This window comes from Eleutherodactylus coqui, chromosome 6 (assembly GCF_035609145.1).
Source record: "Eleutherodactylus coqui strain aEleCoq1 chromosome 6, aEleCoq1.hap1, whole genome shotgun sequence".
Lineage (NCBI taxonomy): Eukaryota > Metazoa > Chordata > Amphibia > Anura > Eleutherodactylidae > Eleutherodactylus > Eleutherodactylus coqui.
Window position 1 is genome coordinate 26,502,460 of NC_089842.1, and position 72,089 is coordinate 26,574,548.

Sequence of the window (72,089 nt, forward strand, 5' to 3'; positions counted from 1 at the left end):
GCTTTCAGCCACTGAATGATTTTGAATTTTTTCTGGAGATCGCGTTCCCAGTTTAGCAGATGGATTCTTTTTGTGTCAGTTGTATTGCCCACAATGACATCATAAAAAACTTTTGTCATGAAGCCCTGGGAATTTGTGCATTTGTGGAGTAGAGTCTCTAAGTCATTTGGTAAAGAGCACTTCCCCAAATGTGAACTGTTGAGAAGAGAGGCTATCTTCAGATAAGAGAATGTTTCCTTATCCGGCAGATTGTATTTGGATTTGATAGTTTGGAAAGTAAGGGGTTTTCCCTTTTCTAGGAGGTCAGATATAGATTTGATTCCACATCTGCGCCATTCCCTTAAGTTTAGATCTTGAATGAAGTAGGTTAGAATCTCCAAGGGAAGATTTGCAGGTGGGCCTTTAGTGACATGGTCGAACTTGTACGCTAGCAGATTCCAGCAGTGGATAGTAGATCGCATTAGAGGTGAGAGAGATTGTATTGGGAGGAGGAGAGGAGTCTCTGGATTGAAAATGCCTAGCATTGAGGCCTTGATAAGAGAGCTCAGTGTTTTATTTTGATTTCTATGTCTCTCCAAATGGCACCATGATGGGAGTTGTGAGTCTTTTAACCAATTGGCCGACTGGGCTAGGATGGTTGAATTGTAATATGCTTGGAGATTGGGTACTCCCAGTCCACCTCGTTTTCTGTTGAGATATAGGATGGAGGCGGCTATTCTAGGCCTCTTGTTGTTCCATATGAAATTCAGCAACTGTCTTTGAAAGTTAGTGATTATATTTTGAGGGATTGGATGAGATAGTGTGCGAAAGAGGTATAGGATTTTTGGTAGGATAAGCATTTTATATAAGGCCATTCTACCAAACCAGGATAATTCTTTTTTCCCCAGCTCCTCCAGCTCCCCCCTCAGTGAAAAGAAGAGAGGATTCATATTTTGTGGGACAATCTCTGACGCGGTACTGCATAGGTTGATTCCTAAGTAAGGGATTGTCAATTTCCACTGAAAAGGGAACTCATTTTGGATGTCCTCTTTCAGTTTTTTGTCTATGTTGAAGCTCATAATCTGGGATTTACTCAAGTTTAATTTGTAGAAGGAGACTTGGCTGAACTGGGAAATGCACTCCTGGACCTTCCTTAGGGAGTTCAAAGGATCCGTCAGAGTGATAAGCACATCGTCAGCGAAGAGGCCGATTTTATGTTGCCTCATGCCAACTGGAATGCCTTTAATTGTTGGGGACATCCTTATCATTTCCGCCAGGGGTTCGATTATCATAGTAAATATTAGAGGGGGAAGGGGGCAACCCTGGCGGGTTCCATTAGTGATTGGAAATGGCGTGGACAGGGCACCATCGGCTAGTACTCTGGCGGATGGTTGTGTGTAGAGGGCCTGGACTGCATGGAGAAAATTGTCTCCAGGTCCGAACTTTCGCAGAACAGCGAGAGCGAACCCCCAATGTACTCTGTCGAACGCCTTCTCCACATCCAAAGAAAGGAGGAGAGAAGGCGTCTGACTCAAGTTGGCTAGTTCCACCAGGTTTTGGGTTCTTCGTGTGCCGTCTGTTGCATTTCTGCCTTTTGTGAAGCCTACCTGGTCATTGTGAATGACCAAAGGGAGGAGCTCCAAGAGCCTGGTTGCTAAAATTTTTGAGTAAATCTTTACATCGGAGTTTAGGAGGGAAATGGGTCTGAAATTTGCTGAACAAGAGGTGTCCTTTCCTGACTTAGGAATAGTGATAATCGTAGCTTGTAGCATCTCTGCTGGCATCTCTCCTTGATTCATTGAATCATTAAAGATGGCTGTTAGATGCGGGGCCAGGGAAAGGTAAAAATTTTTATAATATTTGTTCGATAGGCCGTTCGGGCCAGGGGATTTGTACTTTTTAAGGCCATTGATGGCTTTAGTTACTTCTGAGATAGATATAGGTTTATTTAGAGACTCGTTTTTTGATTTTAAGGAGGGAAGTGGCATGTTCTCCAAAAACTCCTCTATAAGGTGAGGGGAGGGTTGAAGAGTTTTTGGGTCTTCTGCTAAGTTGTATAGGTTTGCATAGTAGACTCTAAATTGTTCAGAAATTTGTTGAGGGTGGGTTATTTTTGTGGTAGGATCACTGAGGAAGTTTATGAAGGGGATTTTTGCCCTGATTTGTCTTTTTTTTGCCATTTTTGCCAATAGTTTTGAGGGCTTGTCGATGTGTAAGTAAAAAATTGCTTTGAGAAAAGTGAGGTTGCTGGCATGTTTGTCTAAGAGAGTTTTCCTCAACTCTCTTCTCAGTTCCATTAGTTCTATATGGTGTGTGTTTTGGGGGTGCTCCTGTTGAGCTTTTTCCTGATTTTTAATTTTTTTCTAGTAGGGAGTTAATTTTCATTCATTTGTTTTTTCGGTCCTGAATTTTAAGCTTTATTAGAACTCCCCGGATTACTGCCTTATGGGCGTTCCATAGTGTGTAGTTGCTAATATCGGATGTGGCATTTATATTAAAAGTATTCTTCTATGGCCCCTTCGATTAATTTCGGGTGTGGCAATATATTAAAAGTATTCTTCTATGGCCCCTTCGATTAATTTTTGGTTGGCGGGTGAGTTGAAGAGGTTTATGTCGTTTCGCCAAATTCTAGTTGGGTTAAAGGGGGCTTTAATGTTTAGTTTTAAGTAGATAGGGAAGCGATCAGACCACGTGGTGGTGCCTATTGAGGAGCTGGTAACTGAAGTTAGAGTCCATCTATCCACCAGCATTAGGTCGATTCGTGAGAATGTTTTATGTCTTGGTGAATAGAAGGTGAATTCTCTCGAGGAGTTGTTTAGGCATCTAAAAGAGTCATAAAGACTCTCTTTGTGCAGCCAGGGTTGGAGTGTAAGGGAGGTCCTTGTTTGTGCTGTAGAGTCTAGATCTTTGTCAGGGGTGATGTTAAAATCACCACAGAAAATTAGCTTGCCTAGATGGACTTTCTTGACCTTTTTGATTAACTTGTTTAAAAAGGAAATTTGTGCCTTGTTGGAGGAGTATATGTTTACCAGAGTCACCGGGACTTCGTCAAGTAAACCTGTTAAAATTAGGTATCTACCTTTCTGGTCGACAATTTGTTCTTTAAGAGAGAAGTTTAAGTTCTCTCTGAGGGCGATTAAGATGCCTGCATGTTTTTTCTGGGCGTTTGCGAAAAAGATATTAGGGTAGAGTCTGTTTGAGAACTTGGTGGAAGAGGGGTGGGTAAAATGTGTCTCTTGGAGACATAGTATGTCGATGTTTGCTGACTTGGCGTCTTTCCACACCATTGCCCTCTTGAAAGGGGTGTTTAAGCCTTTAACGTTCAGTGAGCAAACATTTAACGACATAATAAATGGTAAATATATGCATTTTGTATGGAGTTAATTTGGCAGCATAATTAACATTGAATACAGAAAATTTAGAGCTTACAACAACAGAAGTAGGTCTTCTTAGGGACAAAAGTGGAAGCTTATGAGAGTTGTTCTCGGTGGCGGTGGTGGTTTTCCCGCAATAAGGGGTTAGAGAGAGTTGTTTTCCGGAGATGTGGATGAAGACCTGAAAGTAAAAACAAGTAGAACAAAACAGCATAGCAGGTGTTAGAACCTGGTACATTTGGGGGAAAAAAGTTTGGCAGGCAGGTTGCAGCCTTTTATCTTGTGTTGGTAAGATGGTTAGTCCAGCACAGATGATGGATAGGGTCAAATTGAGATTAATTCACTTCCCTCAAGGAGGCATACTAGGGAGCGTGCGTCTGCTGGAAGACTTTTGGGGTCACAGTTTGGGAGGTGTCTGGTATGGAAATGTTCCATTTAGATAGTAGTTTCTTTCCTTCTTCTGGGGAAGAGATAACTTGTGTTACATTGTCTTTATTCGTTATTATTTTGACAGGAAAGCCCCATTTGTATGGTACTTTGGCGGATCTCAGGGCCAGGGTTATCTGTGAAAAGGCCTTTCTGGCTTGTATTGTAGATTGAGAGAGGTCTGTATATAAATGAATGTTGGTATATGGGGGTACCAGAGGACCTGAGGTTCTGGAAGCTGACATGAGGGCTTCTTTAACATGAAAAAAATGTATCCTAGCGATCACATCTCGAGGGACTGTATCAGGAAGAAAGCTTGGTTTCGTTAGTCTGTGGGCTCTGTCAATAGTGCAGTCTTGTTCTGTTGAGTTTGGAAGGAAGTGTTTTATTAGTTTGATGAGGAAATTCTTTAGATCAGGTTGTAACACGCTTTCGGGTATGCCTCTAAACTTTATGTTATTTCTTCTGCTCCTGTCTTCTAAGTCGGTCAGTTTGTGCTTAATGGATTCCACCTCTTCTTCCAGGGAATAATGAGCATCGATAAGGTTGTTGTGGGAGGAAGCAATTTCTCCCATTTTGTTTTCAATATGATCAGTGCGCTGCTCTAGTTCCTGTACGGACATATTTATTGTGTTGGGGAGGGCTTTAATGTCCTTTTGTAGTGAACCACGTAGAGCTAGGATCATGTTTTTAATAAAGTCTTCTGAGGCAGGAAGACTTGAAGAGGGGAGATCATTAATAGGGTCCTCTTCTGTATATAATAGCTGCTGGCAGGAGCTGCTGGAGGGGTACAGACGGGGTCTCTGCTTTTCAGGACTAGCAGAGGGAGTGGGTGCAGCATGTGGGGAGTGTGGATGTTCCAGCGCCATTTTATGTGTAGCTGGTGCGCTAATGTCGGCTCCTTTCTCACTCACCCTGGGCTGTGATGAGGACTTCATTTGTCCGGGATTTGGTCCCCCCGAGCTGGCTGCAGAAGCAGCGTCGCTGTCCATGGTACCGGCTGAGGCTTCAGCTGCTTCGGCACTCATATCGGAGCTTGTAGATCTCGGGGAGACATCTCTCCCTGCAGACTCAGTCTGTCCCGGGCCGCGGGAGGAGAAGAAGTCGGAGACCTTCTGGAGCGGCGCTTTCCCGGTCCTCCTCTTCAGCATGGTAAGCAGAGAGGCTTCGAAGGAGTTTTTAATGTCGGGTCGTGCTGGAGCAGCTTTAAATAGCTTCAAAAGGCCACCGGAGAGCAGAGCTCGGGATTACACGTCTTGCTTTGCCTGCATCTAGGCCATGCCCCCGCAGTTCTTTTTTTTTTGTACTGCACATTTTGACCCCACAGTATTTGAATAAATCTAAGCAAAGCAGAAGGAAAAAATTACGATTTTCATTTTTTTGGCAATTTTGGCAATTTAAAAACTTTTTTTTTTTTTGTACAGTGTACATAGAAATGAAGACTTTCACCCCAAAATGGATACCCCTGCTTGTCCCGTGTTCAGAAACATACCCATTGTGGCCCTCATCTACTTACAGGACATATGGCAAGGCCTATAATGGAGGGAAAACCCGTTGGATTTCAGGGCACAACTGAATAAATTTCAGGCCCCATTGCTTACTTGTATGGAATAAAAATTGACACGTAAAAAAAACTCCCCCCCCCCCCCGCGCCCTTTTTGGCGTTCCCCAACCCTTAGATAGAAGTAGTAATGTGAACTGTGTGGTATTTCCGAAGACAGGGGTAATTACGGAGGCTGGTTGGGATGGATACATGAGGCAATAAAACCGAGTATCCCCCCTCCTCTCATGTTTTTTGGAGGGTATTTCTTGACCTCAGTAGTGAGTATGGGGTGTAAAAAGTGGCGCTCTGTGAGTCTTCGTAATCTTGCTGAGGTGCGGCGGACTCACACAGAAAGCGCTCAACAAGCTGCTCCTGGAACTGCAGGAAGGCAAACGTTCCCGGGGCTTCTTGTAAATTACGTATTACAGGTAGCAGTCTGAATAACGCCGGGCTCACGCAGCCGTATGTGAAATCCGCTTGTGGAGGCCTGCAGCGGATCCCAGCTGTGAGCCTGAGCCCGGCTGTGACCCCCCCCATATGGCCACGTAATGTGCTGCACATAACTGCCTGCACACAGGCGGTCATGCGCAGTACCCTTTTTTTTTGTTTTTTTTCCCCCGCACCGTGGCTTAGCGATGACACGGGTACCCGCAGGCCATACACAATGTAGTTTCGTATGGTCTGTGGATATATCTGTGACCATGGAGCACAATTGGCTCTATGTCACGGTTATCAGCAGTAAAATAAAACATGTTGCATTCTCTTTTCTGAAAGTGGATTACGCAATTCCAACCCACTAATTTGAGCGGAATTGTGTAATCCAATGCGATTGATCTGCGTATTAACGCGGATCAGATGCATGTGGAATCCGTAAATCCTATCCGGTCATGTGAGACCGGCCTAAGGTAGATCGCTACCTTTTTATCACATGACCGGCGACCGCTCAAAGAGGTCACTGCTCCAGGCTCTCGGCGACCATTGGTCACTGGGAGCAAGGAGATTTTAAATCTCCTGGGCTCCCTGCCTCCTGCATATGTGTCCAGTGTTTTGCCGGTGGTCGCATGTGCAGAATCCGGGAAAGTTTACGGAGGAGTATCGCGTCGAGCTGCAAATATGGAGGCCACCGGTAAAAAGTTTCATCTCCTATCACCGATCGCATCGGTGAGGGGAGATGAAGCGTCACCTTTTTTTCACTTTTACGTGATCGCCATTATCCATTGGATAACGGCAAACACGTGACCAGGAACCGCTCACCGCAGCCCCTCGTGAAATCTCCAGGCTCTCGGCTAAGTTTTGCAGCCAGGGAGATTTTAAATTACCCTGGCAATCCATGGCTTCTGCGCATGCGTCCGCCATTTTGGGTAGGGGTAAGGACCGCGGATAAATCCAGAGGCCTTAGGTATGTCATTTCATCCTCCCTCATGGATATGATCCATGGGAGGAGATGAAACGTAAGCTTTTTGAACTTTTTTTTACTTTTTAAAACTTTTTTTTTTACTTTTTACACTTTTTTTTACTTTAAATGATCACTGTTATCCATTGGACAACAGTGATCACATCTTGGGTGACATCCCTCTGCTCCTGGCTACACATGGCAGCCAGGAGCAGAGGGATTTTGAATTTCCCAGGGCTCGAGCCCCTCTGTGCACGCGTCTGATGATTGACATCGGGCGCACATACGCAGAGGGGGACTTCGGGTCCCGGAAGACCAGGACCTCGCAGAGGACCCGAGGTGAGTATTGTCACCGGGAGGTGAAACTGGCACTTTTTAAAAAACTTTTAACTTTTTCGCGATCACCGCTATCCACTGGATAGCGGCAATCGCGGGCCCGGGGACCACTTACTGCAGTCCCCGGTGACATCTCCTGGTTCCCGGAGATTTTGAATTTGCTGGGGCTCCCGACCTTCTGCGCATGCGTGTGACGTCATACGTCTGGCGCGCATGCGTAGAAGAGTGGCGCCGGGTCCCGGAGCACCTTTTCACCGCGGCACACATCGGGGAAGGCGGGTGAGTACTTTCAGCTGCCCTGATGGATCCGATCCATCAGGGCAGCTGAATATTTAACTGTATTTACTTTTTTTTTTAACTTTATTGCATTGCATTGCCGAGGGGGACTACCCGTTGTCCAGGATGACAGCTCCATGCTGTCGTCTACCTGTGGGCAGCGACAGCATGGAGTTGTCATGTCCTCAGCTAAGAGGGCATTAATCCAAAGAGGATGTATGTTTTTACGTCCTCTAGGATTAAAGCCCACTTAGTGAGGACGTAAAAAGGCAATGGGGCCGTCACTAAGGTTCCGCTTCTTCGCTGCCTTCTTGCTTTAGTAGTTTGATAAGGCTTCTTATTGAATGACAGCTGGAAGTTTATTATATTATGGTCACTGTTCCCCAAGTGCCCCTCAACCTGTACCCCCATTATTCGGTTTGATTTGTTAGTTAGTACTAAGTCCAGAGTGGCCCTCCCTCTAGTTGGTTCCCGCACAAGTTGAATAAGGTAGTTATCTTTAACTGTTCTCAAGAACTTTTCACCCTTGTGAGATTTGCAGGTTTCGTTTTCCCATATTATATCTGGATAATTAAAGTCCCCCATGATAATTACTTTGTTGCAGTTTGACACCTCTTCTATCTGCTTCTTCTATCAGTTTCAGTTTCTTCTGTTGCTTTTGGTGGTCTATAGAAAACTCCTATCAGGATTTTGTTATTTTTTTCTCCCTGTATTTCTACCCACAGAGATTCCACATGTTCATCTCCTGTCCCTATATCTTCTCGTAGCCTTAGGGATTGATCCAGGGATTAGTCTGATAGCCATTAGGGAGTCGGGAAGGAATGGGCTAAATGACCACTGCCTCTTGGTGTTTTTTGCCTTCCTCTGGATCAACAACATAGGAGGATAAACAGGCTGAATTAGATGGACATTGTCTTCATTCAGCTTTACATACTATCTTACTATGTTAGTACTGCGGCACTTGCGCCCATTCCAACCACTACATACTGGTCAGTGTTGTGCTTCTTCCGGCATGCCGTGGCTCCTTCTTATCAGCTGACCGGTGTCAGACTCCCGTCAATCTGATGTTGATGACCTATCCTGAGATCATTAAACCAATAGTAGAATGCTTGTGTAAGATAGTGAAACAGCTGATAATAGTGTATCTTGAGCTAGGGGTTTGACAGGAGGAATGCCCCTCTCACACCCCCAGCTCCCAATAGGGTGAAGGCACAAAGGTCCCAGCTGCACATTGCTTAATGGTTGTCCGGCATTCTTAGCCTCACGGTTACGTTGGTTCTTAGTCATACATTATGAGCTGTCAATCCTGGCATGTAACACCAGTTACATGCCAGCATTAACATGTTATAATGCAAGGCTTAGAACCGAAGTAACCGTGAAGCTGAGGGGCAGCCATAAAGAATTGTGCAGTGCGCAGTGATAACATTACGTGTACCACCCTTTCCTGCCTTCCGCTGGGCCCCCGCCTCACTGCTGCATTAGCCGGCAGCTCTTGCTGCATCTGTACTGGCTGACAAACGGTCTCCTGGTCACCCACATGTTGTCACTGGGGCCGCAATTGTCGTCCGGCTCCGTCGGGAGAGACTGTCGCCCTGTGCCTCTATGTTCCCCCATGGCACTCCCCCACTCAGCACTCTCAATTTGGTCCGTCGCAGTGAGAGCCGACCAGCCCGTGCTTGTGTCAGCTGTCTGGTGCCTCTCTGATTTCTTCCGGACGGTGCCTCAGTGGTGATGAGCAGTCACCGCTCCAAGGCACCGGCACACTGCAGCTGGCTTCACATTTGTTTCGACCGGCACCTTGGTTCTCATAAGTGATCACCACTCCTAAGGTACTGGGACTAAGCAGTGGGCCACCATTGGTGCAGCAGGAGCGGGGAGCAGAGGCTCGTGGATGCTACACCAGGACCGCTGAGCACAGCAGTGCCCAAAACAGAACAGCTGCTGCCAGATTAGGGGCAGAAATGGATCATCAGGAGCGCTGAGCACTAGGAACGAACAGGGAGCCATCGAGCCAGTACACAACAGTTACACTGGCCTGCCAGGACCTGTAGCCAAGCCTTATTTTGTAGCCAGTCAGGTACAGGGGGTGTCAACCCCTGTCACTCTTGACTCCACCAGGACTTCCTGGTGGCATCAAGATACACTAATACCGAAACAGCTCTACTGTTGTGAATGCACCTGTTTCTGTAAGTAAGTTTATGTTGTTCTAACTGACATTTTGTTGTTTGACCACAAGAGGGCACTGTGGCCTGGAATGCAACAGGGGAGAGGAAGTGTATCATCACTGCGAAGAGGTGGAGATTTAAAAAGAAAAAAGGAAAGTGTGTGTGTCATCTTGTGAACTGTGCTTTTGAGTACTGGAGAGAGTGAGCTAACATGATCCACGTGGAAAAGGACCCCTAAAGGACTGGAGGTACAGTGAATGGGAGCTGAATTAGGGACTGTTCCAGAGTTTGTAAGATCCCCATCGTAACAGAGAAGATTGCCATTAAGGACCGAGCACTGAAAGAGTAGCATCAGTGAGTTCACATGGTTCTCGGATGAACTCCTATTCCTGCCGTTCCAGACAAAGTATAGAGGTACCCAACAGACCCAGGTCAGCCAGAGAACTATGGCCTCTGGTGTAACCGTGCATGCACCACATTATATGTTTGGCGGCAAACTGTTCGAGGCTAATAACAAGGCCTGTAGTTAGTTAGTTAGTTTAGTTAGGCATACTGATTGTCACAGGCCACACTACTGGTGACTGATCTGTCTGTTTAATAACCGTCAAACACAGAGAACTCTATGGAGCTGTAATCCTCAGAGTGGGAGAGACAGAGAACTTTCTAAAGAGGTCTAAAAGTCACATGTTATGTAACTTTACATTTCCTTGGCTTGTGAGCTATATACTGTGATATCTGTTTGGTGGTACCACGGAGGATAGAGGTATGTTGCTAAGATTGTAGGCTCTTGTGTTGTACTGCCGGAGTTTCTCTAGCATTCTTACTAATTGTTCCTGTTTCTAGGGTGATAGAAGGTAATAGCGGCTGGATAGAGACAGTTCCCAGATAGGCAAAAGCTTGGAGTAGATTAGAAGCACACATTATAAGCACCACACTGCATGGCATAAGGGTCTCGGCTTCCCAGCTGAGTGTATGTAAATATCTGGGGGGGGGGGGGGGGTGTTTTTGGTAAAGGGCTTTACTAAACTTAGTAAAATCTAATTTTTACAAGTGAGTTTGAGTCGCCTCTTTTGTTCAAGACTTTGCTGTACCATGGGAAGCCCACCCGGTACACGGCTTAGACTTCAAAACCTCTTAAGGGTACGTTCACACATAGTGGATTTGGTGCAGATTTTCCATATAGTATAATCTACACAAAATCTGCATCAGATTCCGCACCATTGGTGTGGATTGTGATGTGGATCTGCAGCAGATTTCACCCTTTCAACTAAAAGGCTCCAGGCTGTGTTGTTGTTTATAGGCTGCATTCAGCCAGTAATGTCCTGTAAACCTGCTGCTGCAGCCAGTGACGGCACTCGGCATTGGCTGCAGCAGCTTATCTAGGGATGGTTCCAGCTGACTGCAGCCTGTAAAGATGATGTCAGCAGGGAGACTAGAGCTGGCGGAGGAGGATGAGTAGGGAAAGGTGAGTATCTGCTTCTCTGTTATTTTACACCATGGGTGAGACACTTTAGGATGGCCTTTCATAACTTGGAGAACCGGGGTTGGACCAGAATATATAGAATAGGTGATAAAAGTCTGATCGATGGAGGTCTCACCAATATGGCCATCAGCTCTGACTAGAGCTCCCTTCTGGCAGGTATGACAGCAATGGAGGAGGATTATAAAAGAGTTGCTGCCTAGGAAAGCTGGGTGACAGCCCATCAGGGAGTGGCAGAATCAGTCACAACTATCTTAGAAACGGCTGCGTGAATTCAGGACTTGTTGGTTTTCCTAAAGTCTCATTCATTCGGGCATATTTGCACTCCGTATAATGCGTGTACTTTTTATACACATAATATGGAGAACTGAAACCATTGATGTATCCAGACATGCGCTTTTTACGTGTTTGAAAAAAAAAGCAACATGTGTTAGAAACCAAATTAGCCGATAGAAGTCAATGGGGTCACGTAAATACATGATACATGTGTATTTATTAGAGATGAGAGAGCACCAAAATGCTCAGGTGCTCGTTACTCGGGACGAAATTATCGCGATGCTCGAGGGTTCGTTTCGAGTAACGAACCCCATTGAAGTCAATGGGCGACCCGAGCATTTTTGTATATCGCCGATGCTCGCTAAGGTTTTCATTTGTGAAAATCTGGGCAATTCAAGAAAGTGATGGGAACGACACAGCAACGGATAGGGCAGGCGAGGGGCTACATGTTGGGCTGCATCTCAAGTTCCCAGGTCCCACGATTAAGCCACAATAGCGGCAAGAGTGCCCCCCCCCCCAACAACTTTTACTTCTGAAAAGCCCTCATTAGCAATGCATACCTTAGCTAAGCACCACACTACCTCCAACAAAGCACAATCACTGCCTGCATGACACTCCGCTGCCACTTCTCCTGGGTTACATGCTGCCCAACCACCCCCCCCCCCCCCCCCGCACGACCCAGTGTCCACAGCGCACACCAAAGTGTCCCTGCGCAGCCTTCAGCTGCACTCATGCCACACCACCCTCATGTCTATTTATAAGTGCGTCTGCCACAGGAAAAGCAGGCACACACTGCAGAGGGTTGGCACTGCTAGGCAGCGACCCTCTTTAAAAGGGGCGGGGCGATAGCCCACAATGCTGTACAGAAGCAATGAGAAATATAATCCTGTGCCACCGCCATCAAAAGCTGCACACGTGGGCATAGCAATGGGGAACCTATGTGCCACACACTATTCATTCTGTCAAGGTGTCTGCATGCCCCAGTCAGAACGCGGTTTTTTATAAATAGTCACAGGCAGGTACAACTCCGCAATGGGAATTCCGTGTGCACCCACAGCATGGGTGGCTTCCTGGAACACACCGGCTGTACATAAATGTATCCCATTGAAGTGCCCTGGACAGCAGAGCTAACGTCAGATTAAATGCAGGTGGGCTTCGGTCCACACTGCATGCCCCAACCTGACCGGGGTTTTTAATTCATAGACACAGGCAGGTACAACTCCCTATTCTGAAGTCCCTGTGGACCCACAGCATGGATGGCTCCCTGGAACCCACCGGCGGTACATAAATATATCCCATTGCATTGCCCATCACAGCTGAGGTAATGTCATGTTAAATGCAGGTGGTCTTCGGCCCACACTGCATGCCCCAGTCAGAGTGGGGTTCTTTAGAAGTAGACACATGCAGTTACAACTCCGTGTGGACCGACAGCATGGGTGGGTGCCAGGAACCCACCGGCGGTACATAAATATATCCCATTGCAGTGCACAACACAGCTGATGTAACGTCAGCTTTAATGCAGGTGGGCAAAAAATTAATTGGATTACACTGTAGGCGAGGGCCCCAAAAAATTGGTGTACCAACAGTACTAATGTACCTCAGAAAAATTGCCCATGCCCAACCAAGAGGGTAGGTGAAACCCATTAATCACTTTGGTTAAAGAGGTTGTCCCGCGCCGAAACGGGTTTTTTTTTTTTTTCACCCCCCCCCGTTCGGCGCGAGACAACCCCGATGCAGGGGTTAAAAAAACAAACCGCACAGCGCTTACCTGAATCCCGGCGGTCCGGCGTCTTCATACTTACCTGCTGAAGATGGCCGCCGGGGTCTGCTCCCTCCGTGGACCGCAGCTCTTCTGTGCGGTCCATTGCCGATTCCAGCCTCCTGATTGGCTGGAATCGGCACGTGACGGGGCGGAGCTACACGGAGCCGGCATTCTGCACGAGCGGCTCCATTGAAGAGAGCAGAAGACCCGGACTGCGCAAGCGCGGCTAATTTGGCCATTGGAGGGCGAAAATTAGTCGGCTCCATGGGAACGAGGACGCTAGCAACGGAGCAGGTAAGTATAAAACTTTTTATAACTTCTGTATGGCTCATAATTAATGCACAATGTACATTACAAAGTGCATTAATATGGCCATACAGAAGTGCATAGACCCACTTGCTGCCGCGGGACAACCCCTTTATTGTGGCTTAATTTGTAACTAGGCCTGGAGGCAGCCCAGTTAAAATAAAAATTGGTTCAGGTGAAAGTTTCAACGCTTTAATGAGCATTGAAACATATAAAAATTGTTTACAAAAATTATATGACTGAGCCTTGTGGGCCTAAGAAAAATTGCCCGTTCGGCGTGATTACGTCAGGTTTCAGGAGGAGAAGCAGGAGGAGGAGGATGAATATTATACACAGATTGATGAAGCTAAAAGGTCCACGTTTTTGATGGTGATAGAGAACAATGCTTCCATCCGCGGGTGCAGCCTACGTATTGTTTAGGTATCGCTGCTGTCCGCTGGTGGAGAAGAGAAGTCTGGGGCAATCCAGGCTTTGTTCATCTTGATGAGTGTAAGCCTGTAGGCACTGTCGGTTGACAGGCGGGTACGCTTATCCGTGATGATTCCCCCCAGCTGCACTAAACACCCTCTCTGACAAGACGCTAGCCGCAGGACAAGCAAGCACCTCCAGGGCATACAGCGCGAGTTCAGGCCACGTGTCCAGCTTCGACACCCAGTAGTTGTAGGGGGCAGAGGCGTCACGGAGGACGGTCGTGCGATCGGCTACATACTCCCTCACCATCCTTTTACAGTGCTCCCGCCGACTCAGCCTTGACTGGGGAGCGGTGACACAGTCTTGCTGGGGAGCCAGAAAGCTGTCAAAGGCCTTAGAGAGTGTTCCACTGCCTGTGCTGTACATGCTGCCTGATCTCTGCGCCTCCCCTGCTACCTGGCCCTCAGAACTGCGCTTGCTGCCACTAGCACTGTCGGATGGGAATTTTACCATCAACTAGTCCGCCAGGGTCCAGTTGTATAGCATCACTCTCGAACCCCTTTCCTCTTCGGGTATGAGAGTGGAAAGGTTCTCCTTATACCGTGGGTCAAGCAGTGTGTACACCCAGTAATCCGTAGTGGCCAGAATGCGTGTAACGCGAGTGTCACGAGAAAGGCATCCTAACATGAAGTCAGCCATGTGTGCCAGGGTACCTGTACGCAACACATGGCTGTCCTCACTAGGAAGATCACTTTCAGGATCCTCCTCCTCCTCCTCAGGCCATACACGCTGAAAGGATGACAGGCAAGCAGCATGGGTACCCTCAGCAGTGGGCCAAGCTGTCTCTTCCCCCTCCTCCTCATCCTCCTCATGCTCCTCCTCCTCCTCACCGCACTGAGATATAGACAGGAGGGTGCTCTGACTATCCAGCGACATACTGTCTTCCCCCGCCTCTGTTTCCGAGCGCAAAGCGTCTGCCTTTATGCTTTGCAGGGAACTTCTCAAGAGGCATAGCAGAGGAATGGTGACGCTAATGATTGCATCATCGCCGCTCACCATCTGGGTAGACTCCTCAAAGTTTCCAAGGACCTGGCAGATGTCTGCCAACCAGGCCCACTCTTCTGAAAGGAATTGAGGAGGCTGACTCCCACTGAGCCGCCCATGTTGGAGTTGGTATTCCACTATAGCTCTACGCTGCTCATAGAGCCTGGCCAGCATGTGGAGCGTAGAGTTCCACCGTGTGGGCACGTCGCACAGCAGTCGGTGCACTGGCAGATGAAACCGATGTTGCAGGGTGCGCAGGGTGGCAGCGTCCGTGTGGGACTTGCGGAAATGTGTGCAGAGCCGGCGCACCTTTCCGAGCAGGTCTGACAAGCGTGGGTAGCTTTTCAGAAAGCGCTGAACCACCAAATTAAAGACGTGGGCCAGGCATGGCACGTGCGTGCGGCTGCCGAGCTGCAGAGCCGCCACCAGGTTACAGCCGTTGTCACACACGACCATGCCCGGTTGGAGGCTCAGCGGCGCAAGCCAGCGGTCGGTCTGCTCTGTCAGACCCTGCAGCAGTTCGTGGGCCATGTGCCTCTTCTCTCCTAAGCTGAGTAGTTTCAGCACGGCCTGCTGACGCTTGCCCACCGCTGTGCTGCCGTGCCGCGCGACACCGACTGCTGGCGACGTGCTGCTGCTGACACATCTTGATTGCGAGAGAGAGGTTGCGTAGGAGGAGGAGGAGGAGGAGGGTGGTTTAGTGGAGGAAGCATACACCGCCGCAGATACCACCACCGAGCTGGGGCCCGCAATTCTGGGGGTGGGTAGGACGTGAGCGATCCCAGGCTCTGACTCGGTCCCAGCCTCCACTAAATTCTCCCAATGTGCCGTCAGGGAGATATAGTGGCCCTGCCCACCTGTGCCTGTCCACGTGTCCGTTGTTAAGTGGACCTTGGCAGTAACCGTGTTGGTGAGGGCGCGTACAATGTTGCGGGAGACGTGGTCGTGCAGGGCTGGGACGGCACATCGGGAAAAGTAGTGGCAACTGGGAACTGAGTAGCGCGGGGCCGCCGCCGTCATCATACCTTTGAAAGCCTCCGTTTCCACAACCCTATACGGCAGCATTTCCAGGATGATAAATTTGGCTATGCGCACGTTTAACGCTTGAGCGTGCGGGTGCGTGGCGGCGTACTTGCGCTTGCGCTCCAACAATTGCGCTAGCGACGGCTGGACGGTGCGCTGACAGACATTGGTGGATGGGGCCGAGCACAGCGGAGGTGAGGGTGTGGGTGCAGGCCAGGAGACGGTAGTGCCTGTGTCCTGAGAGGGGGCTTGGATCTCAGTGGCAGGTTGGGGCACAGGGGGAGAGGCAGCGGTGCAAACTGGAGGCGGTGAACGGCCTTCGTCCCACCTTGTGGGGTGCTTGGCCATCATATGTCTGCTCATGCTGGTGATGGTGAGGCTGTTGGTGGTGGCTCCCCGGCTGATCTTGGCGCGACACAGGTTGCACACCACTGTTCGTCGGTGGTCTGTACTCTCAGTGAAAAACTGCCAGACCTTTGAGCACCTCGGCCTCTGCAGGGTGGCATGGCGCGAGGGGGCGCTTTGGGAAACAGTTGTGGGATTATTCGGTCTGGCCCTGCCTCTACCCCTGGCCACCGCACTGCCTCTTCCAACCTGCCCTGCTGCTGCCCTTGCCTCCCCCTCTGAAGACCTGTCCTCAGTAGGCGTAGCAAACCAGGTGGGGTCAGTCACCTCATCGTCCTGCTGCTCTTCCTCCGAATCCTCTGTGCGCTCCCCTCTCGGACTTACTGCCCTTACTACTACCTCACTGATAGACAACTGTGACTCACCTTCATCGTCCTCCTCACCCACTGAAAGCTCTTGAGACAGTTGCCAGAAGTCCCCAGCCTCATCCCTCGGACCTCGGGAACTTTCCAAAGGTTGGGCATAAATCACGACAAACTCCTCCGGTGGGAGAGGAACCATTGCTGGCCATTCTGCGCAGGGGCCCGGGAACAGTTCCTGGGAGTCTGCCTGCTCCTCAGAATGTGTCATTGTAATGGAGTGAGGAGGCTGGGAGGAAGGAGGAGCAGCAGCCAGAGGATTCAGAGTTGCAGCAGTGGACGGCGCAGAACTCTGGGTGGTCGATAGATTGCTGGATGCACTTTCTGCCATCCACGACAGGACCTGCTCACACTGCTCATTTTCTAATAAAGGTCTACCACGTGGACCCATTAATTGTGCGATGAATGTGGGGACGCCAGAAACGTGCCTCTCTCCTAATCCCGCAGCAGTCGGCTGCGATACACCTGGATCAGGTGCTCGGTCTGTGCCCACACCCTGACTTGGGCCTCCGCGTCCTCGCCCGCGTCCACGTCCTCTAGGCCTACCCCTACCCCTCAGCATGGTGTATCACCAGTAGTGCAGAAACAGAACGCTGTAATTAAATGTGCCGCTTATTGGCCTGTGGTTGGAGGCTGACTTCACTTACGGAACGCACAGCAGAGGCAGAAAAGAATTTTGCGCAAGCCTGCTGTAACACTTAGCTGGCTGCGTATGAATTAGGACAACTACCCCCAGCAGAGACCCAGTACACTTGTGGACAGGAATACAGCGGTGATGTAAGAGGCAACACAGAGGCAGAAAAGAATTTTGCACAAGCCTGCTGTAACACTTAGCTGGCTGCGTATGAATTAGGACAACTACCCCCAGCAGAGACCCAGTACACTTGTGGACAGGAATACAGCGGTGATGTAAGAGGCAACACAGAGGCAGAAAAGAATTTTGCGCAAGCCTGTGTAACACTTAGCTGGCTGCGTATGAATTAGGACAACTACCCCCAGCAGAGACCCAGTACACTTGTGGACAGGAATACAGCGGGGATGTAAGAGGCAACACAGAGGCAGGAAAGAATTTTGCACAAGCCTGCTGTAACACTTAGCTGGCTGCGTATGAATTAGGACAACTACCCCCAGCAGAGACCCAGTACACTTGTGGACAGGAATACAGCGGTGATGTAAGAGGCTACACAGAGGCAGAAAAGAATTTTGCGCAAGCCTGCTGTAACACTTAGCTGGCTGCGTATGAATTAGGACAACTCCCCCCAGCAGAGACCCAGTACACTTGTGGACAGGAATACAGCGGTGATGTAAGAGGCAACACAGAGGCAGGAAAGAATTTTGCGCAAGCCTGCTGCAACACTTAGCTGGCTACGTATGAATTAGGACAACTACCCCCAGCAGAGACCCAGTACACTTGTGGACAGGAATACAGCGGTGATGTAAGAGGCAACACAGAGGCAGAAAAGAATTTTGCGCAAGCCTGCTGTAACACTTAGCTGGCTGCGTATGAATTAGGACAACTACCCCCAGCAGAGACCCAGTACACTTGTGGACAGGAATACAGCGGTGATGTAAGAGGCAACACAGAGGCAGAAAAGAATTTTGCGCAAGCCTGCTGTAGCACTTAGCTGGCTGCGTATGAATTAGGACAACTACCCCCAGCAGAGACCCAGTACACTTGTGGACAGGAATACAGCGGTGATGTAAGAGGCAACACAGAGGCAGAAAAGAATTTTGCGCAAGCCTGCTGTAACACTTAGCTGGCTGCGTATGAATTAGGACAACTACCCCCAGCAGAGACCCAGTACACTGAGGACGGTCACAGGCAGCCCAAATAGATTTTTTTTCCCATATGTTTTTGGAAAGGCCCACTGCCCATATACACTAATATGTCTTCTGTCCCTGCCTCACCACTACTGGCCCTGGACAATGTAAAATTACTGCAGGACGCAATGCTCTGCACGGCCGATATACAAAAAAAATAAATGTGCAACACTGCAAAAAGCAGCCTCCACACTACTGCACACGGTTAGATGTGGCCCTAAGAAGGACCGTTGGGGTTCTTGAAGCCTAAAATAACTCCTAATGCTTTCCCTATAGCAGCTCCGGCACCAGCAGCACTGTCCCTGAACTATGTCAGAATGCATCTGTGGCGAGCCGCGGGAGGGGCCGATTTATACTCGGGTGACACCTGATCTCGCCAGCCACTCACTGCAGGGGGGTGGTATAGGGCTTGAACATTGCAGGGGGAAGTTGTAATGCCTTCCCTGTCTTTCTATTGGCCAGAAAAGCGCGCTAACGTCTCAGAGATGAAAGTGAAAGTAACTCGAACATCGCGTGGTACTCGCCTCTAGTAACGAGCATCTCGAACACGCTAATACTCGAACGAGTATCAAGCTCGGACGAGTACGTTCGCTCATCTCTAGTATTTATGCATCTATAAGAGAATTGTCCCCCCAGTGTCTTGTGCATCGCGGTAGGGTGGTTCCTGTATCGTAGACATTGGGATGAACCCATGTACAGAAATCAGTGATCTCTGAGGAATATCAGAACCATAGCACCTACCTGTATCCAAACTTGTCAATGGCAATCGACACGTGTTTTGGAAACTTGTCGCAGGTGTACAAGTTGCGATCGTCCTCGGGAATGAGGTCCACATCGTGGAAGAGCATGCAGTCCCAGTCCTCGTCCTTCATCGCCTCCTTAAAGCCGACGTTCAGCAGTTTCGCCCGATTGAAGGAGAAATTGCCTGTCTGAAAAAAGAAGAGGAATATTTGTCCAAGGGGACCCCAAATAACCCCACATTACCTCCCTTCGTGTATAACGAAATCTCTTAAATAGTCCCCTAATATACTACTCTCAGGAGTAATCCCATACTAGACTAGTACACTTGTTCGCCTTTCTGGCAGCCTGTAGGGGGCAGCACGCACAGGATAGCAAAAGTCAAATGATGTCCTATCAAAGTGCCTATACAGCAATGCCAACTGTGTGCGGCACTTCTAAGCAGGTGATGAGCGGCTGCAAGACCATCTATTGTTGTCGCTTATCTATGGAGGATGATAGACTTTGCACTGTGAGGCCTAATCTCCTAGAGCTACTATACATTGTTGGAGCGGTAGGTATGGCCATGTGCCTCTCGCTGCTCAGATCTACGCGTTTCAGACTCCTGTATTCCAGGTAATAGGACACGCTGATATTTACGAGGACCGAGGAAGGACCTATTTATAACGATTCTCTTACACTACTGCCAGGACGCCAAACTGTAAGATAATCCTGAGTGACAATGCGGTGACATCGCTGACAGCTAGAACACCTCGCAGAAGTGGAATATCGGACACTAAAGAGAACAGGAGACTCCCCTGTCTATATACACTACTAGAGGATACTGGGTGGGGGTTATTCTTCTGCCCATATACCCTGCTATAGGATACAAGGAGGATAGTATTCTCCTACCCATATACACTACTAGAGGATACTGGGTGGGGGTTATTCTCCTACCCATATACCCTGTTATAGGATACAAGAAGCGGGTATTCTCCTGTCCATATACCCTACTAGAGGATATGAGGAGGGTAGTATTCTCTTGCCCATATACCCTAGTAGAGGATACTGAGTTGGAGTGCTCATATACCGTACTAGAATATACAGAGAAGACGTATTCTGCTGCCCATAGACCTTGCTGGAGGATATGGGGAAGGGGTATTCTCTGGCCCATACACCCTACTAGAGGATGTGAAGAGCGGAGTATTCTCCTGTCTATATATCCTGCTAGAGGATACGGGGATAAAGCATTCTTCTGTCTATATACCCTGTTAGAGAATATAGAAAGGGAGGTATAGTCCTCCCCATACACCCTACTAGAGGATACAGACAGGGGAAATCTCCTGCACATATATTTCGCTAGAGGACATAGGAAGGGGGTTATTCTCCTGCCGATACACCCTATGAAAGGATAAAGAGAGGGGGTATTTTTCTCAGGGCACCGAGGGCTGCCGCACATATTTATGATATTCCGTTTCCTGCATTGTCTCTTCTGATTTTATTACTCGGTGTTATCAGCCACCTGCTGGATGATGTAGATCCCGTAGTTGAGCTGCTGCCGCTGCAGGAAGGGGTGGAGATAATACAGAAGATATCTAAGGTGTTGCTCCCGATTGCGGTAAGGGATGATGATGGCAGACTTGTGCGTAGACTCGCAGTCAGATGGCTTGTACCGGCCTCCTTTAGTCACAGATGGGTTCTTTTGGACCACCTCCTCCATGGTCAAGAACCTTGGCAACTGGATGTGGATGGGTCCTCCTGTAAGTAAGAACAGGTCAGCAAGCATTATACTGTATATGGTGCTACTATATATACTAGAGCTGGAGGGGGTGGGTGGAGAGATACATCTGAGCTGCTGTTCTGCTCCGGCGCTATACATCCTGTTACATGCTACATGTTGTAGAGATTTTTAGTTCGGCCTCTGTACTGTGTGTACAGTATGCTAGATGGGATGATGAGTGTGGTAGTTACCTTAAAGTATGTCACAGCGGGTTTCACCAGCACTTTCCCAAACAACAACATCTGCAGTGGTAAACTAATATTAATAAGCGGGATGATAATTTGTCGTGACGCCAGTGCTATACAACACAGAGTTGTGAGAGTAGCAATCAAGCAGAGACTGAAGGTTGTAGTGGAACCACGAAGCAACAGTTTACTGCAATTCACAGATTTAAAGCATTCATAGTTTCTCAACATCCAATAATTTTCAATATTCGTAAATTGTACAATGGCAGCGAGCTAGCCTGAGTGATCTGGGCAGATGTTGAAGGTTAGTGGTTTGCGTAAAACTGGACCCTGCTGCATCCTAAATAAGGAAAAAACAGCCTTTAGTGGACAGGAAGCTTCTATGGCAGTGGAAACTATGGCGCTGGCCTCTGTGTACTGTCTCATGAATGGATTAACCCCTTGAGTGGCACGCCCGGAAATTTTCCGGGACGAGCTCCACTGCTCATAGCGACATAGCCCGGAAGATTTCCGGGCTATGTATCACTATGGGAGCTGCAGAGCACAAGGCCACAAGCTGTGGCAGTGTGCTCTGCCTGCACAGACCCACAGAGAACAAAGCAAGGGCTTTGAAAAACCAGCAGAAGATATTGTCGATATGCCGGCAATCTCCTGCTTTGTTTACAGTTTGCTATAGAGACCATCGGCTTGTCAGAAGCAAGCTGATGGTCTCTGTGGCAGGAAGAGCTGGTGCTTGGCTGTGAGAGGACAGCTAGGTACGTGCTCTTACAGCAGAGATCAGAGAAAACCTCCGATCTCTGCTGTGTTAACCCTTTACATGCGGCAATCTATGTGACTGCAGCATGTAAAGGGCTGTCACTGCAGCATGTAAAGGGCTGTCACCATCGGACCCCCGGAATGTGATCAGGGGGTCCTGATGGGTCCCTGTGGAAGCCCCCTAAAGGGACATTAAAAAAAAAAAAAAAAAAAAGGAAAAAAATTATTTAAAAAATTATAAAAACACTTGTCTCCCTTTACTTTGTAAAAAATCAAAAATACAATAACACATGTGGTATCCATGTGTCATAATGACCCAGGGAAGGAAGGTAATACATTATTTAACCCCTTAATGACATGGCCCCTTTTTTTCTTTTTTCCCCATTTCTTTTTTTCCTCCCCCCTGTTTAAAGAATCACAACTTGTCCCGCAAAAAACAAGCCCTTATATGGCCGTGTCAATGGAAAAATGAAAAAGTTATGGCTCTTGAGACGCAACTGCAAAATTAGTTGAAATTCAATGATTAGACCATTTAAAAAACCTGCCCTGGTGGGCACGACAGGGTGGTAGGAAACCCACCACTCAAGGGGTTAAGGCACTGAGGAACTTGACCAGGAGTAAGGTACTTGGACTCTGACAGGAAAAAAGGTCTCTCCAGACTCCTTCCTCATGATTGCTTACCAGACCCTCTCCATTCACCTCTCCTTGTTCTGCTCCCTCTCCCCGGATTCTTCTCACCGCATCTCTCACTACTCTCTCTCTCACTGCTTTGCTTGCTTTCCCTAGAATGACTCCCCTGTCCCCTGAACACTTCTGGCATTGGTGTGGGACATTTTCTTCAATCTCTCCCCTGACCAACCATGGGCTTGCTCTGTCTGTTATACCACTGTCTATCAGCCAATCCCAAAACTGACCAATGAGTTACCAGTAACCAATAGCAAGGGTTTATTGGACCCTTTGCTATTCGTATTTTTACCTTCACTTAATGTGCACTACATTTAACCCATTGCAAGATGTAGGCGAATGTCTGAACTAACTCACCACAGTGACAGCTTTGTGTAGGACCCTTCTGGGTCACTACACATTGACTTCCCAAGCAGCATTTAAAGCTCTATTTCTTCCCGTTTCGCTGGAACTGGACTGAGGGACTATAACAAAAGGATATACAGAGAAAAATACAAGATGACCCACCGCGGTCTTATGTAATGCACCAGAATGTAGTGTGTCACACATGTTCCAGATAGTACAGCACTGACAGCTACCAAAAAGCAGATCCCAATTTTCACAGCTGCTTTGGTAGTGACAAGAGGATAAGCCATGATGTAACATAAGATTATTATTAAATAGGTTTATGTAAAATTAACTGAACAGGAGATAAGCAGCAGAGAAGGCTCATGATGTGGAAATTGACAATACAAGGAGAAACGAGATAAGAAACAGATCCATGATATGAGGCAGGCCACGATGTGAAGATACACGACATGCGGAGGCTGAGACATGGAAGAAATACACAATATGAAGGAACCCGTGTCGTGAAGAAGATATATGATACAAGGTGATTCGTCACGTGGAGGACACTCATGCTGAGAAGATGGTGTATGATATGAGAAGATCCATGATGTGAAGAAGATACATATAATAAGGAGACTTGATGTGGAAAAGAAACCCAATATAAGGAGACCCATGAAGAGGAGATACACTATATGAGAAGACTTGTGATGTGGAGGAGATTCACAATATGAGAAGACCAGTGAATTGAAGGAGATACACAATATGAGAAGACCTGTGATGTGTAGGAGATACACAATATGAAAAGACTTGTGATGTGGAGGAAATAAACAATATGGGGAGACTTGTGATGTGGAGGAGATACACAATATGAGAAGACTTGTGATGTGGAGGAGATACACAATATGAGAAGACCTGTGAATTGGAGGAGATATACAATATGAGAAGACCTGTGATGTGTAAGAGATAAACAACATGGGAGACTTGTGATGTGGACGAAACAAACAACATGGGAGACCTGTGATGTGGAGGAGATACACAATATGAGAAGACTTGTGATGTGGAGGAAATACACAATATGAGAAGACCTGTGAATTGGAGGAGATACACGATATGAGAAGACCTGTGAATTGGAGGAGATACACAATATGAGAAAACCTGTGATGTGTAGGAGATGCACAATATGAGAAGACTTGTGATGTGTAGGAGATACACAATATGAGAAGACCTGTGATATGTAGGAGATACACAATATGAGAAGACCTGTGATGTGTACGAGATATACAATATGAGAAGACCTGTGATGTGGAGGAGATACACAATATGAGAAGACTGGTGATGTGGAGGAGATACACAATATGAGAAGACCTATGAAGTGGAGGAAATACACAATATGAGAAGACCTGTGATGTGGAGGAAATACACAATATGAGAGGACCTGTGATGTAGAGAAGATACACAATATGAAAAGACTGGTGATGTGGAGGAAATAAACAACATGGGAGACTTGTGATGTGGAGGAGATACACAATATGAGAAGACTTGTGATGTGGAAGAAATACACAATATGAGAAGACCTGTGAATTGTAGGAGATACACAATATGAGAAGACCTGTGATGTGTAGGAGATACACAATATGAGAAGACCTGTGATGTGGAGGAGATACACAATATGAGAAGATCTGTGATGTGTAGGAGATACACAATATGAGAAGACCTGTGATGTGTACGAGATATACAATATGAGAAGACCTGTGATGTGGAGGAGATACACAATATGAGAAGACCTGTGATGTGGAGGAGATACACAATATGAGAAGACTTGAGATGTGGAGGAAATACACAATATGAGAAGACCTGTGATGTGGAAGAAATACACAATATGAGAAGACTTGTAATGTGGAGGAGATACACAATATAAGAAGACCTGTGATGTTGGGGAGATACGCAATATGAGAAGACCCGTGAATTGGTGGAGATACACAATATGAGAAGACCTGTGATGTGGAGGAGATACACAATATGAGAAGACCTCTAATGTGGAGGAGATACACAATATGAGAAGACCTGTGATGTGGAGGAAATACACAATATGAGAAGACCTGTGATGTGGAGGAAATACACAATATGAGAAGACCTGGGATGTGGAGGAAATACACAATATGAGAAGACTTGAGATGTGGAGGAGATGCACCATATGAGAAGACTTGTGATGTGGAGGAGATACACCATATGGAAGTCTGTGATTTGAAACAATATACATTGCATGAGGAGACCGTGATGTGGAGGAAATATATGACATGGGGAAAGCTGTGTTGTGTAGAAGATACATGATCAGAGGGGTTCTGTGACGGGAAGGAGATACACAATATGGAGAGAAACATGATATGTGTAGAGCTGTGACATGGATGCAGGATATAAGGCAACCTGTAATATGAATATACACCATATGAGGAGACCTAAGATGAATAGATACGTGAAATGTGGAGACTCGTGACGTGGACTCATGACGTGAAAGAGGAATACAATATGTGGAGACCCATGAAGAGGAGATACATGACATGAGGAGATTTGTGGCATAGAGGAGATGCACTTTAACCGGGAGAAACATGATGAGCAGCAAGTGAACAATATGAGAAGATTCATGATGTGGAGTAAATGCACAATATAACCAGAGAAGCCAATACATGGCGTGCCAGTTAAAGTATGTGACCACCAGACAACTAAAACGCAGAATTCTTATACACATTTATGACATTAATAATGGGGAAGGTACACAGGTATCAGGAGCTGCTAAGCACTTTATCTCCCAGCATAATCGTAATCTTACCTTCTTCCGACACTATGGTATTGAAAGGGTTTTTAACCCCATACGTGGAGGCAATAGAATGAAAAAGCTTTTAATACTTTTGAGTTGCACACTAGATGTCATCTGATTTAAATTACAAGAATTATTTATTATACTTTTATTGAGTGGGGTTATGGGGAAAATATATATTTTTTTTAATTCTGTCCTCTCCTCTTTTTTCTTCTGACACTCGTGGTGTTAATGAATAGAGATGAGCGAGCATACTCGTCCGAGCTTGATGCTCGTTCGAGTATTAGGGTGCTCGAGATGCTCGTTACTCGAGATGAGCACCACGCGGTACTTGTATCGATTAAACGAGCACTGACCATTGAATTCAATGGAGACGGCAATACAGCCGGCTCCATTGAAAGCAATGGGCTGCCGGCGAGCGCGGGATGAATTGTCAGGAAGGGCTTAAATATATACGCCCTTACCTGAAAATCATCCTAAAATGTGTAAAAATAAAAAAAAAATGTATACTCACTAGAGATGAGCGAGCACCAAAATGCTCGGGTGCTCGTTACTAGGGACGAAATTTTCGCGATGCTCGAGGGTTCGTTTCGAGTAACAAACCCCATTGAAGTCAATGGGCGACCCGAGCATTTTTGTATATCGCCGATGCTCGCTAAGGTTTCCATTTGTGAAAATCTGGGCAATTCAAGAAATTGATGGGAACGACACAGCAACAGATAGGGCAGGCGAGGGGCTACATGTTGGGCTGCATCTCAAGTTCCCAGGTCCCACTATTAAGCCACAATACCGGCAAGAGTGGGCCCCCCCCTCCCAACAATTTTTACTTCTGAAAAGCCCTCATTAGCAATGCATACCTTAGCTAAGCACCACACTACCTCCAACAAAGCACAATCACTGCCTGCATGACACTCCGCTGCCACTTCTCCTGGGTAACATGCTGCCCAACCCCCCCCCCCCCCCTGCACAACCCAGTGTCCACAGCGCACACCAAATTGTCCCTGCGCAGCCTTCAGCTGCCCTCATGCCACGCCACACTCATGTCTATTTATAAGTGCGTCTGCCATGAGGAGGAACCGCAGGCACACACTGCAGAGGGTTGGCACGGCTAGGCAGCAACCCTCTTTAAAAGGGGCGGGGCGATAGCCCACAATGCTGTACAGAAGCAATGAGAAATATAATAATGTGCCACCGCCATCAGGAGCTGCACACGTGGGCATAGCAATGGGGAACCTATGTGCCACACACTATTCATTCTGTCAAGGTGTCTGCATGCCCCAGTCAGACCGCGTTTTTTTATAAATAGTCACAGGCAGGTACAACTGGGAATTTCCAACTCCGCAATGGGAATTACGTGTGCACCCACAGCATGGGTGGCTCCCTGGAACCCACCGGCTGTACATAAATTTATCCCATGGCAGTGCCCTGGACAGCAGAGCCAACGTCAGATTAAATGCAGGTGGGCTTCGGCCCACACTGCATGCCCCAAACTGACCAGGCTTTTTAATTCATAGACACAGGCAGGTACAACTCCCTATTGTGAAGTCCCTGTGGACCGACAGCATGGGTGGGTGCCAGGAAGCCACCGGCGACACATAAATATATCCCATAGCATTGCCCATCACAGCTGATGTAATGTCATGTTAAATGCAGGTGGGCTTCGGCCCACACTGCATGCCCCAGTCAGACAGGGGTTCTTTAGAAGTGGACACATGTAGTTACAACTCCGTGTGGACCGACAGCATGGGTGGCTCCCTGGAACCCACCGGCGGTACATAAATATATCCCATTGCAGTGCCCAGCACAGCTGATGTAACATCAGCTGTAATGCAGGTGGGCAAAAAATTAATTGGATTACACTGTAGGCGAGGGCCCCAAAAAATTGGTGTACCAACAGTACTAATGTACCTCAGAAAAATTGCCCATGCCCAACCAAGAGGGCAGGTGAAACCCATTAATCGCTTTGGTTAATGTGGCTTAATTGGTAACTAGGCCTGGAGGCAGCCTAGTTAAAATAAAAATTGGTTCAGGTGCAAGTTTCAACGCTTTAATGAGCATTGAAATGTATAAAAATTGTTTAGAAAAATTATATGACTGAGCCTTGTGGGCCTAAGAAAAATTGCCCGTTCGGCGTGATTACGTCAGGTTTCAGGAGGAGGAGGAGGAATATTATACACAGATTGATGAAGCAAAAATGTCCCCGTTTTTGATGGTGATAGAGAACGATGCTTCCATCCGCGGGTGCAGCCTACGTATTGTTTAGGTATCGCTGCTGTCCGCTGGTGAAGCAGAGAAGTCTGGGGAAATCCAGGCTTTGTTCATCTTGATGAGTGTAAGCCTGTCGGCTTTGTCGGTTGACAGGCGGGTATGCTTATCCGTGATGATTCCCCCAGCCGCACTAAACACCCCCTCTGACAAGACGCTAGCCGCAGGACAAGCAAGCACCTCCAGGGCATACAGCGCGAGTTCAGGCCACGTGTCCAGCTTCGACACCCAGTAGTTGTAGGGGGCAGAGGCGTCACCGAGGACGGTCGTGCGATTGGCTACGTACTCCCTCACCATCATTTTACAGTGCTCCCGCCAACTCAGCCTTGACTGGGGACCGGTGACACAGTCTTGCTGGGGAGCCATAAAGCTGGCAAAGGCCTTGGAGAATGTTCCCCTGTCTGCGCTGTACATGCTGCCTGATCTCTGCGCCTCCCCTGCTACCTGGCCCTGGGAACTGCGCCTTCTGCTACTAGCGCTGTCGGATGGTAAGTTTACCATCAGTTTGTCCACCAGCGCCCTGTGGCATAGCATCATTCTCGAACCCCTTTCCTCTTCGGGAATGAGAGTGGAAAGGTTCTCCTTATACCGTGGGTCGAGCAGTGTGTACACCCAATAAACCGTAGTGGCCGGAATGCGTGTAACGCGAGGGTCACGAGAAAGGCATCCTAACATGAAGTCAGCCATGTGTGCCAGGGTACCTGTACGCAACACATGGCTGTCCTCACTAGGAAGATCACTTTCAGGATCCTCCTCCTCCTCCTCCGGCCATACACGCTGAAAGGATGACAGGCAAGCAGCATGGGTACTCTCAGCAGTGGGCCAAGCTGTCTCTTCCCCCTCCTCCTCATTCTCCTCCCCCTCCTCCTCCTCCTCAACGTGCTGAGATATAGACATGAGGGTGCTCTGACTATCCAGTGACATACTGTCTTCCCACGCCTCCGTTTCCAAGTGCAAAGCGTCTGTCTTTATGCTTTGCAGGGAACTTCTCAAGAGGCATAGCAGAGGAATGGTGATGCTAATGATTGCAGCATCCCCGCTCACCACCTGGGTAGACTCCTCAAAGTTTCCAAGGACCTGGCAGATGTCTGCCAGCCAGGCCCACTCTTCTGTAAAGAATTGAGGAGGCTGACTCCCACTACGCCGCCCATGTTGGAGTTGGTATTCCACAATAGCTCTACGCTGCTCATAGAGCCTGGCCAACATGTGGAGCATAGAGTTCAACCGTGTGGGCACGTCGCACAGCAATCGGTGCACTGGCAGATGAAACCGATGTTGCCGGGTCCGCAGGGTGGCAGCGTCCGTCTTGGAGTTGCGGAAATGTGCGCTGACCTGGCGCACCTTTCCGAGCAGGTCTGACAAGTGTGGGTAGCTTTTCAGAAAGCGCTGAACCACCAAATTAAAGACATGGGCCAGGCATGGCACGTGCGTGAGGCTGCCGAGTTGCAGAGCCTCCACCAGGTTACGGCCGTTGTCACACACGACCATGCCCGGTTGGAGGCTCAGCGGCACAAGCCAGCGGTCGGTCTGCTCTGTCAGACCCTGCAGCAGTTTGTGGGCCGTGTGCCTCTTCTCTCCTAAGCTGAGTAGTTTCAGCACGGCCTGCTGACGCTTGCACACCGCTGTGCTGCCATGCCGCGCGACACCGACTGCTAGCGACGTGCTGCTGCTGCTGACACATCTTGATTGCGAGACAGAGGTTGCGTAGGAGGAGGAGGAGGGTGGTTTAGTGGAGGAAGCATACACCGCCGCAGATCCCAGCACCGAGCTGGGGCCCGCAATTCTGTGGGTGGGTAGGATGTGAGCGGTCCCAGGCTCTGACTCTGTCCCAGCCTCCACTAAATTCACCCAATGTGCCGTCAGGGAGATATAGTGGCCCTGCCCGCCTGTGCTTGTCCATGTGTCTGTTGTTTAGTGGACCTTGGCAGTAACCGCGTTGGTGAGGGACGGCACATCGGGAAAAGTAGTGGCAACTGGGAACCGAGTAGCGTGGGGCCGCCGCCGCCATCATGCTTTTGAAAGCCTCCGTTTCCACAAGCCTATACGGCAGCATCTCCAGGCTGATTAATTTGGCAATGTGCACGTTTAACGCTTGAGCGTGCGGGTGCGTGGCGGCGTACTTGCGCTTGCGCTCAAACAGTGGCGCCAGCGACGTCTGGACGCTGCGCTGAGAGACATTGCTGGATGGGACCGAGGACAGCGGAAGTGAGGGTGTGGGTGCAGGCCAGGAGACGGTAGTGCCTGTGTCCTGAGAGGGGGGTTGGATCTCAGTGGCAGGTTGGGGCACAGGGGGAGAGGCAGTGGTGCAAACCGGAGGCGGTGAACGGCCTTCGTTCCACCTTGTGGGGTGCTTGGCCATCATATGCCTGCGCATGCTGGTGGTGGTGGCTCCCCAGCTGATCTTGGCGCGACAAAGGTTGCACACCACTTTTCGTCGGTCGTCAGGCGTCTCTGTGAAAAACTGCCACACAGTAGAGCACCTTGACCTCTGCAGGGTGGCATGGCGCAAGTTGGCGCTTTGGGAAACAGTTGGTGGATTATTCGGTCTGGCCCTGCCTCTACCCCTGGCCACCGCACTGGCTTGGCCTGTGCCCACACCCTGACTTGGGCCTCCACATCCTCGCCTGCGTCCACGTACTCTAGGCCTACCCCTACCCCTCAGCATGGTGTATTACCAGTAGTGCAGAAACAGAACGCTGTAATTAAATGTGCCGCTTATTGGCCTGTGGTTGGAGGCTGACTTCGCTTACGGAACGCCAGGAAATAATTTTGCGCAAGCCTGCTGTAACACTTAGCTGGCTGCGTATGAATTAGGAGGACAACTACACCCAGCAGAGACCCAGTACACTGAGGACAGTCACAGGCAGCCCAAATAGATTTTTTTTCCCCAAATGTTTTTGGAAAGGCCCACTGCCTATATACAGTGTATATGTCTTCTGTCCCTGTGTCACCAGTACTGGCCCTGGAGTATGTAAAATAACTGCACACTGTTGCACTGTGGACTGGAAAACAGCGGTGATTTAACAGCCAACACAGAGCCAGGAAATAATTTTGCGCAAGCCTGCTGTAACACTTAGCTGGCTGCGTATAAATTAGGAGGACAACTACACCCAGCAGAGACCCAGTACACTGAGGACAGTCACAGGCAGCCCAAATAGATTTATTTCCCCAAATGTTTTTGGAAAGGCCCACTGCCTATATTCAATAAATATATGTCTTCTGTCCCTGCCTCCCAATATATGTCTTCTGTCCCTGCCTCACAATATATGTCTTCTGTCCCTGCCTCACCACCACTACTGGCCCTGGACTATGTATAATTACTGCAGGGCGCAATGCTCTGCACGGCCGACATACAAAAAAAAACCACTGCAAAAAGCAGCCTCCACAGTACTGCACACGGTTAGATGTGGCCCTAAGAAGGACCGTTGGGTTTCTTGAAGCCAAAAATACTCCTAACACTCTCCCTATAGCAGCTCCGGCACCAACAGCACTTTCCCTCCTCTATGTCAGAACGCATCTGTGGCGAGCCGCGGGAGGGGCTGATTTTTATACTCGGGTGACACCTGATCTCGCCAGCCACTCACTGCAGGGGGGTGGTATAGGGCTTGAACGTCGCAGGGGGAAGTTGTAATGCCTTCCCTGTCTTTGTATTGGCCAGAAAAGCGCGCTAACGTCTCAGAGATGAAAGTGAAAGTAACTCGAACATCGCGTGGTACTCGTCACGAGTAACGAGCATCTCAAACACGCTAATACTCGAACGAGTATCAAGCTCGGAGGAGTACGTTCGCTCATCTCTAGTTTTTATATATATAGATAACAACCAATCACAGCGCAGCTTTCAAGTTACCTCAGTGGTATAATATATAACAAGCAATCACAGCGCAGCTTTCATGTTACCTCAGTGGTATAATATATAACACCCAATCACAGCGCAGCTTTCATGTTACCTCAGCAGTATAATATATAACAACCAATCACAGCGCAGCTTTCATGTTACCTCAGCAGTAAGAGAAATAACAACCAACCACAGCGCAACTTTTATTCTGCCTCAGCAATATAAAAAATAGCAACCAATCACAGCGCAGCATTCATTTTACCTCAGCGGTATAATATATAGCAACCAATCACAGCACAGCTTTCATGTAACCTCAGTAGTATAACAAGTAGCAACCAATCACAGCACAGCTTTCATGTAACCTCAGTAGTATAAGAAGTAGCAACCAATCACAGCACAGCTTTCATGTTGCCTCAGCAGTATAATATATAGCAACCAATCACAGCACAGCTTTCATTTTACCTCAGCAGTATAAGAAATAGCAACCAATCACAGCACAGCTTTCATTTTACCTCAGCATTCTCAATATGCAGCAATTGTCTTGCGAGACATTCGGCGGATGCATCATTTGGTAGTTGAACACGGATCCTGTTGCTCGCAATGCCTTTTGCTTTCGTGCTTGAGATGGAAATCAAACAATCTTTGTCTGGGGGCATAACTGTCGACGATGCTCGCACGCGCGCCACCTATCGTAGGATAGTTGTACTATGCCTATAATCTTCCCAGGAGTGTACTCAACAACTTCCCAAAGTTTCATGGCGATTGGATGAATGGTGTAGTAATACATAAAGGACAGATAGACAGACAAACATTCATTTTTAAATATATAGAAGACATCAGGAAGTGAGAGAATTAGATTCCGTACGTAAAATTTGGACGCTAATTCTTTTGTGCTTAGAATTGAATAATCGAGTTGGGACCCATTAGCTTTTCCTATTTATGACATAATCAATGCTCGTGCCAAATTTCAATTTTCTATGACATTGGGAAGTGAGAGAATTAGATTCCGTACGTAAAATTTGGACGCTAATTCTTTGGCGCTTAGAATTGAATAATCGAGTTGGGACCCATTAGCTTTTCCTATTTATGACATAATTAATGCTCCTGCCAAATTTCATGTTTCTACGACATCGGGAAGTGAGAGAATTAGTGGCAATGATGGAAATCGAACGATCTACGTGGGGGGGGGGGACGCAACTGTCGACGACGCTCGCACCATTTATCATAGCATAAATGTACTATGCCAGTAATCTTCCCAGGAGTGTACTTAACAACTTCCCAAAGTTTCATGGCGATCAAATGAATGGTGTAGTAGCGCATAAAGGACAAACAGACAGACAGACAGACAGACACGCATACATTCAATTTTATATATATAGATATGGCAAAAGCAGCAGGGGTGGTGGGGTGTTAACGTAGATTTCTACATTTTTTATTAGTTCCCATAGTCGACATGAACTAGTAATGGTTTGATCACTCCTGCAGTATGATGTAATACCATAGTAATACATTATACCTTGATCTGGCAGGCAATCTATTAAGCCACAGGCATGGCATGATAGACAATCTGCAATGGCAGCCCTGTGGGCTTTCAGGAATCCCCTGGTTGCTATTTCAACTGAATAGCATTTAAATTTGGCTGGCAGAATTGATGGCGGTTTTAAAGGCCCAACAGCTGTGATCAGCGGCGGTGCAGATTGGAGCTTTTGCAGGCAGGTATCGGCTGTAAAAAACAGCCAGCACCCACATTGTATGGAGCAGAATCAACACCAGATCCCCTTCCATACAAATCCCATACCTCCATGACACCTTGTATCTTATCCCTTGTTTTTGCCTCATTTTTACTTTTCTTCTGCATAAAATGGCGCTCCCGCTCAAAAACCTCCCTTATATAACTTCACTTCCCCTAATTACCATATCTCTATCTCCACCAATTCCTCTCTTCCCCCTTTTTCATCCCCAACTCCCCCTTTTGCACCTAACTCTTCCCTAACCCTTTCCTCTACTCCTTATCACTAGCCACCCTGTCATGTAGGGCCTCCCCTTAAGGCACCTGATACGGTCCTGTACTTTTGCATACCAAAGGTGCCCATAGAAGTCAATGGGAGATGCTCAAATTTGGGTGCAATACACAAGGAGATGTGTGAAACACTGCGCAAATTCCGTGAAAAAAGAGGGCATATGGAACTCATTAAGCTAAATATCCATTTAAATTGGTACGCGGTAGTGTCCTGTGCACGAAGAAACATGCCCTGCATGGGCAAAAAGCATAGTAAACTCTGCCAATATGCGCACAAAAAAGCCTCGTCCATAGTGCAAATACGTTGCACTGAGGATGTACAATTATGTATGCGCCCTTGTGAAGCCCCCCAAAAGCCCCCTGCACACCGATGGATTTGAATTGTGGAATCCACAATTGGCAACCATGTGGGACATCCGCTGTTAAAGTCCCCCATAGGAAAGCATGAGCTTCTGCAGCCCTGTGCACACATGCGGATCTGAATTGCAGCATGCTCCGTTTTAGCGTGGATTCTGCGCGGACGGGCTCTGTTGATCTCTATGGAAGCGTTCGATCCACAATTACATTGCGGATGCATTACGGATTTGTAGGCAGATACTACTCAGGTTGCTTGCAGACTAGGCATTTCCACAATGAATCGCAGGTCTTCCCTACTCGATATCCGGACATGCAGGCGGCCTTAGACTACTTTTACACCGAGTTCATCATATCATTTATCTCCAGCACTGACATAACCTCCAGAGATACTTATATGATACGTGACTAATAACAGCCACTCCTCTTATACCGCTCTAGAACTGCTATAACCTCTAGAGACATTTACATCATATATGTGACTGATATCAGCCACTCTTCTTATAACCCTCTAAGGGCTCCCACACACTTGCGATTCCATTTTTTGTTAACGCGATTGTCAATGGGACTTTCGAATGTTAAAAACGTAATGCAACACAATGCACCAATATTGCAGTTGCGTATTTTTAACAATAGAAAGTCCCACTGACAATCGGGTTAACAAAAAATGCAATCGCAAGTGTGGGGGAGCCCTAATAGTAATATAACCTCCAGAGATATTTACATCAAATGGGATTGATAATAGCCACTTTTCTTATAACACTCCAGTACTGATATAATCTCTAGCACCATTTACATCATATGTGACTGATATCAGGCGCTCCTCTTATAACGCTCCAGTACTGATATAACAGACGGAGACATTTAAATCATATGTTACTCATACCTGCGGCTCTTCTTATAAGGCTGCAGTATATAACTTCCATAGACATTTACATCATATGTGACTGATATCAGGCTCTTATAACACTCTAGTACTGATATAACCTACAGAGATACAGGTTTCACCACCATCCGCACCCTAATCACTGTATGAAGTGTTATGTAGTTTCTTAATACAGTTTCTGATTTAGACTAATTTCAGACAGGTGGGTGTTATATCGGGCCGTGAAACTCGGTCTAATATCACGCACGCCAATGTGCGATTCCCCCACAGATGTAAGGTGTTTTGTGCCAAAGTAGTATTCCTCCACCGCGGGCTTTACCCACAGCGGAGGATCACAGAGTGTTACAATGTCTTCAATGGGAAAGCTCGCATGAGGTTCTGTGCACATCCCACTGTGTGTCATGTGTTTCCCGGCCCCATTGAAAACAATGAGTGATGCGTTCCGAGGGAACATCCAAAGATGGGACATGCCACAATTTTTCCCCACATCGCTTCGCTCATGTATATGACCCCATTCAAACAAATGATTCTTCTATGGCCACTAAAGCCTGTGAGTGGCTGAATAATCACATGCACAATGTACGGCATGTGACCGTCCGCTGCTTCTTCCAGGTTCCATACGGTGGGTACCAGGGCCGCAGCGCTGGACGGGGACCTGCTGGAATAGGTAAGTATTCAGTTTCTCTTAATTTCAAGCCAATTTAACTTTTTTTATGTCTTAAAAATTCCTTTAACAATTGAATTGCAGTTTTACTCAAAAACCAATGCAAGCGCCATTAAGGATAAAAATTGAAAACTTCACTGAATTAAGGTAAAATTGCATGGCGGGGTATTAGACTGCATCACAACAGGCTTGGATGCACGGCGACCACTACTTGTGGCCTTCCACTAACATGGTGGAATCAGTTGATCTCCCCTAACCAATCATGAGCAGTGTTACATACAGGGGTGCAGTGGCAATGTCTTATACCCCTCAACCAGGAAGTTGCAAAGCTGTTTGGTGATGCTGCTGCCCCCAGTAACTTGGAACTAGTCTAGCGACCATAGGTTCTAATTATTAGGAGAAAATTGCCAATTAGAAAATTGAGCACTTACCTATAAATGGAGAAACCTCGGGGCAATATGGCAGCTGATCTTTCCACATGAATGGTTTGTCTATCAAACTGAAATTGGCGTAAATGTCATCAGGCAGAGAGAGGTTCTGGGGGTTCAGGAGCGCTAGAGAGGGGGACCCATTCTTATAAAAATTATGAAAGAAATATGCCACCTGCATCTGGTAACCTTCTTTGTACAGCACAGCCATGACCACCAGCTGAACGCACAGGAACACCAGCAGGTAGTGGCCCTTGGCGATAGTCATGATTCGCAAGAAGCGGCAAAAACACAAAAATCTCCCAATTCCTGCGTATCTTCTCCACATTAGGGTCCAGCAAGCAGCAGGTTTCTCCTCGTCTCCCAATCAACAAAGATAAGAAGATGTGTCATCTCTCTTCTATGGGCGGCATCACACAGCGGCCGGGAAACTTCACGAGGAAACTAATACGGCGGCACGGCAAAAACTTCATAAAACCGTAAGGGAGGTTTAAGGCACATGAGCTTCGTCCCGTCTTCAGGTGCCGCTGCTGTTTCATAGGGATCCAGGGTCACGATGGCAGAGCAACATCTTCAGATCCTACAAGACAGGAGAAAGGAATGGTGGTTAGATGGCGGTCACCACAAGCCGAGGAAGAGTCATAGATGGAAGCCCAGAATACCTGGAGCTGTGTGAATGCAGCCAGCTGAGCTTGTGGCACTCACTAGGAAGTGAGGCTGAGAAAAAGAGCAGGAGGAGGAGGAGAAGGAGCACAGCCTCAGCCAGTCAGTTTAAGCACAAAGAAAGTGTTTATTTGTTCTTAACAGGATGGTTAAGTTTACGAGTCACAATATTATGACCACCTCTTACTTTCAATGTGGGCAGCACATAGCCCATGAAGGAAGTGACATGTGGTGAGTTGGCTGGGTGGGTATATAAGGTGTGCGATAGGCTGTCTACTCACATATCACTCGTTGTCATGGGTAAAAGAGGCAATTTTACCAATACCAAAAGTGCTAAAGGCTAATGCTTTTAGTCAAGAGTGGCCGCTTTTCTAAAACAGCGCACTCTGTGAACTGTTTGTGTTCTGCTTTAATGAAAGTGTATCATAAATGGACAAATGGCACCAGTGGGAATAACTGACATGGAAACTGCAGAGCACCACATGCCATTGATGTGAGAGGAGAACGTTGGCTATCAAGGTGCACGAGGGCTGACCGATATGTTACAGTGGAGCTGCTCACCATAAAAATGAACCAGGGGGCTAACAGACATGTGTCTAAAACAATAGTTCAGTGAACCCTACTGTGTATCGGGCTCCGAAGCAGACTCATGGTCACTGCATAGGGTACAGAAGTCAATGTACAAAACTTTCTAGACGTTTCTGAATAGTCTATGTTTGTCTTGTGCATATGTATTGTCAATGTCTTCCATGTGAGTGAATATGATGTGTATTGCATAGCTGCAGCACTGAATAGGTTACTGTCTGGGTTATATCTGCAAATGTATCTTTTGTATGTCAGGTAACCTTGTTTTATAAATGTGGTTGCAAGGTGCATGAGGGCAGCTTTTAGTTGTCTGTCTTCTCTGGGCCTTCTTGTCAGTCCTCCTGTGGAGTGTGGCGCGTGTCTGCACATGGAAACCTTGAATCTGTGTGCAGGGAAGATGGAAGAAGCTGAGAGGATGGCATATGTGTGTCTTGGGTTCTTTCTTCCCAAGCAGAGAATTAAGAAGTGTGAGAGAGAGAAGCTGCAAGGATTGCAAGTCCCCACTGTGTAGCACTGTGTGTATGTTCCTGCTCCATAAGTGTGTACTGCTAGATAGTTGGCAAGTGTTAGTCTAAGGGTGTCCGGGAACATAGATCCACAGATAACTTGGCCTGTGAAAGCCCTCCCTGTCACATCACGTGTCCTCCTGAACCAGTGTCTTGCCGGTGGATGTAAAAACTGTTTGGGACTGTTTCTGAGTTATGCTACTAGTAAACGGCTTGACCGAGCGTTCCCGGTTCTGCCTTTAAAATTCACCTCTGCATGTGTGGATTCTTTATTACATTGTCTAGAATTCACAGCGGAGGACGGAACGGTGGAGTCACATGTAACAAAAGAACTCAAGGTAATCCACTGCTGGGTTACCCTATTTAAAAGCCTGCCCTTGGTCCCTTGGACATGTCCCTGGTTACACTCCGGGTGGGAGACGGTAGAGCCCCATGACAAGGCCCAAACTCTACCCTGCTGTCTCCAAGGCTGGGACCCGCTCCTTGGACCCTGTAATTGCATCTCTGCTAACAAAGGTGCATTGGAAGAAAAGCTTTCAATTTGCCTTGCAGTATTGGAATTGGACCTCTGCTGATCGGCAACGAGTTGCCTTCTCCGATTACTCATATTTTCTGCTTCATCAAACGGATGGAAGTTGGTGTGCCGGGCAAGAAACATGAGCGACCAAATACCCTGCAATCATTGTTAGAAGAACACCAGCTGGTGGCGACAGCATTATGGTCTGAGTAATTGTTTTGTGGCATTCTCTGGGCAACTCATCCATGTGGAAGTTGCTCTGAATTAATCTGCTTCTGAATGTATTCTTGCAGATCACGTGTACTTATGTATGCTGATTGTCTTCCCTGGGGCAGCTGAGATTTTCCAGCAAGACAATGCAACATGTCACATGGCTTGAAATGTCCAACAGTGGCTGAAGAGCATGAACAAGACTTCCAGGTACTTCCCTGACCCGCTAATTCCCCAGACTTGAACCCAATTGAGCATCTGTGGGACCACTTTAATTGTCATATTCACTCTATGGATTCCCCCTCACACACCCTCCAGCAACTGTGGGATTTCACAAATCAAAACCTTGGGCCGATCATCCCAAACCTGGTAACTTTCTTAATGTTGTCCTTGTTTCATTTTAAATACTTTCTATTGTGTATGCCTATCAACCTTACCTCCATTGTAACACCTTTCTCAGTATATTTTGGTATGCTGCAAATACTTCTTAATAAATATTTAGCACTGCTAGTCTTGTTTAGAATACATTTGCAATTTATTAGTCAAGCCTTGTCCATTTTGGAACAAATCATAACTCCAAAATTCCATTCATAATTCAAAATCTGAGTTCCGGCATGCCTTTTATAAGCTAGTGGTGGCAATAAGTGTGTGTGGGTATTGCAGAGAGCTGGAGGCGTTAGACCAGTTCAGGGTGTGATTTGAGCTTTCATTCTGCATGCATATAAAAGCCTGGGAAAGCTGGGTACAAATTTGTCTGCATTCTAATGACTCCATGCTTGCAATACTGCTAGAGTGATTGATCGAGGCTCTGCTGTGACAAGCGGTCATAGCGGCAAGCTAACTCTTAGAAGATGGAGCAACTGAAGAAAAAGGCTTTTTGATGGTTAAATTACGACAAAACCAATTTACATCAAGCAAAGTGGAATTCAAATCAAACTGACATGTAGGAGCAAAAGATAAGCCCCTGGACAGCAATGGCATTTGAAAGTGGGATGATTTTAGCAGATAAATTGACAGCTTGCATTACTTCTGGTTGTTTTTTTGTGGATATCGTGGAGCAACACTTATGTGTTCTGCCGCCTTTTTTGTCCATCTATGTGCCTCCTCTTTACTCATATGATCTGGAATTGTGTCACATGCAGATCTGTCAAAGAGATTTGTATCAGAGGTGGTATCAGATGAATCCAATTCACTAGAACTAAGGTTCATTTTGGATCTGTTTGGTTTATGTCGCTTTAAGATGGAGTGTGGTGTCACAGTCTTATTGTCCTTATTGCCCCATGCCTAAATGATGCTAGAACTATAGTCTTGTAAATCTCGGATATATTTGACATTTTTAGAGAGCTGAGCCATGATTCAAGTTTAGAGAGACTGTTTATTCATTTTTAGAGATGAGCGAACGTACTCGTCCGAGCTTGATACTCGTTCGAGTATTAGCGTGTTCGAGATGCTCGTTACTCGAGATGAGTACCACACGATGTTCGAGTTACTTTCACTTTCATCTCTGAGACGTTAGTGCGCTTTTCTGGCCAATAGAAAGACAGGGAAGGCATTACAACTTCCCCCTGCGACGTTCAAGCCCTATACCACCCCCCTGCAGTGAGTGGCTGGCGAAATCAGGTGTCACCCGAGTATATAAATCGGCCCCTCCCGCGGCTCGCCACAGATGCATTCTGACATAGTTCAGGGACAGTGCTGCTGGTGCCGGAGCTGCTATAGGGAGAGCGTTAGGAGTTATTTTAGGCTTCAAGAACCCCAACGGTCCTTCTTAGGGACACATCTAACCGTGTGCAGTAGTGTGGAGGCTGCTTTTTGCAGTGTTGCACATTTTTTTTTTTTTTTTGTATATCGGCCGTGCAGAGCATTGCGTCCTGCAGTAATTTTACATTGTCCAGGGCCAGTAGTGGTGAGGCAGGGACAGAAGACATATTTAGTGTATATAGGCAGTGGGCCTTTCCAAAAACGTTTGGGAGAAAAAATCTATTTGGGCTGCCTGTGACCGTCCTCAGTGTACTGGGTCTCTGCTGGGGGAAGTTGTCCTAATTCATACGCAGCCAGCTAAGTGTTACAGCAGGCTTGCGCAAAATTCTTTCCTGCCTCTGTGTTGCCTCTTACATCACCGCTGTATTCCTGTCCACAAGTGTACTGGGTCTCTGCTGGGGGTAGTTGTCCTAATTCATACGCAGCCAGCTAAGTGTTACAGCATGCTTGCGCAAAATTCTTTCCTGCCTCTGCTGTGCGTTCCGTAAGCGAAGTCAGCCTCCAACCACAGGCCAATAGGCGGCACATTTAATTACAGCGTTCTGTTTCTGCACTACTGGTAATACAGCATGCTGAGGGGTAGGGGTAGACCTAGAGAACGTGGACGCGGGCGAGGACGCGGAGGCCCAAGTCAGGGTGTGGGCACAGGCCGAGCCAGTGTGGTGGCCAGGGGTAGAGGCAGGGCCAGACCGAATAATCCACCAACTGTTTCCCAAAGCGCCCCCTCGCGCCATGCCACCCTGCAGAGGTCAAGGTGCTATACGGTGTGGCAGTTTTTCACAGAGACGCCTGACGACCGACGAACAGTGGTGTGCAACCTTTGTCGCGCCAAGATCAGCTGGGGAGCCACCACCACCAGCATGCGCAGGCATATGATGGCCAAGCACCCCACAAGGTGGGACGAAGGCCGTTCACCGCCTCCGGTTTGCACCACTGCCTCTCCCCCTGTGCCCCAACCTGCCACTGAGATCCAACCCCCCTCTGAGAACACAGGCACGAGTGCCTACCGGCCTGCACCCACACCCTCACATCCGCTGTCCTCGGCCCCATCCAGCAATGTCTCTCAGCGCAGTGTCCAGACATCGCTAGCGCAACTGTTTGAGCGCAAGCGCAAGTACGCCGCCACGCACCCGCACGCTCAAGCGTTAAGCGTGCATATAGCCAAATTGATCAGCCTGGAGATGCTGCCGTATAGGCTTGTGGAAATGGAGGCTTTCAAAAGCATGATGGCGGCGGCGGCCCCGCGCTACTCGGTTTCCAGTCGCCACTACATTTCCCGATGTGCCGTCCCAGCCCTGCACGACCATGTCTCCCGCAACATTGTACGCGCCCTCACCAACGCGGTTACTGCCAAGGTCCACTTAACAACGGACACGTGGACAAGCACAGGTGAGCAGGGCCACTATATCTCCCTGATGGCACATTGGGTGAATTTAGTGGAGGCTGGGACAGAGTCAGAGCCTGGGACCGCTCACGTCCTACCCACCCCCAGAATTGCGGGTCCCAGCTCGGTGCTGGTATCTGCGGGGGTGTATGCTTCCTCCACTAAACCACCCTCCTCCTCCTCCTCCAACGCAACCTCTGTCTGGCAATCAAGATGTGTCAGCAGCAGCAGCACGTCGCCAGCAGTTGGTGTCGCGCGGCGTGGCAGCACAGCGGTGGGCAAGGGTCAGCAGGCCGTGCTGAAACTACTCAGCTTAGGAGAGAAGAGGCACACGGCCCACGAACTGCTGTAGGGTCTGACAGAGCAGACCGACCGCTGGCTTTCGCTGCTGAGCCTCCAACCGGGCATGGCCGTGTGTGACAACGGCCGTAACCTGGTGGCGGCTCTGCAGCTCGGCAGCCTCACGCACGTGTCATGCCTGGCCCATGTCTTTAATTTGGTGGTTCAGCGCTTTCTGAAAAGCTACCCACACTTGTCATACCTGCTCGGAAAGGTGCGCCGGGTCAGCGCACATTTCCGCAAGTCCAAGACGGACACTGCCACCTTGCGGACCCTGCAACATCCGTTTAATCTGCCAGTGCACCGACTGCTGTGCGACGTGCCCACTCGGTGGAACTCTACGCTCCACATGTTGGCCAGACTCTATGAGCAGCGTAGAGCTATAGTGGAATACCAACTCCAACATGCGAGGCATAGTCAGCCTCCTCAATTCTTTACAAAAGAGTGGGCCTGGTTGGCAGCCATCTGCCAGGTCCTTGGAAACTTTGAGGAGTCTACCCAGATGGTGAGCGGCGATGCTGCAATCATTAGCGTCACCATTCCTCTGCTATGCCTCTTGAGAAGTTCCCTGCAAAGCATAAAGGCAGACGCTTTGTGCTTGGAAACGGAGGCGGGGAAGACAGTAAGTCGCTGGATAGTCAGAGCACCCTCCTGTCTATATCTCAGCGCGTTAAGGAGGAGGGGGAGGAGCATGAGGAGGAGGGGGAAGAGACAGCTTGGCCCACTGCTGAGGGTACCCATGCTGCTTGCCTGTCATCCTTTCAGCATGTATGACAGGAGGAGGAGGAGGAGGAGGATGATCCTGAAAGTGATCTTCCTAGTGAGGACAGCCATGTGTTGCGTACAGGTACCCTGGCACACATGGCTGACTTCATATTAGGATGCCTTCCTCGAGACCCTCGCGTTACACGCATTCTGGCCACTACGGATTACTGGGTGTACACACTGCTCGACCCACGGTATAAGGAGAACCTTTCCACTCTCATACCCGAAGAGGAAAGGGGTTCGAGAGTGATGCTATACCACAGGACCCTGGCGGACAAACTGATGGTAACATTCCCATCCGACAGCGCTAGTAGCAGAAGGTGCAGTTCCAAGGGCCAGGTAGCAGGGGAGGCGCAGAGATCAGGCAGCATGTACAGCGCAGGCAGGGGAACATTCTCCAAGGCCTTTGCCAGCTTTATGGCTCCCCAGCAAGACTGTGTCACCGGTCCCCAGTCAAGGCTGAGTTGGCGGGAGCACTGTAAAAGGATGGTGAGGGAGTACGTAGCCAATCGCACGACCGTCCTCGGTGACGTCTCTGCCCCCTACAACTACTGGGTGTCGAAGCTGGACACGTGGCCTGAACTCGCGCTGTATGTCCTGGAGGTGCTTCCTTGTCCTGCGGCTAGTTCTTGTCAGAGAGGGTGTTTAGTGCGGCTGGGGGAATCATCACGCATAAGCGTACCCGCCTGTCAACCGACAGTGCCGACAGGCTTACACTCATCAAGATGAACAAAGTCTGGATTTCCCCAGACTCCTCTTCTCCACCAGCGGACAGCAGCGATACCTAAGCAATACGTAGGCTGCACCTGCGGATGGAAGCATCGTTCTCTATCACCATCAAAAACAGGGACCTTTTTGCTTCATCAATCTGTGTATTCTATTCATCCTCCTCCTCCTGCTCCTCCTCCTGAACCCTCACGTAATCACGCCGAACGGGCAATTTTTCTTAGGCCCACAAGGCTCAGTCATATAATTTTTGTAAACAATTTTTATATGTTTCAATGCTCATTAAAGCGTTGAAACTTTCACCTGAACCAATTTTTATTTTAACTGGGTTGCCTCCAGGCCTAGTTACCAATTAAGCCACATTAACCAAAGCGATTAATGGGTTTCACCTGCCCTCTTGGTTGGGCATGGGCAATTTTTCTGAGGTACATTAGTACTGTTGGTACACCAATTTTTTGGGGCCCTCGCCTACAGTGTAATCCAATTAATTTTTTGCCCACCTGCATTAAAGCTGACGTTACATCAGCTGTGATGGGCAATGCAATGGGATATATTTATGTACCGCCGGTGGCTTCCTGGCACCCACCCATGCTGTGGGTCCACAGGGAGTTGTAACTGCATGTGTCCACTTCTAAAGAACCCCAGTCTGACTGGGGCATGCAGTGTGGGCCGAAACCCACCTGCATCTAATCGGACGTTACCTCAGCTGTGATGGGCACTGCAATGGGATACATTTATGTACAGCCGGTGGGTTCCAGGGAGCCACCCATGCTGTGGGTGCACACGGAATTCCCATTGCGGAGTTGTACCTGCTTGTGACTATTTATAAAAAAACGCAGTCTGACTGGGGCATGCAGACACCTTGACAGAATGAATAGTGTGTGGCACATAGGTTCCCCATTGCTATGCCCACGTGTGCAGCTCCTGATGGCTGTGGCACAGGATTATATTTCTCATGGCTTCTGTACAGCATTGTGGGCTATCGCCCTGCTCCTTTTAAAGAGGGTCGCTGCCTAGCCGTGCCAACCCTCTGCAGTATGTGCCTGCGGTTCCTCCTCATGGCAGACGCACTTATAAATAGACATGAGGGTGGTGTGGCATGAGTGCAGCTGAAGGCTGCGCAGGGACACTTTGGTGTGTGCTGTGGACACTGGGTCGTGGGGGGGGGGGGGGTTGGGCAGCATGTAACCCAGGATAAGTCGCAGCGGAGTGTCATGCAGGCAGTGATTGTGCTTTGTTGGAGGTAGTGTGGTGCTTAGCTAAGGTATGCCTTGCTAATGAGTGTTTTTCAGAAGTAAAAGTTGTTGGGGGGGGGGGCACTCTTGCCGGTATTGTGGCTTAATAGTGGGACCTGGGAACTTGAGATGCAGCCCAACATGTAGCCCCTCGCCTGCCCTATCCGTTGCTGTGTCGTTCCCATCACTTTCTTGAATTGCCCCGATTTTCACAAATGGAAACCTTAGCGAGCATCGGCGATATACAAAAATGCTCGGGTCGCCCATTGACTTCAATGGGGTTCGTTACTCGAAACGAACCCTCGAGCATCGCGATAATTTCATCCCGAGTAACGAGCACCCGAGCATTTGGGTGCTCGATCATCTCTATTCATTTTCTTATCCAAATCATGGAATTGCTGCATAGTGGAGAAAGAATCCTGAATGGTTTTAATCTCCACTCGAATTGTGCCCAAGGTTTCCTGCTCAGCTTGTACAATCAGTGCCATTAATCTTAGTGAGCATTCAGGCAAGATGCTGTGTCATCGTTCAGAAAGTAGTGAAAAGTAAATAGTGGTAGGTAACTTGCATATCCTGAGTCCCCGAAGAATCATTTTCTCATTGATATAGTTTTTTAAAGTTGGTCAGTCCCACGAAGTTCGGATTTCCTTGGTTAGTAATTTATCAAGTTGTGACATTAAAAGGTTAAGTTCCAATGTGTCTTGTGAACTAGCAGCAGGTTCTTTAAAAATGTTGGCCAATTGTTCAGGATTCGCTTGGAGATTTTCCACTGACCGCTAACTGACCATTTCAGGTGCTGGGACAGAGCTGGATCCAACATTGTTAAAGGGGTTGTCCTGTGATAGCAAGTGGTGTTAAGCACTTCTGTATGGCCATATTAATGCACTTTGTAATATACATCGTGCATTAAATATTGGCCATACAGAAGTTATACACTTACCCCTCCGGTGCTGGCGTCCCCGTCTCCATGGCACCGACTAAAGCTGCCTTCTCCCTGGATTAGACGCGCTTGCGCTGTCTGCCCTCTTCTGTCCGGCTCCGGCGTGCTCGCGCTGCAGAGGTCTTCTGCGCATGCGTCTAATCCGGGGAGACGGGGACGCCAGCATCGGAGGGGTAAGTGTATAACTTCTGTATGGCCAATATTTAATGCACAATGTATATTACAAAGTGCATTAATATGGCCATACAGAAGTGCTTAACACCACTTGCTATCACGGGACAACCCCTTTAACTTCATGAGGCATTTCAAGCAGAGAGCATGGGGAAAAACCCACAGGAGAAATGCAAACCAGAAACCGGCTCCTTTGCAGATGCTCCCACGCAAGGACTGGCTGGAAAATGAACTCACTACCACGGTTGTTGTATGTCCTGCAGACGGTACCCATAAAACTTACGGGGGTATTCTTTTCACAAATCAGGAAATCAACGATGAGGATTATCTGGGAAGACACAAGACGTAATTGGAGACAAAAAAACTTCCTCAACGCTCAATCAGAAAAAAAGATGTTCAGATCTTTCAAAATGATAGTTTCCAAAACCTTTAATGCAACACATTTCATTGCTATCTGCGACTTTTTCAAGCATAATACAAAAACATTACTACTCGCAAACTTATATACAATTGCTTCTGTTACATGTTTTCACCTGCTGGCGTTCCCCTTGTCTGACCATTAAAGGGGTTGTCCCGTGCCGAAACGGGGGTTTTTTTTTTCAATAGCCCCCCCCCGGTCGGCGCGAGACAAACCCGATGCAGGGGTTTAAAAAAAAAAAAAAACAACTGATAGTACTTACCCGAATCCCCACGCTCCGGTGACTTCTTACTTACCTTGCGAAGATGGCCGCCGGGATCTTCACCCTCGGTGGACCGCAGGTCTTCTGTGCGTTCCATTGCCGATTCCAGCCTCCTGATTGGCTGGAATCGGCACATGTGACGGGGCGGAGCTACGAGGAGCAGCTCTCTGGCACGAGCGGCCCCATTCAGAAGGGAGAAGACCGGACTGCGCAAGCTCGTCTAATCGGGCGATTAGACGCTGAAAATTAGACGGCACCATGGAGACGAGGACGCTAGCAACTGAACAGGTAAGTGAATAACTTCTGATAACTTCTGTATGGCTCATAATTAATGCACAATGTACATTACAAAGTGCATTAATATGGCCATACAGAAGTGTATACCCCAACTTTGTTTCACGGGACAACCCCTTTAACCCCTTCCCGCTCCAGGACGTACCGGTACGTCCTGGGAGCCTGGTACTTCCCGCAACAGGACGTACCGGTACGTCCTGGGGATAGCGCGGGATCACATATGATCCCGCGATATCCCGCAGCGGGAGCCGGCTGTCAGTCACAGCCAGCGTCCTGCTGCAACAGCGGGGGGGCATCGGAGATGCGCCCCCCGCTGTTAACCCCTCCCCTGCCGCGATCTAAGTAGATCGCGGCAGGGAAAGAGTTCACAGAGGGATCGCGCTCCCTCTGTGTCTCCGGCCGGCTATCGCGATGTCATCGCGAGAGCCTGGCCTGTCACCATGGCAACAGGACACCAGACACTTGCGTCCTGTATTGCCTGTGCCTATAATCGCTGTACAAGCGATAAGGCATGGGAGAGCAGTAGCTCTGCCATGCCTTATGACAGCGATCATAGGCATACTGCTGCAAGTCCCTCAGAGGGACTCAAATAGTGTAAAAAAAAGAAAAGAAAAGTGTAAAAAAAAGAAATCCCTTTTTTATGCTTTTTCTAATATTAGCATAAAAAAAGGGAAAAAAATGAAAACCCCACATATTGGGAATTGACGCGTCCGTAACGACGTGTACAAAAAGTTGAACATGCTTTTTATTTTGTACGACAAAAAGCGTAAAAAAAACGCTAAAAAAACAGAGGCAAAATGCTCATTTTTAGCATTTTGCCTCACAACAAATGCAATAAAAGTGATCAAAAAAGCCGTACATTCCCCAAAATAGTACCAATAAAAACTGCAGCTCGTCTCACAAAAAATAAGCCCTCTGTACATAGAAAAATAAAAAAGTTAACGGACTTTGAATGCAGCTATAGAGAAAAAAAAAAGATTTCCGAAAAAAGGGGGTTTTTATTGCAAAAAAGTGTAAAAACCTAAAAAAAATATAACAATTTTGGTATCGTTGTTATCGTACCGACCCGAAGAAAAACTTTAGTGTGTCATTTATGCTGCATGAATAACGCTGTAAAAAAAAGAAAAAGAAATCTATGGCAGAATTGATGCGTTTTCTCTCCCTGTTATCATAAAAAAAAAAAAAAAAATTACGATATTGTCTATGTACCCAAAAGTGGCACCGATAAAAACTACAGATCGCCACGCAAAAAACAAGCCCTTATATGGCCACGTCCACGGAAAAATAAAAAAGTTATGGCTTTTGAAAAATGGAGATGGAAAAATACCAAAAAATTGCTTGGTCCTCAATGCCAAAATAGGCCGTGTCATTAAGGGGTTAAAGGTTTTGGAAACAGTCATTTTAAAAGATCCAAACTTTTTTTTTTTTTATTGAGCACTGAGGAAGTTTTTTCGTCATTTTGGAGTTATTCACTGTGTGCCTGGTTCCTAGAAATTGGGCATAATCATTCAGCAGCTCTCCTGCAGCCACAGGATATAGAAAGAAGATTGTGGGAGGATCTATATATATATTTTACATGCCTAACGGGATGTGGAGGTGCTGGCGGTGTTTCCCAGAATGGAAGCCCGCTGGACACCGCGTAAGTCCCGCTGTCCTTTTTTTACTGGTGTTCTTTGATATTCACCATATATGTTGTGGATCGCTGTCCTAATTGTACCCCAAGATGTAATTGGAGAGCCCTTAGTAGCTCCAAGAAGGTGGGAGGTATGGGTTTACCAGACATTGCCTTGTACTATAAAGCTTCCCTGACTAAATCTGTTTTGGATCTCCTGCATGGCAGGGCTTACAAGCTATGGGTTGAGTCCAAGCAGGATTCAGTCACTAATAGAACACTCTGTCTCATATGGTTACCAGGTAGAGAAGGACACAGAAATCTGGGATTATCACCCTTTCTTGATTACCTAATCGGGACTTGGATTGGGCAGGCTGCTAAATCGGGTTTGATCTCCAAGCCGCGTCTGCTTACCCCATTGGTGGGCAACTCAGGGATCATGTTTTTTTCTTGAGGTTTTTCCCTGATGGCCAGAATAGTAGACCCAGTCCCTAGTTACGGATTCAGGCATTAAGTCATTGCAGGAAATATTGGAGGGGGGGGGGGGCAACCGCTGCTTGATTTTAGTACCCACAACTCTGTCATTACAGTAGGCGCCTTGGTGGCACTCAGCTCTCAGGGCATTACATAACCTCCTTTGAGAGCCCTTGTCTCTCGAGCCCAGAGAAATTTTCTAAGTCTTTGCACGATATTTACTACTTATGGAAAGTGACACCCAAGAGGAAGGTCAGATGTTAGAACAGCGCTGGGAGTGGGAGCTGGGTGATGAACCCTCGAAAGGAGTCATGGAGGAAGTCCTACATGTTGACGCATAAAATTAATGTGTCCAGTAGGATGCAGGAACTTAACTATAAAATCCTGACAAGGTGGTACAAAACACTGGTTGGAATAGCCAGAATCTACCCCCAGTATCCGGATACATGTTGGAGATGCCTCCATGGGAAAGAGACCTTACTATACCTTTTGGTGGTCATGTCAGTTTATGCAGTCCCTGGAGGTTGGGGCTCTGTATGTCGCAGTATGTAAAAACCCAGTCAATATCACCCCTGAGATTGCCCTGCTGTCAATAATTCCAGGCTCACTGGCGCAAATCAAGAGGTCCCCACTGAGATTTTTCATACTAGCTGTAAGGCAAATCATTCCTAGGAAATGGAGGTCCACTGTCGCCCCATCGAGACTGATGTGGCTGGAATCCCTAGATAACAAGATATTTGGAAGAGCTTTGTGCAAGAGACGAGTTGAGATATGCAAAATTTTATGCAACTTGGGCCGTCTTAATCCAGTTCCACACCTCTACCGGACTGAACACATGGCTCGCTAGTGGGATTGTTCCCCACTAATTGATGTGTGGGTATGTGATTTACCTTCTTCACTGGACACGACCCATCATGTCTAAATCCAAGTGTAAACCGGTAACCCACCCTGACAATCTCAGATCCCATTCCCCTTGCCCCCTCTCTCCACCTTTGTTTACTTCGTTGTTCACTTTTTCCTATTTCCTAATATCTAATTCTTTGCTTTCTCTCATTTTTCTCCTGCTTGGGAGGTTATTGTTTGATCATTTGTTTAGATAATGTTGAAAGGCTGCATAGTTATAGTATTTTTGACGATTGCATACTGGGAATGGTCTGTGTCATAGTAATTTTTCTTGTAATAACTTTATGTAATTTCAGAAGCAAAGAAACATAAAACCTGCTGAAATATCGGAAAAAAAACTGATATCCCTCAGCAGATTAAAAGCTTACGTATATGATGGTCCCAGCCCAGAGCTCGATCCCAACGGGTGGAGGACAAGACCCTGTAGTCCATGTAACACACACCTTAACATCTTAGCCTTCTTACAAGAGAAAAGCATCCATTACTACTGGATTCTAGAAGACAAAACACCGACTCACTCATCATCTTTACAAGGCAGCAAGTCACCTGCTCAACGGGTCACAGCTGAGCGGAGCCGAACAAACGCTGCTTGCAATGCGCCAGAGATATAGAATCACCTGCCAAATCCTAACACCCCTGTATGAGCAGGACCAAAGAAAGGTCTTCATGGTTCAGATTCATTATCCACAATCAGGGTGTTAATCATCACATAGAATATGCATAGTGTGAGTTATTATAGAACCGCTACTGCACGCACATAGCAGAGGAAGACGTAGAATACAAGGGGAGGTGGGGGTAATATTCTTTTACACAGGGGGCAGTATTATAGTAGTTATATTCTTGTACACAGCGGGGCAGTATTGTAGTAGCTATATTCTTGTACATAGGAGCAGTATTATAGTAGTTATATTCTTGTATGTTGGGGGGCAGTATTATAGTAGTTGTATTCTTGTACATAGGGGGGCAGTATTATAGTAGTTATATTCTTGTACATAGGGGCAGTATTATAGTAGTTATATTTTTTTACATAGGAGCAGTATTATAGTAGTTATATTCTTGTACATAAGGGGCAGTATTATAGTAGCTATATTCTAGTACATAGGGAGCAGATTATAGTTATTATATTCTTGTACATAGGGGGCAGTATTATAGTACTTATATTCTTGTATATAGAGGACGCTATCATAGTAGTTATATTCTTGTACATAGGGGGCAGTATTATAGTAGTTAAATTCTTGTACCTAGGGCAGTATTATAGTAGTTATATTCTGGAACATGGTGGGCAGTATTATAGTAGTTATATTCTGGTACATGGTGGGCAGTATTATAGTAGTTATATTCTTGCACATAGGAGCAGTATTATAGTAGTTATATTCTTGTACATAGAGGCAGTATTATAGTAGTTATATACTTGTACATAGGGGGCAGTATTATAGTAGCTATATTCTTGTACATAGGAGCAGTATTATAGTAGTTATATTCTTTTACATAGAGGAAAGTATTATATTAGTTATATTCTTTTACGTAGGAGCAGTATTATAGTAGTTATATTCTTGTACATAGGGGGCAGTATTATACTAGTTATATTCTTGTACATAGGAGGCAATATTATAGTAGTTATATTCTTGTACATAGGAGCAATATTATATTAGTTATATTCTTGTATATAGGAGCAGTATTATAGTAGTAAAATTTTTGTACATAAGAGAAGTATTATAGTAGTTATGTTCTTGCATATAGGAGCAGTATTATAGCAATTATATTCCTGTACATAGGGGCAGTACTATAGTAGTTATATTCTTATATATAGGAGCAGTATTATAGTAGTTATATTCTTGTACATAGAAGCAGTATTATAGTAGTTATATTCTTGTACATAGGGGGGCAGTATTATAGTGGTTATATTCCTGTACATAGAAAGCAGTATTATAATAGTTATATTCTTGTACATAGGTGGGGCAGTATTATAGTAGTTATATTCCTGTACATAGAAAGCAGTATTATAATAGTTATATTCTTGCTCATAGGGGGCAGTATTATAGTAGTTATATTCTTGTACATTGGAGCAGTATTATAGTTGTTTTATTCTTATACATAGGAGCAGTATTGTAGTAATTTTATTCTTATACATAGGAGAGCATATTATAGTAGTTCTATTTCTGTACATAGGTAGCAGTATTAGAGTAGTTACATTGGATATAAAAAGTCTACTCACCCCTTGGGGCCTTGGACAGCGTTAAGTGGCAGAAGATGTGTAATTTCTCACTGCCAGCATAATTGTCTTTAAATTAGCACATTGCAGTGTATAATCCCCCATTCTACTGACCTTAATACTCAGCTCTCGTTCCTCTAACACCACGTTCACTGCTGACACAATTGTCCGTGGTAGGAAAAAGTAGAGCCCACTGAAATGCACCAAGTTCTTCCTCGACGGTGAGTTTCTTGGTCGATTATTGCGATCATCAACCAGTATTTCACTTGCGGACGCGGATTTTCAGGCAAAATTGCCTTGCCTCCCTTCTGTGAAATTCCGATCTTTTTGTGCAAGTTCTATGTGCGATAGCAGATCGGAAGGGTTTTTCCATTGATTTCAGTGGGAAACCTTGCCTCGCCATTGTATATATTTAAGGTGCCATTGAAATCAATGCACAATGCATTTCAAGGAACACGAAAAATTGGGAAAACATCGCTTCATTCAAAAGAAATGAGTTCATATCCGCACAAGTTTTATGAGTCTCACAGCACACAAAAACCCTGTGAGATTCTTGGCCATGTGAAACCAGCCTAAAACTGAGGACATCGTTTCATTTCGCTATGGAAGAAGGCCTGCACAACTGGTACTGATATTATATGTGTTCAAGAAATGCACTTAAATAAAATATTTTCAGATTAATGCACAAGCAATTCACCCATATTTTCCCCCTTCCTGCAACAAATAAAATGTGGAGTATCAATACCTATCAAAAATTATGTTGCATTCTTCTTAACCCCTTAGTGACCAACCTATTGCCTTTTTATGTCCTAGCTTGCTGGGCCTTAATCCCTGAGGATGTAGAAATATGCTTCCTTGGGGGATTAAGGCCCTGCAAGCTGAGGACGTGAAAGCTCCATACTGCCTGCTCCTGGAGGTAGGTGGCAACCTGGAGCTGTAATCCCGGGCTGTGGGACCCCCACCCCGGTCACATGATCGCCGGCATTTACCGAATGCTGGTGATCATATAAAAGTCAATAAAGATCCATCAGAGCAGCTGAAAGTACTCACCTGCCTCCTCTGTGATGTCCTGCGGTGTCCTGGCCTCCCTGCACGCCAGACATCATACATCAGGCGTGTGCACAGAAAGGCGCGCGGCCCGAAAAATTTAAAATCTCTCTGCCTCCCGACTCCTATGTGTAGCCGAGAGCAGAGAGATGTATTCGGTAGCCGCTGTATGCAGTTCCCAGTCGCATGATCACTGCTATCCAATAGATAACAGCGGTCATGTAAAGTTAAAAAAAAAAATTAAAAAGTTTGCTTCATGTCCCCTCACGGATTAAATACATGAGGGGAGATAAAAAATTATGCACCTTAGGCCATCAGATTAATCCGTGAACCTCACAATGGCTTCTGCACATGCGCCTGCCACCAAAATGGCGAGCGCATGTGCAAAAGCCGCAGATTGCCAAGGTAATTTAAAATCTCCCTGCTCCTGACTACCAAACATAGCCAAAAGCCTGGATATTTCACAGGGACCCGCATTATACAGTCCCTGGACATGTGATCGATGTTTTCTATCACAATAGAAAACAGCGATCACGTAAAGTAAAAAACGTTAAAAGTTTCACCTCCAATCACAGATCCCATGCATGAGGGGAGGTGAAATTACATACCAAAGGCCCCTGGCGATGTTTCCCAATGGGATCTTTATCCGTGGACTTTGGCGCTCGTGCCCATCAACAAAATGGCAGACGCAAGCGCAGAAGCTGGAGAGGGCCAGGGAAAATTTAAAGTCTCCTGGCTCCTGGCTACTAAAGTTGGCTAAGAGCCTGGAGCAGTGACCAAGGTCCACAGTGAGTGGTCCCTGGTCACATGATCGGCATCATCCAAAGGATAAATGTGATTAAGTAAAAGTTAAAACAGTTGAAGTTTGATGCACCTTTTGGTTTGAGCCCCATTGTGCATATAGACATAATTTCAGGTCCACAATGGGTATGCTTCTGAACATGGGACAAACAGGGGGATCAATTTCGGGGTGAAAGTCTTCATTCAGATGTGTGTTGTACAATAAAAATGTTTTTAAAGTGACACAATTGCCAAAAAATTTTAAATCGTAATTTGTTTCCTTCTACTTTGCTCAGATTCATTCACAAAACTGTGGGGTAAAAATACACAGTACACCCCTTGATAAATGCCTTAAGGGGTCTACTTTTCAGAATGTGGTAATTTGTGGGCGTTCTCTGTCATTTTGGCTGCTCAGGGGCTCTACAAGTGTGCAATCAGGCCTAAATCACCTTCAAGCAAAATGTCTGTTCTAAAAGCTACCTGCTGATCCTTTCGGTTTGGGCCCTATTGTGCATATGGACACAATTTTAGGGCCACAATGGGAATGGCTCTGAACACAGGGCATACAGGGGTATCCATTTTGGGTGCAAATACTCATTTTCATGTGCACTATAGAAAAAAAGCCTGTCTTTTAAATGTCATATTTGCAAAAATATTATTTTTTAAATTTCTCCTCTAAATTGCATTAATTCTTGAAAAAAATTGTGGGGTTAAAATACTCACGACCCCCGTTAGTGAATACATTAAGGGATGTAGTTTTTAAAATGGGGTCATTTGTGGGGGATCTATCATTCTGACACCCATGAGCCCTTGCAATCTTGGCTTGGTGTAGGAAAAGAAAATCTTCCTCAAAATGTTAAAAATCAATATTAAATATGTACGTCTCCTAAATGATTAAAATAAAACCTGAAGTGTTTCCAATGTGTGTCCAGAATAAAGTAAACAGATGGAAATATATATCTTATCAAAAATGTGTATAGTATGTTTGCACATAATTGAGATATTGCAGTTAGAGATGAGCGAACGCGTTCGTCCGAGCTTGATATTCGTGCGAATATTAGGGTGTTCGGGATGTTCGTTATTCGTAACGAACACCATGCTGTGTTCGGGTTACTTTCACTTCCTTCCCTGAGACGTTAGCGCGCTTTTCTGGCCAATTGAAAGACAGGGAAGGCATTACAACTTCCCCCTGCAACGTTTAAGCCCTATACCACCCCCCTGCTGTGAGTGGCTGGCGAGATCAGGTGTTCGCCTAATATAAAAGTCGGCCCCTCCCGCGGCTCGCCTCAGATGCGGTGTGAGTTAGATGAGGGACAGTGCTGTTTATACCGGAGCTGCTGTAGGGAAAGAATTGGTAGTTAGTGTAGGCTTCAAGACCCCCAAAGGTCCTTATTAGGGCCACTGATAGCTGTGTGTTGGCTGCTGTTAGCAGTGGCATTTTTTTTTCCCTCAAAATCGGCTCTGCAGAGCGTTGCACCTGGCATTAGGGACAGAAGTGCTGCATAGGCAGGGAGAGTGTTAGGAGTGAGTGTAGCCTTCAAGAACCTCAACGGTCCTTTCTAGGGCCATATTTATCCGTGTGCAGTACTGTCCAGGCTGCTGTTAGCTGTGCTGCATTTTTTTTGGGCTTCTCAAAATCGCCTCTGCAGAGCATTCCACCCTCCATTGATACTGCAGGGAAAGAATTGTATAGGCAGGGCCACAACACAGTTATTATTCATAGAATATACGCAGTGCTGCCTTTTGGTGGAAAAACAAGTGGAAACAAATCTATTTGTCCAGCCTGTGTCCGTCCTTACGGGCGGTGGAGACGTGTGAGCTGCGTGAAAAACATTGCTAAATCATACGCACCCAGCTACGCTTTACTGCTGGCTTCGCCATTTGCTTTCCTTAATTGGGAAAAAAAATACCTGCTCTGCCAGAGTTATAATAACTCTGCTACCCTCACGTTCTGTGACACATTAGCAGGGACACAGCACAGTTATTAAACTTCTCATGTTCATTGAATATACGCAGTGCTGCCTTTTGGTGGGAAAAAACTGAAAACAAATCTATTTGTCCAGCCTCTGTCCGTCCTTACGGGCTGTGGACACGTGTGAGCTGCGTGAAGAACATTGCTAAATCATACGCACCCAGCTACGCTTTACTGCTGGCTTCGCCATTTGCTTTCCTTAATTGGGAAAAAAAATACCTGCTCTGCCAGAGTTATAATAACTCTGCTACCCTCACGTTCTGTGACACATAAGCAGGGACACAGCACAGTTATTACACTTCTCATGTTCATTGAATATACGCAGTGCTGCCTTTTGGTGGGAAAAAACTGAAAACAAATCTATTTGTCCAGCCTCTGTCCGTCCTAACGCCTGTGGAGACGTGTGAGCTGCGTGAAAAACATTGCTAAATCATACGCACCCAGCTACGCTTTACTGCTGGCTTCGCCATTTGCTTTCCTTAATTGGGAAAAAAAATACCTGCTCTGCCAGAGTTATAATAACTCTGCTACCCTCACGTTCTGTGACACATAAGCAGGGACACAGCACAGTTATTACACTTCTCATGTTCATTGAATATACGCAGTGCTGCCTTTTGGTGGGAAAAAACTGAAAACAAATCTATTTGTCCAGCCTCTGTCCGTCCTAACGCCTGTGGAGACGTGTGAGCTGCGTGAAAAACATTGCTAAATCATACGCACCCAGCTACGCTTTACTGCTGGCTTCGCCATTTGCTTTCCTTAATTGGGAAAAAAAATACCTGCTCTGCCAGAGTTATAATAACTCTGCTACCCTCACGTTCTGTGACACATAAGCAGGGACACAGCACAGTTATTACACTTCTCATGTTCATTGAATATACGCAGTGCTGCCTTTTGGTGGGAAAAAACTGAAAACAAATCTATTTGTCCAGCCTCTGTCCGTCCTAACGCCTGTGGACACGTGTGAGCTGCGTGAAAAACATTGCTAAATCATACGCACCCAGCTACGCTTTACTGCTGGCTTCGCCATTTGCTTTCCTTAATTGGGAAAAAAAATACCTGCTCTGCCAGAGTTATAATAACTCTGCTACCCTCACGTTCTGTGACACATAAGCAGGGACACAGCACAGTTATTAAACTTCTCATGTTCATTGAATATACGCAGTGCTGCCTTTTGGTGGGAAAAAACTGAAAACAAATCTATTTGTCCAGCCTCTGTCCGTCCTAACGCCTGTGGACACGTGTGAGCTGCGTGAAAAACATTGCTAAATCATACGCACCCAGCTACGCTTTACTGCTGGCTTCGCCATTTGCTTTCCTTAATTGGGAAAAAAAATACCTGATCTGCCAGAGTTATAATAACTCTGCTACCCTCACGTTCTGTGACACATAAGCAGGGACACAGCACAGTTATTAAACTTAGATTATTCATTCACTAGAGGCAGTGGGGCCTTTCGTTTTCCCAAAAGGGCAAAAATTATATTTGGCCTGCAGTCTTGCGCCAATTTATTTCCTGCCTGTTAAATCAAATCACTGGTAATACAGCATGCTGAGGGGTAGGCCTGGAGGACGTGGACGCGGCCGAGGACGCGGAGGGCCAAGTCAGGGTGTGGGCACAGCCCGAGCTCCTGATCCCGGTGTGTCGCAGCCGACTGCTGCGCGATTAGGAGAGAGGCACGTTTCTGGCGTCCCCACATTCATCGCCCAATTAATGGGTCCACGCGGGAGACGGTTATTAGAAAATGAGCAGTGTGAGCAGGTCCTGTCCTGGATGGCAGAAAGTGCTTCGAGCAACCTATCGTCAACACGCAGTTCTGCGCCGTCCACTGCTGCAAATCCGAATCCTCTGTCTGCTGCTCCTCCTTCCTCCCAGCCTCCTCACTCCACTACAATGACACCTGCTCAGGAGCGGGAACACTCCCAGGAACTGTTCTCGGGCCCCTGCTTAGATTGGGCAGCAGCGGTTCCTCTCCCACCAGAGGAGTTTATCGTCACTGATGCCCAACCATTCGAAAGTTCCCGGGGTCCGAGGGAAAAGGCTGGGGACTTCCGCCAACTGTCTCAACAACTTTCTGTGGGTGAGGAGGATGATGACGATCAGACACAGTTGTCTTGCAGTGAGGTAGTAGTAAGGGCAGTAAGTCCAAGGGAGCAGCGCACAGAGGATTCGGAGGAAGAGCAGCAGGACGATGAGGTGACTGACCCCACCTGGTGTGCAATGCTTACTCAGGAGGACAGGTCTTCAGAGGGGGAGTCAAGGGCATCAGCAGGGCAGGTTGCAAGAGGCAGTGCGGTGTCCAGGGGTAGAGGCAGGGCCAGACCGAATAATCCACCAAGTGTTTCCCAAAGCGCCCCCTCACGCCATGCCACCCTGCAGAGGCCGAGGTGCTCTAAGGTCTGGCAGTTTTTCACAGAGACGCCTGACGACCGACGAACAGTGGTGTGCAACCTTTGTTGCGCAAAGCTCAGCCGGGGAGCCAACACCAACAGCCTCACCACCACCACCATGCGCAGACATATGATGGCCAAGCACCCCACAAGGTGGGACGAAGGCCGTTCACCGCCTCCGGTTTGCACCCCTGCCTCTCCCCCTGTGCCCCAACCTGCCACTGAGATGCAACCCCCCTCTCAGGACACAGGCACTACCGCCTCATGGCCTGCACCCACACCCTCATCTCCGCTGTCCTCGGCCCCATCCAGCAGTGTAGTTCAGCGCACCGTTCAGCCGTCGCTTGCGCAAGTGTTCGAGCGCAAGCGCAAGTACGCCGCCACGCACCCGCATGCTCAAACGTTAACCGTCCGCATAGCAAAATTCATCAGCCTTGAGATGCTGCCGTATAGGGTTGTGGAAACTGAGTCCTTCAAAAGTATCATGGAGGCGGCGGCCCCGCGCTACTCAGTTCCCAGTCGCCACTACTTTTCCCGATGTGCCGTCCCAGCCCTGCACGACCACGTCTCCCGCAACATTGTGCGCGCCCTCACCAACGCGGTTACTGCCACGGTCCACTTAACTACGGACACGTGGACAAGCACAGGCGGGCAGGGCCACTACATCTCCCTGACGGCACATTGGGTGAATTTAGTGGAGGCTGGGACAGAGTCAGAGCCTGGGACCGCTCACGTCCTACCCACCCCCAGAATTGCGGGCCCCAGCTCGGTGGTGGTATCTGCGGAGGTGTATGCTTCCTCCACTAAAGCACCCTCCTCCTCCTCCTCCTCCTCCTCTGTCTCGCAATCAAGATGTGTTAGCAGCAGCATGTCGCCAGCAGTCGGTGTCGCGCGGTGTGGCAGCACAGCGGTGGGCAAGCGTCAGCAGGCCGTGCTGAAACTACTCAGCTTAGGCGATAAGAGGCACACGGCCCACGAACTGCTGCAGGGTCTGACACAGCAGACCGACCGCTGGCTTGCGCCGCTGAGCCTCCAACCGGGCATGGTCGTGTGTGACAACGGGCGTAACCTGGTGGCGGCTCTGCAGCTTGGCAGCCTCACGCACGTGCCATGCCTGGCCCACGTCTTTAATTTGGTGGTTCAGCGGTTTCTGAAAAGCTACCCACGCTTGTCAGACCTGCTCGTAAAGGCGCGCCGGCTCTGCGCACATTTCCGCAAGTCCCACACGGACGCTGCCACCCTGCGCACCCTGCAACATCACTTTAAGCTGCCAGTGCACCGACTGCTGTGCGACGTGCCCACACGGTGGAACTCTACGCTCCACATGTTGGCTAGGCTCTATGAGCAGCGTAGAGCAATAGTGGAATACCAACTCCAACATGGGCGGCGCAGTGGGAGTCAGCCTCCTCAATTCCTTTCAGAAGAGTGGGCCTGGTTGGCAGACATCTGCCATGTCCTTGGTAATTTTGAGGAGTCTACCCAGGTGGTGAGCGGCGATGCTACAATCATTAGCGTCACCATTCCTCTGCTATGCATCTTGAGAAATTCCCGGCAAACCATAAAGGCAGCTGCTTTGCGCTCGGAAACGGAGGCGGGGGAAGACAGTATGCCGCTGGATAGTCAGGGCACCCTCCTGTCTATTTCTCAGCGCGTACAGGAGGAGGAGGAGGAGCATGAGGAGGATGAGGAGGAGGGGGAAGAGACAGCTTGGGCCGCTGCTGACGGTACACCGGCTGATTGCCTGTCATCCTTTCAGCGTGTATGGCCTGAGGAGGAGGAGGAGGAGGAGGAGGATCCTGAAAGTGATCTTCCTAGTGAAGACAGCCATGTGTTGCGTACAGGTACCCTGGCACACATGGCTGACTTCATGTTAGGATGCCTTTCTCGTGACCCTCGCGTTGCACGCATTCTGGCCACTACGGATTACTGGGTGTACACACTGCTCGATCCACGGTATAAGGAGAACCTGCCCACTCTGATTCCCGAAGAGGAAAGGGGTTCGAGAGTGTTGCTATACCACAGGACCCTTGCGGACAAGCTGATGGTAAAATTCCCAGCCGACAGCGCTAGTGGCAGAAGGCGCAGTACCGAGGGCAAGGTAGCAGGGGATGTGCGTAGATCGAGCAGCATGTACATCCCAGGCAGTGCAACAGTCTTTAAGGGCCTGGCCAGCTTTATGGCTCCCCACCAAGACTGTGTCACCGCTCCCCAGTCACGGCTGAGTCGGCGGGAGCACTGTAAAAGGATGGTGAGGGAGTACGTAGCGGATCGCACGACCATCCTTGGTGATGCCTCTGCCCCCTACAACTACTGGGTGTCGAAGCTGGACATGTGGCCTGAACTAGCGCTGTATGCCCTGGAGGTGCTTGCTTGTCCTGCGGCTAGCGTCTTGTCGGAGAGGGTGTTTAGTGCGGCTGGGGGAATCATCACAGATAAGCGTAGCCGCTTGTCAACCGACAGTGCCGACAGGCTAACACTCATCAAGATGAACAAAGGCTGGATTTCCCCAGACTTCTGTTCTCCACCAGCGGACAGCAGCGATACGTAAGCAATACGTAGGCTGCACCCGCGGATGGAAGCTACGTTCTCTCTCACCATCCAAAACGGGGACATTTCTGCTTCATCAATCTGTGTCTAATATTCCTCCTCCTCCTCCTCCTGCTCCTCCTCCTGAAACCTCACGTAATCACGCTGAACGGGCAATTTTTCTTAGGGCCACAAGGCTCACTCAAATAATTTTTCAGAACAATTTTTATAAGTTTCAATGCGCTTAAAAGCATTGGAACTTTAACTTGAACCAATTTTTCGTTACACTGGGCTGCCTCCAGGCCTAGTTACCACTTAAGCCACATTAACCAAAGCGATTAATGGGTTTCACCTGCCCTCTTGGCTGGCCATGGCCAATTTTTGGGATGTACATTAGTACTGTTGATACAGCAATTTTTGTGGGCCCTCGCCTACAGTGTAATCAAATTAATTTTTAGGCCACCTGCATTACAGCTGACGTTACCTCAGCTGTGTTGGGCAATGCAATGGGATATTTTTATGTACCGCCGGTGGGTTCCAGGGAGCCACCCATGCTGTAGGTGCACACTGAGTTTTTAATACATCTGTACACTTCTAAAGAACCCGTCTGACTGGGGCATGCAGTGTGGGCCGAAGCCCACCTGTATTACGCACGACATTACTACCTCAGCTGTGTTGGGCAATGCAATGGGATATTTCTATGTACCGCCGGTGGCTTCCTGGCACCCACCCAGGCAGTGGGTCCACAGGGAGTTTAACCTACATGTGTCCACTTGTAAAGAACCCCAGTCTGACTGGGGCATGCAGTGTGGGCCGAAGCCCACCTGCATTAAGCACGACATTACTACCTCAGCTGTGTTGGGCAATGCAATGGGATATTTTTGTGTACCGCCGGTGGGTTCCAGGGAGCCACCCATGCTGTAGGTGCACACTGAGTTTTTAATACATCTGTACACTTCTAAAGAACCCGTCTGACTGGGGCATGCAGTGTGGGCCGAAGCCCACCTGTATTACGCACGACATTACTACCTCAGCTGTGTTGGGCAATGCAATGGGATATTTCTATGTACCGCCGGTGGCTTCCTGGCACCCACCCAGGCAGTGGGTCCACAGGGAGTTTAACCTACATGTGTCCACTTGTAAAGAACCCCAGTCTGACTGGGGCATGCAGTGTGGGCCGAAACCCACCTGCATTAACCCTTTCCAGTCCACTGTGTGACCTGTGAAGACATTAGGGTTTAAGGCTGTACAGCTCCGTTGTTGGTAGACGTCCGTCGGGGTTCTCTTACTGTATATTGCCAGCCTCTCTGCTGTCGGAGCCTATCCTACGTGTCAGCTCATGCAGTACTGGCTTTAGCCAGCATATAGCGCCGTTGTATAACAGCAGAAAAAGAGTAAGCCCCCTAGGAAAACCATATACAAATTGGATTGGAAAGGGTTAAGCACAACATTACTACCTCAGCTGTGTTGGGCAATGCAATGGGATATTTCTATGTACCGCCGGTGGCTTCCTGGCACCCACCCATGCTGTAGGTGCACACGGAGTTTTTACTACAGCTGTACACTTATAAAGAACCCCAGTCAGACTGGGGCATGCAGTGTGGGCCGAAGCCCACCTGCATTAAGCACGACATTACTACCTCAGCTGTGTTGGGCAATGCAATGGGATATTTCTGTGTACCGCCGGTGGGTTCCAGGGAGCCACCCATGCTGTGGGTCGACAGGGACTTCACAATAGGGAGTTGTACCTGCCTGTGTCTATGAATTAAAAAGCCCGGTCTGACTGGGGCATGCAGACACCTTGACAGAATGAATAGTGTGTGGCACATAGGTTCCCCATTGCTATGCCCACGTGTGCAGCTCCTGATGGCGGTGGCACAGGATTCTATTTCTCATTGCTTCTGTACAGCATTGTGGGCTATCGCTCCGCCACTTTTAAAGAGGGTAGCTGCCTAGCCGTGCCAACCTCTGCAGTGTGTGCCTGCGGTCCCTCGTCATGGCAGACGCAATTCTAAATAGACATGAGCGTGGTGTGGCATGAGGGCAGCTGAAGGCTGCCCAGGGACACTTTGGTGTGCGCTGTGGGGGGGGAGGGGGGGCGGTTGGGCAGCATGTAACCCAGGAGAAGTGTCAGTGGAGTGTCATGCAGGCAGTGATTGTGCTTTGTTGGAGGTAGTGTGGTGCTTAGCAAAGGTATGCCATGCTAATGAGGGCTTTTCAGAAGTAAAAGTTGTTGGGAGGGGGGGGGGCCCACTCTTGCCGGTATTGTGGCTTAATAGTGGGACCTGTGAACTTGAGATGCAGCCCAACACGTAGCCCCTCGCCTGCCCTATCCGTCACTGTGTCATTCCCATCACTTTCCTGAATTGCCCAGATTTTCACACATGAAAACCTTAGCGAGCATCGGCGAAATACAAAAATGTTCTGGTCGCCCATTGACTTCAATGGGGTTCGTTGTTCGAAACGAACCCTCGAGCATCACGGGAAGTTCGTTCCGAATAACGAACACCCGAACATTTTGGTGTTCGCTCATCTCTAATTGCAGTTAAAAATGTGAAAAAAATGACAATTTCTTCAAAATTTTCCCAATTTTGGCGCTTTTAATAAATTTACAGAAATTCTATCGGCCTATTTTTACCACCTAAATGAAGTACAATATGTTGCGAAAAAACAATGTCAGAATCACTTGGATATGCAAAACATTTATGGAGTTCTTCTATGTTAAACTGACATGCCCGATTTCCAAAACTTGGCCTGGTAATTAAGGCGCAAACAGGCTTGGTCACTAAGGGGTTAAAGAGATTGTTGATGAAAACAGCCAATGTATCATCATGTATCAACAAAATCCTTAAAATTACAAACCAATCTAAACTAGGCTCCCTAATACTGTTAGGCGATTTTTTTTTTTAACCATATTTCTTTTTATTGAAAACATTTTCCAAACGTAGCAAAAATAACGTATTATATAGAGATGAGTGAGCACCAAAATGCTCGGGTGCTCTTTGCTCGAGTCGAGCTTTCCGCGATGCTCGAGAGTTCGTTTCGAGTAACGAACCCCATTGAAGTCAATGGGCGACTCGAGCATTTTTCTATATGACCGATGCTCGCTAATTTTTTCAATTGTGCAAATCTTCAAAACCTACGAAAGTGATGGAAATGGCACAGAAACGGATAGGGCAGGCGAGGGGCAACATGCTGGGCTGCATCTCAGGTTCCCAGGTCTCACTATTAAGTCACAATAGCGGCCAGATTGACCCCCCCCCCCCCCCCGCTAACAATTTTTAGTTCAGACAAACCCTCATTAGCAAGGCACACCTTAGCTAAGCACCACACTACCTCCAAGCAAGCACAATCACTGCCTGCGAGACACACCGCTGCCTCTTCTCCTGGGTTACATGCTGCCCAACCCCCGCACGACCCCGCATCCAATGGGGACTCCATGTGTCCACACACTACTCATTCTGTTTGGGTGTCGGATACCTCATCGACAACGCAAGGGGTAAACCATCTACACTCTGTACCCTACCCAAGTCTGTCAGTGTTTTGGGGACAGACAGGTAAAACACCTCAATGGGATGTCTGTGTGCACCCACAGCACGTGTGGCCAGCAGGAACACACAGACAGTATATAAAGAAATCCCATTGTAGTGCCCTTGGATAGCTGAGGTTACGTGAGAGGAAATACATGTTGGCTGCGGCCCACATACCATGCCCTAGACATTAGTGTTTTTTTTTTAAAGTGCAAGGCAGGTACAACACCGCAATGGCAAGTCTGTGTGCACCCACAGCATGGGTGGCAAGCAGCAACACACAGATGGTACAAAAAGAATTCCCATTGCAGTGCCCCGGATAGCTGAGATAACGTGAGGGTAAATACATTTTGGCTGCGGCCCACAGTCCATGCCCTAGACATTCGTTGTTTTTTTAAAAAGTGCCAGGCAGGTACAACTCCGCTGTGGCAAGTCTGTGTGCACCCACAGCATGGGTGGCTAGCAGGAACACACAGACAGTACAAAAAGAAATCCCGTTGCAATGCCCCGGATAGCTGAGGTTACGTGAGAGGAAATACATGTTGGCTGCGGCCCACAGTCCATGCCCTAGATATTCGTTGTTTTGTTTTTTTAAAGTGCCAGGCAGGTACAACTCCGCTATGGCAAATCTGTGTGCACCCACAGCATGGGTGGCTAGCAGGAACACACAGACGGTACAAAAAGAATTCCCATTGCAGTGCCCCGGATAGCTGAGGTAACGTGAGGGGAAACACATGTTGGCTGCGGCCCACACTCCATGCCGTAGACATTTGTTGTTTTTAAAAAAAGTGCCAGGCAGGTACAACCCCGCTATGGCAATTCTGTGTGCACCCACAGCATGGGTGGCTAGCAGGAACACACAGACGGTACATAAAGAAATCCCATTGCTGTGCCCCAGATAGCTGTGGTAATGTGAGAGAAAATACATGTTGGCCTCGGCCCACAATCCATGCCCTAGTCAGTCGGGGTTTTTTTGGGGGCCAGATAGGTAGAACACCTCGATGGGAAGACTTAGTGCACCCATAGTATACACAGACCCCTGTAATATTCCTGTAGCAAAGGTATAAGCTGATCCCAGTAACAGTTATGTTGCAGAAGTCTAGGGAGACCCCATTAACATTTCAGTAGTAACAGTATAGACAGACCCCAGTAACATTTCATTAGCAGAAGTATAGGCAGACACCTGTAACATTTGTGTAGCAGCAGTATATGCAGACTCCTGTAACATTTCAGTAGCAGCAGAACAGGCAGAGCCAAGTATTTGTAACATTTCAGTAGTAACAGTATAGACAGACCCCAGTAACATTTTTGTTGTTACAGTATAGACAGAGCCAAGTAACATTTCTGTAGTAACAGTATAGGCAGACCCCAGTAACATTTATGTAGCAGCAGTATGGGCAGACCCCTGTAACATTTCTGTAGCAGCAGTATAAGCAGACTCCTGTAGCATTTTTGTTGCAGAAGTATAGGCAGACCCCAGTAACATTTCTGTGGCAGCAGTATAAGCAGACCCCCTGTAACATTTACATGGCAGAAGTATAGGCAGACCCCAGGACATTCTTGTAGCAGAAGTATAGGCAGACCCCTTTAACACTTATGTGGCAGAAGTATAGGCAGACCTCAGTAACAGTTATGTAGCAGCAGTATTGGCACAGCGCAGTAAAATTTCTGTAGTAATAGTATAGGCCAACCTCAGAAACATTGGGATACCATGAGCGTAGGCGAAGGCCGGAAAATTTTTTGGGATAAGAGTGTAGGCGTGGGCCCCAAAAATTGTTGTAACAGTAAAGACAGAGCCGAGTAACATTTCTGTAGTAGCAGTATAGGCAGACCCCAGTAACATTTATGTAGCAGCAGTATGGGCAGGCCCCTGTAACATTTCTGTAGCAGCAGTATAAGCAGACTCCTGTAGCATTTTTGTTGCAGAAGCATAGGCAGACCCCTGTAACATGTCTATAGTAGAAGTATAGGCAGACCCCAGTAACATTTCTGTGGCAGCAGTATAAGCAGACCCCCTGTAACATTTACATGGCAGAAGTATAGGCAGACCCCAGGACATTCTTGTAGCAGAAGTATAGGCAGACCCCTTTAACACTTATGTGGCAGAAGTATAGGCTGACCCCTTTAACACTTATGTGGCAGCAGTATTGGCACAGCGCAGTAAAATTTCTGTAGTAATAGTATAGGCCAACCTCAGAAACATTGGGATACCATGAGCGTAGGCGAAGGCCGGAAAAATTTTTGGGATAAGAGTGTAGGCGTGGGCCCCAAAAATTAGTGTACCAAGAGTACAAGTGTACCTCTGAAAAATGTATCAACCGAGAGGACAGGTGAAACTCATAAACATTTTTTTAAAGATACAGCTCACTGTTGCTTAATTTGTAACAGAGTCAGCAGGCAGCCCTGTTGAAAAAATTGGTTCATGTTACAATCTCAATACTTTTGAAACTTAGAAAAATTGTAAAAACATTGTTACATGAGCCTTTTGGGCCACAGAAAAATTGGCTGTTCAGCGCGATAACATGTTGTTTTTGGAGAAGGAGGAGCAGGAGGAGGACTAATGTCAGAGACAGATTGACAAAGCTAAATGCCCCGTTTTACCGGTGATAGAGAAGAGTGCTTTTATCTGTGGTAGCAGCGAAAAGAATCTTTAGGTGGAGAAGAGAAGTCAGGGGAAATCCAGGCCTTGTTCATCTTTATAAGTGTAAGAATGTCGGCACTGGCAGTTGACAGACGGGTACGCTTGTCTGTGATGATTCCCCCAGCTGCACTAAACACCCTCTCTGACAAGACGCTAGCGGCAGGGCAAGCCAGCACCTCCAGGGCAAACAGCGCAAGTACGTGCTACGTGTCCAACTTTGACACCCAATAGTTGTATGGAGCAGAGGCATCACAGAGGATGGTGGTACGATCAGCTACGTACTCCCTCACCATCTTTTTACAGTGCTCTCTCCGACTCAGCCTTGACTGTAGAGTGGTGACGCAGTCTTGATGGGGAGCCATTAAGCTGGCAAAGGCCTTGGAGAGTGGTCCCCTGCCTGCGCTGAGCATGCTGCCTGATCTCCACGCCTCCCCTGCTACTTGACCCTCGGAACTGCGCTTTCTGCCGCTAGCGCTGTCAGATGGGAAGTTTACCATCAGTTTGTCAACCAGGGCCCTGTGGTATTGCATCACTTTCGAACCCCTTTCCTCTTCGGGAATGAGAGTGAAAAGGTTCTCCTTACACCAAGGGTTGAGAAGGGTGTACACCCAGTAATCCACAGTAGCCAGAATGCGTCTAACGCGAGGGTTACGAGAAAGGCAGCCTAACATGAAGTCAGCCATGTGTACCAGGGTACCAGTACGCATCACATTGCTGTCCTCACTAGGAAGATCACTTTCAGGATCCTCCTCCTCGTCCACAGGCCATACACGCTGAACAGATGGGAGGCAAGCAGCATGGGTACCCTCAGCAGTGGGCCCAGCTGTCTCTTCCCCCTCCTCCTCCTGTTCCTCCCCCTCCCCCTCCTCTTTCTCCTCCAAAACGTGCTAAGATATAGACATGAGGGTGCTCTGTCTATCTATCGACATACTCTCTTCCCCTGTCTCCTGTTCCAACCGCAAAGCGTCAGCCTTTATGCTTAGCAGCGAACTTCTTAGAAGGCATAGCAGAGGAATGGTGACGCCAATGATTGCACCATCTGGATAGACTCCTCAAAGTTTCTGAGGACCTGGCAGATGTCTGCCATCCAGGCCCACTCCTCGGTAAAGAATTGGGGAGGCTGACTCCCACTACGCCGCCCATGTTGGAGTTGGTATTCCATTATAGCTCTACGCTCCTCATAGAGCCTGGCCAACATGTGGAGTGTATAATTCCACCATGTGGGCACGTCGCACAGCAGCCGGTGCTCTGGCAGATTAAACCGATGTTGCAGGGTCCGCAGGTTGGCAGCGTCTGTGGTGGACTTGCAAAAATGTGCGCAGACGCGGCGCACCTTGCCGAGCAGTTCTGACAAGTGCGGGTAGTTTTTCAGAAAGCGCTGAACCACCAAATTGAAGACGTGGGCCAGGCATGGCATGTGTGTGAGGCTGCCAAGCTGCTGAGCCACCAGCAGGTTACGGCCGTTGTCACACACGACCATGCCCGGTTGCAGGCTCAGCGGCGAAAGGCAGATGTCGTTCTGCTCTGTCAGACCCTGCAACAGCTCGGGGGCCGTATGCCTCTTGTCACTAAGGCTGAGTAGTTTCAGCACGGCCTGCTGACGCTTGCCCACCGCTGTGCAGCCGCGCCGCGTCACACCGACTACTAGCGACATGCTGCTCACATTTCTTAATTGAGAGGTAGAGGTTGCGTAGGAGGAGGAGGAGGGGAGGGTTTAGAGGAGGTGGCATAGACCGCCGCAGATACCAGAACCAAGGAAGGACCCGCAATTCTGGGTGTGGGTAGGATGTGTGCAGTCCCAGGCTCTGACTCGGTCCCAGCCTCCACCAAATTCATCCAATGTGCCGTCAGGGAGATATAGTGGCCCTGCCCGTCACTACTTGTCCACGTGTCCGTGATTAAGTGGACCTTCCCAGTAACCGCGTTGGTGAGGGCACGATTGATGTTGCAGGAGACATGCTGGTGTAGGGCTGGGATGGCACACCGGGAAAAATAGTGGCGACTGGGGACCGAGTAGCGTGGGACCGCCGCCGCCATCATGTTTTTGAAAGCCTCCGTTTCCACAAGCCTGTACAGCAGCATCTCCAGGCTGATCAATTTGGCAATGTGCACGTTTAATGCTTGAGCATGCAGGTGCGTGGGGGCGTATTTGCGTTTGTGCTCCAAGACTTGCGCTAGCGACAGCTGGATGCTGCGCTGAGAGACATTGCTGGATGGGGCAGAGGACAGGAGTGGTGAGGGTGTGGGTGCAGGCTGGGAGGCACTCATGCCTGTGTTCTGAGAGGGGAGTTGGATCTCAGTGGCAGGTTGGGGCACAGGGGAAGAGGCAGTGGTGCGACCCGGAGGCGGTGAACGGCCTTCGTCCCACCTTGTGGGGTGCTTGGCCATCATATGCCTGCACATGCTGTTGGTGGTGAGGCTGGTACTGGTGGCTCCCCGGCTGATCTTGGTGCGACACAGGTTGCACACCACTGTTTGTCGGTCATCCGCGCTCTCACTGAAAAACATCCACACCTTTGAAGACCTAGGCCTCTGCAGGGTGGCTTGGCGCGAGGGGGTGCTTTGGGAAACAGTTGGGGGAGTCTTTGCTCTGGCCCTGCCTCTACCCCTGGCCATCCCACTGCCTCTTCCAACCTGTCCTGCTGCTGCACTTTCCTCCCCCTCAGAAGACCTGTCCTCAGTTGGCTTAGCGAACCAGGTGGGGTCAGTCACATCATCGTCCAGCGGCTCTTCCTCTGAATCCTCTGTGTGCTCCTCCCTCGGACTTACTGCCCTTACTACTACCTCACAGATAGACAACTGTGTCTCATCATCATAGACCTCCTCACCCACTGAAAGCTCTTGAGACAGTTGCCAGAAGTCCCCAGCCTCATCACCCGGACCCCAGGAACTTTCCAAAGGTTGGGCATCGGTCACGACAAACACCTCAGGTGAGAGAAGAACCATTTTTTCCAATCAAGGCAGGGGCCCAAGAACAGTTCCTGGGAGTCTGTCTGCTCATCAGAATGTGTCATTTTCATGGAGTGAGAAGGCTGGGAGGAAGGAGGAGCAGCAGCGAGAGAGTTCAGAGTTGCAGCAGTGGACAGTGTAGAAGACTGGGTGGTCAATACATTGCTGGATGCATTTTCTGCCATCCACGACAGGACCTGCTCACACTGCTCATTTTGTAATAAAGGTCTACCACGTGGACCCAAAAATTGTGATATGAAGCTGGGAACCCCAGAAACTTGCCTCTCTCCTAATCCCGCATCAGCCGGCTGCGATTGAGCTGGACCAGGAACTCGGCCTGTGCCCACACCCTCACTTGGACCTCCGCATCCTCGCCCGCGTCAACGGCCACATCCTCTAGGCCTACCCCTTCCCCTCAGCATGGTGTATTACCAATAGAGCAGACACAGAGCGGTCTGAATAATTATGCAATTAGTGGCGTGCAGTTGGAGGCTGACAGCGGTTATGTTACGCACACTGCAGTCCGCAAAAAATTATACGCTAGGCTGCAAAAAGGCCTAGCTGGGTAATAGTGAGCCACTACAACAGTAATGCACACGCTCACAGGTAGCTTTAAGGAGGAGGGGTTTTTTTTCAGATTTTTTTGAAAAAAACAGCAGCCTAGATAACGTGTATATATTTTCCCTCTATCAGCGACTGTGGGCGTATACTGTGCGTGAAGTTGACGAAACGCACAGAGCGGGGTAAAAAATTAGGCAATTATTGGCCTGCACTTGGAGGGTCACAGCGGTTATGTAACGCGCACTGTAGGCCGAAAAAATCATACGCTGGGCTGCAGAAAGGCCTAGCTGGCTAATAGTGAGCCACTACAACAGTAATGCACATGCTTACAGGTAGCCCTAAGGAGGAGGGTTTTTTTCAGATTTTTTTGAAAAAACCAGCAGCCTAGATAAAGTGTATATATTTTTCCCTCTATCAGCGACTGTGGGCGTACGCTGTGCTTGAAGTTGACGGGACGCACAGAGTGGTGTAAAAAATTAGGAAATTATTGGCCTGCACTTGAAAGGTCATAGCGATTATGTTACCCACACTGTAGGCCGAAAAAAATATACGCTGGGCTGCAGAAAGCCCCAACTGGGTAATAGTGAGCCCCTACAACAGTAATGCACACGCTCACAGGTAGCCCTAAGGAGGAGTGTTTTTTCAGGTTTTTTTTTTCAAAAAAACAGCAGCCTAGATAGCGTGTATATGTCTTTTCCTCTATCAGCGGCTGTGGGCGTATACTGTGCGTGAAGTTGATGGGATGCACAGAGCGGTGTAAAAAATTAGGCAACTATTGGCCTGCACTTGGAGGGTCACAGCGGTTATGTAACGCACACTGTAGGCTGAAAAAATTATACACTGGGCTGCAGAAAGTCCTAGTGAGGACTACAGTGAGCCACAACAGTAATGCACATGCTCACAGGTAGCCCAAAGGAGGAGCTTTTTGGGGTACTTGTTAACAGGATTCTACACTACCACTGTCCCTGCCTCACCAGTACTGCCCCTAAACTCTGTATAATTGGCTGCAGACTGACAACGCAATAGTCTGCACAGCCCAAAATGAAAGCAAAAAAATGTGCAAAACTGTTCCCATCAGCCACAACAGTAATCCACACGGTCAGATGTGGCCCTAAGAAGGACCATTCGGGTTCTTGAAGACGCCAACACTCTCCCTATAGCAACAGCACTCTCCCTTATCTCTTCCAGCGTGTGTCTGAGGCGAGCAGGGGGCGGGAATGCTTTATATACTCGGCGGTCACTTGATCTCTCCAGCCACTCACTGCAGGGGGGTGGGATAGGGCTGGAACATCACAGGAGGAAGTTGTAATGCCTTCCCTGCATGTCTATTGGCCATAAAATGGCGCTAAACATGCAGGGAAGGAAATGGAATTGACTCGAGCACCGCATGGTGCTCGTCTCGAGTAACGAGCATCTCGAGTACCCTAATACTCGAGCGAGCATCAAGCTCGGACGAGTACGTTCGCTCATATCTACTTCTGACCAGTGATAAGAGAGCGTGCCCGTGCTTCCATTCACTGATAACAAGTGAATATCTTGAAATTGGTGAAAAACAGAACCTCCTAGCATAAGAAAAAGTGGCAGAACTTTAAATCGCACAATCCTAATAATTTATCACAGAGG

The 72,089-nt window shown here is 47.9% G+C and overlaps 1 protein-coding gene across 1 annotated transcript; it reads right to left on the minus strand.

Moving 5' to 3' along the window:
* Positions 1-19,116: 19,116 nt before the first annotated feature.
* LOC136633509 (beta-1,4-galactosyltransferase 3-like) lies at positions 19,117-36,855 on the minus strand. Its single transcript, XM_066609270.1, has 5 exons — positions 36,758-36,855; positions 36,099-36,675; positions 20,602-20,854; positions 20,428-20,497; positions 19,117-19,308 (listed from the first exon to the last, which is right to left on the minus strand). Exons 2-5 carry the CDS (start codon positions 36,421-36,423, stop codon positions 19,117-19,119), a joined length of 840 nt encoding a protein of 279 aa, XP_066465367.1. The 5' UTR covers positions 36,424-36,675; positions 36,758-36,855.
* Between the last annotated feature and the right edge of the window lie 35,234 nt (positions 36,856-72,089).

Bases quoted from the DNA above. Each gene is read 5' to 3' on its own strand.
- LOC136633509 (XM_066609270.1), bottom strand. From the start codon at position 36,423: ATGTGGAGAAGATACGCAGGAATTGGGAGATTTTTGTGTTTTTGCCGC. The intron at 20,855-36,098 runs GTAAGTGCTCAA...TCTTACTTACAG, and splicing joins CGAGGTTTCTCCATTTATAG to GAGGACCCATCCACATCCAG. The intron at 20,498-20,601 runs GTAATAAAATCA...ATCCTTTCATAG, and splicing joins CAGGTGGCTGATAACACCGA to GGTGTATCGGCAGGAGAATA.